The sequence below is a fragment of the Loxodonta africana genome, chromosome 22 (genome assembly GCF_030014295.1).
Source record: "Loxodonta africana isolate mLoxAfr1 chromosome 22, mLoxAfr1.hap2, whole genome shotgun sequence".
Lineage (NCBI taxonomy): Eukaryota > Metazoa > Chordata > Mammalia > Proboscidea > Elephantidae > Loxodonta > Loxodonta africana.
Genome location: NC_087363.1, coordinates 50,881,063 through 50,953,151, shown reverse-complemented (window position 1 = coordinate 50,953,151; position 72,089 = coordinate 50,881,063). Strand labels below are relative to the sequence as shown.

Below are 72,089 nucleotides of genomic sequence, written 5' to 3'. Positions count from 1 at the left end.
TTATCTATCAAAAATGTTTGCATCGTGAAGCAGTTCTGTCTGGATGTTTGATGGTTGGGCATTAACTCGACTTCATTTGGAAACTTGGAAATGTAATTTTCATGCTTTATGGAGCACTCATTGTGAGTATTTTTTTTTTTTACACGTAAAATGCCCATGTTGAGGCAGGCACTTCTTTGAGCCAGGCACTTTCTGTGGTCTTGGAACTTCTGCATCAAACATAATGGAGTAACAAGGGCAAACAAACAACAGCAAAAAAAAAAAAAAAAAAAAACAGTAAAAAAAAAAAAGAGAGAGGAAAAAATATGAAACAGCAGGACAGTTTTTAGAGAGTGGATAATAACAGGCAACATAGGACAATGATCCCTGAAAGAAGAGCGACGTGCAGAATGAGTTTTATGATTGTCCTAGCTTAGAGTCCAGAGACAGCTTCTATGTTGTAGTGCAGGAAAAAAGAGGCTGGGGGGAGCCTGAAAATATCCATAATTTCTCAGTATAAGAAGTAAGTGCTTCATATCTCTCTGCCTTTGCTATTGATTTAAAAATGGGAATATTAGCTGTTATTTTTGTTAGTTGCCATTGAGTCGTCTCTGACTCATGGTGACCTTACGCAAAACTGAATGAAAGATGGCCTGGTCCTGCGCCATCTTCATGTGCACTGGTGTGTTTGAGCACACTCTTGTGGCTACTGTGTCAATCCATCTCATTGAGGCTTTCCTTTGTTTTTGCTGACCCTCTACTTTACCAAACATTATGACCTTTTTAGTACCATCTTAATCTGTTGCTGAGAAGAATAATCTATTATTTATCTATTATTATATAAAACAATATATTGTCTTTTTATTATTGTTACTATCATTATTGTGGAGTCCTGGTGGCACAGTGGTTAAGAGCTTGGCTGCTAACCAAAAGGTTGGCAATTTGAGTCCACTAGCTGCTCCTTGGAATCCATATGGGGCAGTTGTACTCTGTACTGTAGGGTTGCTATGAGTTGGAACCAATTTTATGGCAACGGGTTTTTTTTTTTTTTTTTAAGTCATTGTTGTAAGGAGTAGTTATTGTAACCCAGGTGGTACAGTGGTTAAGCGCTCGGCTACTAACTGAAAGGTCGTTTCTAACCCACCAGCTACTCCGCTGGCAGTCTGCTTCCATAAAGGCTGCAGTTTTGAAAACTGTGGAGCAGTTCTACTCTGTCCTATAGGATTTCTATGAGTTGGAATCAACTCGACAGCAGCAGGTATCATTATTGACAGGTGGAATGGCATAGTATTTATTGCTTAGAATCAAATCCTGGTGTTATCATCTACTAGCTCTGTGACTTGAGCAAGTTACTTAGCTTCTCTGTGCCTTGGTTTCCTCATCTATACAGTAGGAATAATGTAGCCACTAATTCATAGGATTGTTGTGAAATTAAATGAGTTGATAAATTTCTTGACACATGGTAACATATACATGCATTGGTTGGTCAGTCGTTAGTAATAGTAGTAGTAGTGTTATTTCTTTTTATCTTTGCTGTGAGCATATCTCTTGATGGTAACCAGAAGTAGCAATTTATTTGAATCTTTTCACCTTAACATTTTGATAAAATATTAGTATTAATCCATAATCTGGTTTACCTAAAATGTTTATTAGAAGTATAGGCAGTAGTCCCAAGTTTGTCTCATTTGTTTATTGCTGTTACAAACCCCAAAACCTTGTGACCTAAAACAATGCCAATTTATTTAGCTTATAATTCTGAGTGTCAGCAGCTGGGTTGGATTCAGCTCAGTGTTTACTCTGGTCTTAGACACCCTGCTGTTCAGCTCTGCTTCTACTGGTTGACCTGCTGCAGTTAATTATAGCCACTAAGGCGCGTTTCTCTCATCACCCAGGCAGCTACCCCCAGGCCTTTTTACAAATTGGCTAGACAGGACCCAGGAGAGAGACAAAGCAAGGCCTCTTAGGCCCTGTCATGGAACTAGTGTGGTGTTGCTTCTGCCATGTTTTTTTGCCTAAAGCAAGTCATAAGGCCAGTCCATATGCAAGGGCTAGAGAAATTGACTCTACCTCTTGTAAAGAACAACAAAGTCCATTGCAAACAGAGGGGTGAGCAATCGTGATTTTTTTTCTTACCACAACTTGGGAGGTTTTCCTTACTGAAAACATTATTCAAGTGCTTGTTAAGAATAGGCTGTCCCTAATTCTTTCATTGGAAGTTATTAAAGAGCATTAAAGTTGGTCAGAAAAATTGCTGACACTACTGTGATTTACCATCATTTAAAACTGATAAATATTTGAAGACCAAAAGGAGGAGACCATGCTTAAATGGTTCTGCCTGGGAAGAGTGATTTGTCTCAGGGAGCATAAATATAAATGCTGCCAACTTACCATGAAAACGTTTAGTTAAATAGAAATGGCAACAGTAGGTTTTATAGGACAAAAGTACAGGAGAAAAGTAAAATGGTGTACAGATATTGCAGGTGGCAAGTATTGTATACAGAAGGGCATTTGTTTAGTTTATCATCTTTTGTCCTTAAAAAGTATAATTCCAATGAACTAGAAAATTGGACTTTAGGGAAAAACTAACCTTTTAGATTTTCTTGGAAGATCTGCACTTTAGTATTCTGAAATTTTTTGAGTTTATTTTAAATCATGTTGCTTCCGTTCCCCCCCACCCCCCAAACAGAACTGAGTGAGATTGAAGACGTTTGGATAGAGGAATGGTAAAATTAAAAAAGTCATTCATCAAGACTTTGATCGTAGGCATTATCTTTATCTTGAATGTGTTGGGGGATTAGGGAATTTTTATAGTAATTCTCACCACCTAAGTATCGTGTTGTCAAAGTGCGGATATATGTCATAATACAAGTTCAGTTTAAGATTACTTTTAAATGTCAGCTTTAATGTTGGTTCATTCAGTTTATTAGTGAGTTTATTTTTTTCTAGATTTAGTGTGCTGTATCAACAATTTATGTTTTTTGCAGCAACTAGAATAGAAAGACTGCTTTTAATTTATATCTAACAAAGAATGTTGGACAATTTAGTTTTTAGTTTCATTTTTAAATGTCCTTCAGAAGAAAATTCAGTCATCTATATAAATCGTATTGTAGAGTATTGCCAGATGATGTTGAATATTTTGATTGTTTACCAATTACTTTAAAGTTGCAGAATACTTTGAACATTCTGTTAAGAGATCATGCTGCTGTTTAAAAAAGCAATGCGGTAAAAGATAGAAGGTACAAATCAAATGCCATCTGCTGTCCTGTAAGTGCTGCCTACCCTGACCCGCCTAGTTTAAATTGCAGCTTCCTTGCACCTGTATTCAATTTAACCCTAGGTTAAGCACCCAACTCCTAACCAAAAGGCTGGCAGTTCAAACCCACCCAGAGGTGCCTTGGAAGAAAAGCTTGGTGATCTTCTTCCAGAATGGTCACAGCCTTGAAAACCCTATGGAGCACAGTTCTACTCTACACATGTGGGGTTGCCATGAGTCAGAATCGACTCAAAGGCAATGCGTTTTTCTTTTTCTTTTTAGGTGTTTGGTAGTTATTCCCCAAGGCATTTTCAACTACATAAAATATTGTATAATTTTACTGTTATTTTTACTTTCTACCTATGCATGGATTTGGAAGCCCTGGTGGTATAGTGCTTAGGAGCTACATCTGCTAATCAAAAGGTTGGCGGTTTGAATCTACCAGGTGCTCCTTGGAAACTCTATGGGGCAGTTCTACTCTGTCCTGTAGGGTCCCTGTAAGTTGGAATCAACTTGACAGCAATGGGTTTTTTTATACATTAATTTATAGAATGGGAAGGTTGTCAGTTCAAATCCACCCAGCAGCTACGAGGGAGAAAGATCTGGTAATCTACTTCTGTAAAGATCTACTCTGTCTGGGAGCAATTCTCCCGTGTCACATGAGGTGTAGAGTGACAGAATTGAATTGATGGCACCTAACAATGCATGAGTCTGTGCTTCCTAAGATCAGGGATTCTTGACTTGTGTTGAGGATGTGTACTTAGCAGCACACTGGTTGGCACAAAAACCAAAAACAACAACAACCTGTTGCCACCGACCCTATAGGACAGAGTAGAACTGTCCCATGGGGTTTCCAAGGAGCTGCTGGTAGATTTGAACTGCTGACCTTTTGGTTAGTAGCCAAGCTCTTAACCACCAGTGCTACCAGGGCCCCGCTTGGCACGAAGTAAACACTAAATACATTTTGGTTGAGTAAACAATTAAATGCATAAAGGAATGCATTTAGTTGATCCTTACATGAGAATGTAACTAGTAATAAATCACCTTTAAATATATATCCCATTTTATATTTTAAAATAGTTACCATGTGTAATTTTAACTTTCTCCGACAATGCTGTCTTTGTCAGTAAAGTTAAAATCTAACTTCAGCCTTTTTCTTGGTATTTAACAGGCTTATTTTCAAATCTCTGGCTTTTGTCCCTGTAGTTATAATTACTCAGCCAGAATTAGTGTATTAATTTTTTTTAACATGCAATACCTCATCTATCGCTCAACTCAACTAATTATCTAATTACCCCTGTATTTGAGAAAATAGTTTCCTAATTGCTTTCTGTATGAACCAAAATGCCCTTGGAACTAATGGGAATTTTAAAATTTGTTTTCTCACTCACTCTCTCCGGCACTCTTTCTCTCACTCCCTCCCCTCTCTGTTATAAAACTTAATGGAGAATGAATTTTAAATCCTTTGACTGATATTTACATTAAAAAGTTAGTAGCCTGCCAGTTCTGTGGAGGGAAAATCATGAGCTAAATTTAGACTAATTAAAAAAGAGTATTGTGTTTGAAATGTATATTCTATAGGTTCCATTTAATTACATGGCATGTGTTTTTGTATTAAATACTAGGGCTTTTTCTAAAATGGAATGAATATGATCTCATTGCAATTTGATTGCAAAATTAATTTATTACCTGAATGACTGTGGTATTTATTATGAAGAGTAAATGAATGCATACAAAAGAGAAAGCTTTACAGTATGTAAAGCTCTGTGTGAGTATTAAAAAAAATAAAAAATTAGTCATTAAGGTCTCTTCTGCCCGTAATATTTTCATAATATCTTGCTCTTTCTTTTAGCCAGTTGTTCAGAGTCACTTCCCACTTCTGTTAGTGTCACTTCTATTACCGTTTTCATTCTTCCTCAATGGTCAGAGGTGGTTTTTAACAGGTGACTTAAATGTTGTTAGAGGTGGTGGAGCTTAAAAGCAAAATTCTGACTTCTGCAATGGCTAGTAACAAGGCTAATGTCAAACGAGACTGAAAGTGGACAGGAAAGGCAGTGTTCTTTGTTCAGTTATGGAACAAACTTATAGTGAGAGAATGGATCCAGCATTAAAATATTGCCCATGAATTTAAAGAAATGAGAAGATAAACAAATAAAAGGGTGAAAAAGCAAAACAAAACATTATGACAAAATGGCTTATTGGACAAGACTTGTAATATCTGGGGAATGTTCTTGTTAAATTAATTTCTTCTTTTACTGAAGACTAATGAAAGCTAAACTCATGTTGTTGATAACTTTCCTTAAACACAGCATAGTATTTTCATGCCATAACCTGAAGTTTAAATAATGCATTTCTTTCAGGGTTGAGATTAATAATTAACATAAAGATATATTAATTTAGAGAATAGCATAGAAAGTGGTGTTAATATATGCTGACATCAGAGCATTTCATAAAATTTGTAATTTTTAAGTTATTTGCTTGATAGTCATTGATACTGCTTTTTTTTTGCTTTTTAAGCTTTGTCATGTTCTGCTGAAATTAGATTGCGTGAACATTTTGTTTAATGGAGATTTTATTCTTAATACAGTTTTCTAAGACTTGAATTTGTTACTGTGTTTGTAAATTTTATTTAAATTTAAAAATTTATCATAGTTACCATGTACTTATTTTGTAAAAAAACGACATGTACTTATTTTACTTTTACATTGCTCTAACTGCTTATCAGGGTCATACTTTATGTGGTATTCTGTTACCGATTACTTGAAATCAACTAGAAAGAGTACACATCCTGTAACCACTTATGGTCTAGATGGGACTGTTCAGAGAAAGATGACAAAGCAGTTTCCAAAACTGAGTTGTAATTATTGAATTGTGGTAGGCTTAATTGTGATCGATTATTCATAAGCCCTATAAACAAGAACGTGGCTGTTTTATATCAGTAAATAATTTTGAACTACAATTTTAGACAAAGTGTATTGGATCACTTTTCTTATGATGTAGTTCATTTTATAGAAAACATTCTTTAATGTCTTACATTTTAAAAATCTGTTTTCAATAGTTTGAACTTAATAAACATGTTTGCATAAGGTTCTGGAAGTACAGGGCCAATTTTTTTGCGTAAAGTCTAGAAATAGATGGCAGAATTGTTTGGAAAAGTTTGCTTTTTCTCTTAACACTTCTCCCCTAAAGCCAGAGGCCTAGAAAATTGTAGCCACAGGAGGATGTTTATTTTGAGCCCAAATAGTGATTTGTTTGTGATTCCTTGCTCTTTCCATTTAGCCCATGAAAGGGATCAGAGTATATTTAGTCAGTGGACCATTTTTATTTTTAATAAAATCTTTTATCAGAGAGACCTGGAAAATAGCATGAAGGTTTGCCCATTTGGTGGCTTTCAAATAGGAGCTTGGTTGACCTGCAGAAGTAACAACTTAGTAGATAATCATTTTCAAATTATTGTTAGTATTATTCCTCAAATCCGGATTTGTACTAAGTCATCCTTGATATGTCCTTGACCCTTCATTGAATTCATTGCAAATTGAAACATATAAATCCACCAAATGTTCGGATATTGAACATTAACTGTGTGATAGTAATGGTAAAATCTCCAAAGCATACAGAGGCATTTTTAGTACCCACTACTGTAGAATAAAATAAGTTTGTAGGCAAACACTAATTACTTCTGTGATGGGGAGGAAAACAAAAATACATATCAATTTAGATATTATTATATCTGTTCACAATTTGTTTTAGCCATTTATTAAGCTATAAATACATTTAAAAAATCTGGTTGACATTTAGGTATTTTATTAAACACAATAAATGCCAGAGAAAATTGAATTAAGAAAGCTCGTAATATGCTCTACTACTAGTAAAAAAAAATTTTGTTGTGGCTGTAAATGGTTCTGGTCTATATCAAGAATAAATTTGTTCTCAGATCAGGGAATAATTTTTTTTTTCCATTGCTGGAGGCCTTGACCTTTTTGTTGATAGCTGGTTTTTAACAGCTTCACCTTATGTTTTATTCCTTTTGATTTGTAAGAAATTTGATCATCAGCCTTGAGCAGAAATCATAATCTCGGCAAAAGAAGGCAAGTAATTCAGGGAATAATACAGTCACGGAGCACCAGCGTGAAGTCTGAGTTTGGCAGACTCAGATGCACGCTCTCATGGAGTGCTTCTATCAGACCTCAGACTGGAATCCATTTTTTGCATCTAAAAGCACTTCCATTGAATGTTACCTTAAGCCACCAGTCTTATGTTTCAGACTGTCCTGGCCTGTGTTTAAAACAACAATAACAATGACAACAACGATAGCAACAACCAAACACAGACTCTAAGCAATATGGTCATAAATTTTAAATTTAATTCTAATTTTCAAAAATTAGCAATCTACTTGACAGAAATCACAAATAACATCAAGCACATATTCTGAAATTGAAGTGAGGGATGTATTTGGAGTGACTAGTTCTTAATTGTTCAAGTTCGTATACATTTATTCTACCAAAATTGGAACTGAACTCATTCTTTTCCCTTGTGAATGCAATGTTATGTGAAGGGCTGGTTGAAACCAAAAAAATCCCCTTGCTGTTGAGTCGATTCCGACTCATAGTGACCCTACAGGACAGGGTAGAACTGCCCCACAGAGTTTCTAAGGACCACCTGGTGATTAGCAGCCATAGCACTGCCACCACGGTTTCCAAAGGGCTGGATGAAGGAAGGGGCTATTAACTTTTACTTTATAAGACTTTGAATTGTTTGGATCTAAGTTGCTTATTTAATTAAACATAAATTAATAAAATACCTTGTACGGGGGAGTCTTACAATTTTGAGCTGAATTGTGTATATTAAGCAAAGTCCTTACAGTACTTATTTTGGGAATGCAATCTTATTTTCTCAGATAAATTCTCCCTGCTGGAAATCTGAAAGCCAGATCCTTGTAATTAACTTCAGCCTCTGCCTAGGGTTTCTCTACCCCCATCCATTTTCTCATTGGAGGTACATAAAAAACAAGAGCCCGCTATTTCTGCCTAGCCAAGATGCTAAGGAGCTATTGTTCATTTTGTTCCATAAGGAGGGGTGTCTAATGAAATTTTGGGATGTCTTATCAATCAGCTTATTAATCCATCTGAAGCTTTATTTGTACCCAGCAATACCAAGCACACAGCATGTGTTATGTTAAACATTTGAGAATAAACATGTGAATGAAAGAGCAATGAAGTGTCCTTTTGTTGACACAGTATGTTACCTGTAATGACAGCCATTAGCTTTCAGAGGTCACCCTAGAAGAAGCTGCTTTTGTTTGTTGTAATGACAGCTCATATTTGTCGAGCTCCTTACGTTGTGTGAGGCATTGTCAGAAGCACTTTACTTATGTAAGGAATATTTAGTCTTTAGTACTATAAAGTGTAGGTACCTTTATCATTCTTCTTTTCAGATAATGTTTTGAGGCTTAGAGGAAAAGTTAGGTAATATTAAATTCTACAGCCATGGTATAAATAAATCCATGCTCTTACATGGATTTGTTTTGTTACAAAACAAAACAACAACAAGAAAACTACTTTATAGAAATATAATTCAACACCACACAGCTCACCTATTTAAAGTGTACATGTAATGTTTTTTGTATATTCACAGACTGAGTGATAATTAAACTAGTTGATCATCAAAACCAATTTTAGAACATTTCCATTCCCCTGGCCAGAAAATTATCCTGTATCCATTAACGGCCTTTGCTCTTTCCCCTCATTCATCACCCACCCCCTGCCTCTAGATAGGTAGGTAGATAGATAACTGCTGTTGAGTCACCACCTCCAACTCACGGTGACCCTGTGTACAACAGAATGAAATGTTTCCTGGTACTGTGCCATCCTTACCATGACATGTTTGAGTTCATTGTTGCAGCTGCATGCCAATTCATCTCATAAGAGTCCCCCTCACTCTCACTGGCCCTCTGATTTACTAAACAAGATGTCCTTCTCTAACAATTGATCCTTCCTGATGACATGTCCAAAGCAGGCAAGTAGGACAGTGTCTTTTGTGATCCATGAAGTTTTCATTGGCCAATTTTTGGAAGTAGATCAACAGGCCCTTCTTCCTACCCTGTCTTACTCTGGAAGCTCTGCTGAGAAATCTTCCCGTCATGGGTGACACTGCTAGTATTTGAAGTACCGGTGGCATAGCTTCTAGCATCACAGCAACAAGCTACCACAGTATGACAAGTTAGCAGACAGGTGGCCCCCAACCCTAGGCAACCAGTAATCTGCTTTTGATCTCTGTAGGCTTGCCAATTCTGGACATTTCATATAAATATAATCATGCAATATGTGGTCTCTTATGACTGGCTCTTTTCACTTTCTGTAATGTTTTCAAGGGTCACTTGTAGCATATGTCAGTACTACGTACATATATATGTATATAAAATTGCAGAAAAATATTCCATTGTATGAATATCCCCAAAAATATAGTACATTTTATTTATCCATTCATTAGCTAATGGACATTAAATCCATGCTTTTTAACCATGGAACTCTACTAGCTCTCTACCATTACTTAGGACTGGCTCCTATAACCACAGGAGTGTCTTGTAACTGGCAACCTGGACAGCTCAGCTGACCCTTTCAGCACCATCATTGAAGGACAGCTCCAAGTTCCTTAATGCTAAGGACACCTCTGATTCAGCCTAGAATTCTTAGAGAACTGTAACACAGGCAAGCAAGCCTATATAGGAGCACATGGCCTGTCCCTCTAACTGACCTCTCAGTGTCCTTCAGCCGAGTCCTTAGTTTAAGATGTCTGTGGAGTCACACTACCTGAATTGCAATAAGAGTATTTTCAGAGCAGATTGCATCCTTGGAATCATGTGTAAAAAGCGTATTGTACAACACAACAGATTATCACCTTTGAATTTTTCTTTCCTTTTTTTAAGAAATTAGATATGGCAAGTTTATTCATATTTTATATAATTTTATATTACATATTAGGAGGTGAGATGCAAAATGATACTCAGGCCATTTATCTTTTGATGGGCTGTTCAAGATACTAGTACCAAGGAAGGATCATTTGTTGATATTACCTGCTTGTTACAGTGGAATAGGAAGTTGGGGGGCATGTGATTAAGAGCACAGGCTGCTAACCAAAAGGTTGGTACTTCAAATCCACCAGCCACTCTTTGGAAACCCTATGGGGCAGTTCTACTCTGTCCTATAGGGTCACTATGAGTTGGAATCAACTCGATGGCAATGGGTATGTAAGTGGAACATTTCACTTATATTTTCCTTAAAAGTTCAGATTTATGCATTATATACCTATTAATTTCATCATTAACATCAAATTAAATCATTCTTTTTATGGCTTATGCAATAATTATGTAACTTAATTATGATGCTCAATTTTCTCTGTTACTAAAGTATATTAATATATGTAAATAATTTAATTAATTGCACATTATAAAAAGCTCATTGGAAAATATTGGTTGGATTATTAATCTACATCATTTACATACCTGTTTAGAGCCATATTCTATTAGTATGTATATTGAATTTTACATGATCTTTGACATTGATTATGATTAAAGATGGAGCATAGGGAGGAAAGGGGTGGTCTCTCACTTAGGAGCAAGACATTTAACATCTTCTCACTTGAGTTCACAAGATAATTTAGACAAAACACTGTTGGCCTTGATAATTAGGAAAATAATGAAGGGGAAGAGTTAGCTTTATCATATCATGTAATCTGACCCAACAAATGGTGTGTCAGACAATTCTACATATTGCCAGTAAGAAGCTACAGTACATATTTCCAGTGAGTAAACAGAATGAACTTTTTCTGTGGTGATCTGTGGTATGTGTGTTAAAACCATTGCCTTTGTATGTGATAATCTTATAAGATTTTATCTTTCAAAAACATTGAAAATCTTATAAAATGGTTAGTTGACAAATGAGGACAATTATTAGTTATTTATTTACTCCTATACAATGTTTTAGGGTTCTCTAGATAGACAGAAATATGTATATTTGAAGAAATGCATACATATATATGAAGGAGGCCAGGTGGTACAGTGGTTAAGACCTTGGCTGCTAACCCAAAGGTCGCCAGTTTGAACCCACCAGTCACTTCTTGGGAGAAAGATGTGGCAGTCTGCTCCCATAAAGATTACAGCCTTGGAAACCCTATGGGATAGTTCTACTCTGTCCTATAGGGTCTTTATGAGTCAGAATCAACTCAAAGACATTGGGTTTGTTTGTGTGTGTGTGTATATACACGAGAGAGTGAGAAAGAGAGAGAGACTGATTGCTTAACTGATGTTTGAGAAATTGATTCACACAATTGTGGGTGCTGATAAGTCCAAAATCTGTAGGTCAGGTGACAGATTGGAAAATCCATCAGTCTTGTATCCCAAAATCTGTAGGGGGTGGAGTGGGAAGAATTTTGGCACGATTTCTATTTATACTCTAGAGGTAGAATACTCCCTCAAGAAACCTCCCCTTTTGCTCATAAGGCCTTCAGCTTATCAGATGAGGCCCACCCACATTATGGAAGGTAAATTGCTTTACTTAATAAGGCCAATTGATTTAATCACGTGATCATGGAAACCCACCAGGGACCCCATCACCCTCAAGTTGATTCCAACTCATAGCTTATTAGTCTCTATCTCCTAATCTTTTTAGAATTAAGATTGGCCCCTATTGGCTGTTTGTGATGGTTGATTTTATGTCTTGATCTGGCTAAGCTATGGTGCCTAGTTGTTAGGTCCAATACTAAGCCATATGGTGCTATTAAGTGTTTACTACTACTACCTACTACCCATTGCCATCGAGTTGATTCCCACTCATAGTGAACCTATAGGACAGAGTAGAATTGCTCTGTAGGGTTTCCAAGGAGTGGCTGGTGGATTCAAATTGTCGACCTTTTGGTTAGCAGCTGTAGGGTTTCCAAGGAGTGGCTGGTGGATGCAAACTCCCAACCTTTTGGTTAGCACCTGAGCTCTTAATCACTGTTCCACCAAGGCCCCAATACGTGCCACAGGGAGCCAAAAATAACATGCTAATAAGAACTGCCCTATGGGGTAGTTCTACCCTGTCATAAAGTGTCACCATGAGTCAGAATCGGCTCAGTGGCAACAAGTTTGGTTTTGTTTTGGTGGACAGTATTAATTTATAGGACTGTTTCCTCAGTGCTGCAATGACTTTTGTATTCATTTTATACACATAGCTGCCAGTTTGCAGATTTGACAGTTAAATATGCTGTGTGTGTGGGACAGAAGGTCCAGGAATATCTCAAAGTTTTAAAACCAAAAAAACTATACCCACTACCCTCAAGTTGATTCTGACTCATAACAACCCTACAGAACAGAGTAGAACTGCCCCATAGGGTTTCGAAGGCTGTAAATCCTTACGGAGGCAGACTACGACATCTTTCTACCGTGGAGCGTCTGGTGGGTTTGAACTACCAACCTTTTGGTCAGTAGCCAAGATCTTAACCGCTGTACCACCAGACTCCTTATCCCACAGCTATAGGTATTAGAAATTGTTGGTTCTACTCCAACTTGGGTTGTTAACAGCCCAGCATGGCAGTACACAGCTTTAGTACTTATTAGGGAATACGCTCTTTTCAAAGAAGGGAGACACATATTTACCTGCTGAGAAGATCAGCTGCTTCTAACGGGGGATTAACTGATTGTTTAACAATATATTTGCTTCAGGCAAGTCTCTAACAATTATTTTGTCTAATTTTTTTCTTGGTTGGTCATGATTTTTTCATATATTTATTTGCTTAATATTTTGCACCAACTTAGTGTTGAATTTCTATGTAATGCATTTTACCAGATTGAAATTCTCTTTACTCCTAAACCATTGTCCTAGTTTCCAAATCTTTGATTCTTCTTGAATAATCCTTCCTCTTCCACAAATTACAGACATCACTTTATTGCGCTTTGCTTTATGTGCTATGCAGATGCTATGTTTTTTACAAATAGAAGGTTTGTGGCAATCTGGCGTCAAGCGAGTCTTTTGACACTATTTTTCCAACAGCACTTGCTCATTTCATGTCTCTGTGTCACATTTTCATAATTCCTGCAATATTTCAAACTTTTTCCCTATTATTGTATGTGTTATGATGACCTGTAACTAGTGATCTTTGAGGTTACTATTGTAATTGTTTTGGGGTGCCATCAACTGTGCCCATATAAGATGGCAAACTTAATAAATGTTGTGTGTGTTCTGACTGCTGCACCGACCAGCCATTCCCTTGTCTCTTTCCCTCTCCACGGGCCACCTTATTCCCTGAGAAATGACAATATTGAAATTAGGCTAATTAATAACCATACAGTGGCCTCTTAAGTGTTCAAGTGAATGGAACAGTCATACGTCTCTCACTTTAAATCAAAAGCTGGAAATGATTAAGCTTAGCAAGAAAGACATGTCAAAAGCCAAGAAAGGCTGAAAGCTAGGCCTCTTGCGCCAAACAAGTACCCAAGTTGTGAATGCAAAGGAAAAGTTCTTGAAATAAAATTAAAAGTGCTACTCCTCTGAATACACAAATGATAAGGAAGCGAAAACAGCCTTATTGCTGCTGTGGATAAAGTTCTAGTGGTCTGGATAGAAGATCAAACCAGCCACAACATTCCCTTAAGCCAAAGCCCAATCCAGAGCAGGAAACCCTGGTGTCGTAGTGGTTAAGTGCTATGGCTGCTAACCAAGAAGTCAGCAGTTCAAATCTGCCAGGTGCTCCTTGGAAACTCTATGGGGCAGTTCTACCCTTTCCTGTAGGGTTGCTATGAGTCAGAATTGACTCGACAGCAGTGAATTTGAGTTTTTGAGTTGAATCCAGAGCAAGACCCTAGCTCTCCTCAATTCTCTGAAGACTGAGAGAGGTAATGAAGCTACAGAAGAAAAATTTGAAGTTAGCATCGGTTGGTTCATGGGGTTTGAGGAAAGAAGCCACCTCTGTACCATAAAATACAAAGCGAAGCAGCCAGTGCTGATGTACAAGTTGCAACAAGTTATTCAGAAGATCCAGCTAAGATAATTGATGAAGATTGCTACACTAAACAGCCGATTTTCACTGTAGACGAAATAGCCTCCTATTGGTAGAAGATGCCACCTAGGACTTTCATAGCTACAGAGGAGAAGTCAATGCCTGGCTTCAAAGGACAGGCCGACTCACTTCTTAGGGGCTAATACAGCTGGTGACATTAAGTTGAAGCCAGTGCTCATTTACCATTCCAAAAATTCTAGGGCCCTTAAGAAAGAAGCTAAATGTACTCTGATTTTGCTATATAAAAGGAACAACAAATCCTGGATGAGAGCATATCTGTTTACACCATGACTTACTGTGTATTTTAAGCCCACTGTTGAGTCCTAGTGCTCTAAAAAAAAAAAAAGATTCCTATCAAAATATTACTGCTCACTGTCAGTGCACCTGGTTATCCAAGAGCTCTGATGGAGATGTACAAGGAGGTGATCTTTTTTTATTGTGCTTTAAGTGAAAGCTTACAGCTCAAGTTAGTTTCTCATACAAAAAGTTATACACACATTATGTGACCCTAGTTGCTGTCCCTGTCATATGTCAGCACACTCCTCCTTTCCACCCCGTATTTCCCATGCCCATTCAACCAGCTCCTGTCCCTTTCTGCCCTCTCATCTTGCCTCCGGACAGGAGCTGCCCATTTAATCTCATGTATCTACTTGAACTAAGAAGCACACTCTTCAGGAGTATCATTTTCTGTCTTATAGTCCAGTCTAACCTTCGCCTGAAGAGTTGGCTTTGGGAATGGTTTTAGTTCTGGGATAACAGAGAGTCCAGGGGGAATGTCTTCTGTGGTTCCTCCAGTCTCAGTCAGACAATTAAGCCTGGTCTTGTTACTAGAATTTGAGTTCTATACCCTACTTTTTTCCTGCTCCAGCAGAGAGACTCTGTTATGTTCCCTGTCAGGGCAGTCTTGGTGGTAGCCAGGCACCATCTAGTTCTTCTGGTCCCATGCTGAGGGAGTCTCTGGTTTATGTGGCCATTTTTGTTTCTCGGGCTCACATTTTCCTTGTGTCTTTGGTGTTCTTCATTTTCCTTTGTTCCAGGTGGGTGGGGACCAATTGATGCACCTTAGATGACCACTTACTAGCTTTTAAGATCCCAGATGACACTCACCGAAGTGGGATGCAGAACATTGTCTTAATAAACTTTGTTATGCCAGTTGACCTAGATCTCCTCTGAACCCATGGTCCCCAGACCCCTGCCCTTGCTACTGTGTCCCTCAGAGTGTTTGGTTGTATTTAGGAAACTTCTTAGCTTTTGGTTTAGTCCATTTGTGCTGACTTCCCCTATATCGTGTGTTGTCCTTCCCGTCACTTAAATAATTCTTGTTTACTATCTAGCTAGTGAATACCCCTCCCCACCCTCATAACCATCAAAGAATGCTTTCTTCTGTGTTCAGACCTTTTCCTGAGTTCTTATAATAGTGGTCTTATATGCTATTTGTCCTTTTGTGACTGACTAATTTCACTCAGCATAATGCCTTCCAGATTCATACGTTATGAGATGTTTTGCTGATTCATCATTGTCCTTTGTCGTTGTATAGTATTCCACTGTGTGAGTATACCATAATTTGTTTATCCATTCATCCGTTGGTGGGCACCTAGGTTGTTTCCATCTTTTTGCTATTGTGAACAGTGCTGTAGTGATCATGGGTGTGCATTTATCTGTTCACGTGAGGGCTCTTATTTCTCTAGGGTATATTCCAAGGAGCAGGATTTTGGATCATATGGGAGTTCTATTTCTAGCTTTTTAAGGAAGTGCCAAATCAATTTGCAAAGTGGTTGTACCATTTTACATTCCCACCAGCAGTGTATAAGTGTTCCAGTCTCTCCAAAAGCTCTCTAACATTTATTATTTCGTGTTTTTTGGATTAATGCTAGCCTTGTTGGGGTGAGATGGTATCTCATTGTAGTTTTGTTTTGCAATTCTCTAACAGCTAATGGTTGTGAACATTTCCTAATATGTTAGCCACCTGAATGTTTTCTTTGATGAAGTGCCTGTTCATATTCTTTGCCCATTTTTTAATTGGGTCATTTGTCTTTTTGTTGTTGAGGTTTTGTAGTATCTTGTAGATTTTAACAATTAGGCCCTGATCGGATATGTCATAGCCAAAAAGTTTTTTCCCAGTCTTTAGGTTGTCTTTTTACTCTCTTGATGAAATCTTCAGATGAGCGTAAGAGTTTGATTTTTAGGAGCTCCCAGTTATCTGGTTTTTCTCCTGGTGTTTGTGCATTGTTGTATTGTCTTCTATTCTGTTTATACCATGTATTAGGGCTTCTAGCATTTTCCCTATTTTTTCTTCCATGATCTTTATTGTTTTAGATTTTATTTTTAGTTCTTTGATTTAAGTTAGTTTTTGTGCATGGTGTGAGCTATGGGTCTTGTTTCAGTTTTTTGTAGATGGATATCCAGTTATGACAGCATCATTTGTTAAAGAGACTGTCTTTTCTGCAGTTAACAGACTTTGGGCCTTTGTCAAATATCAGCTGCTGATAGGTGGATGAATTTATGTCTGAATTCTCAGTTCTATTTCATTGGTCTGTGTATCTGTTGTTATACCAGTACTAGGCTGTTTTGACTACTGTGGCAGTATAATCGATTCTAAAATCAGGTAGTGTGAGGCCTCCCACCTTGTTCTTCTTCTTCAATGATGCTTCAACTCCGGGGCCTCTTCCCTGTCCAAATGAAATTGGTGATTTGTTTCTCCATCTCATTAAAAAATGTCATTGGAATTTGGATCGGGACTGCATTGCATCTGTAGATCGCTTTGGGTAGAGTTGACATTTTCACAATGTTGAGTCTTCTTATTCATGAGTAAAGTATGTTTTCCCACTTATGTAGGTCTTTTTTGGTTTCTTGCAGTAGTGTCTTGTAGTTTTCTTTGTACAGATCTTTTACATCTCTGGTTAGATTTATTCCTAAGTATTTTATCTTCTTGGGGGCTATTTTAAATGATATTGATTTGGTGATTTCCTCTTTGAAGTTCCGTTTGTTGGTGTAGAGGAATCCAGTGATTTGTTATGTTTATCTTGTATACTAATACTTTGCTGAACTTTTCTGTTAGTTCCAGAACTTTTCTTGCGGATTCTTTCGGGTTTTCTATTAATAAGATTGTGTCATCTGCAAATAGGGATACTTTACTTCTTTCTTAGCAATTTGTATGCCCTTTATTTTATTTTATTTGCTCTGGCCAGGCCCTCCAGCACAATGTTGAATAAGAGTGGTGATAACGGGCATCCTTGTCTGGTTCCCGTTCTCAAGGGGAATGCTTTCAGACTCTCCATTTAGGGTGATGTTGGCTGTTGGCTTTGTATAAATACCCTTTATTATGTTGAGGAATTTCCCTTCTATTCCTCTTTTGCTGGCAGTGTTTATAATGAATAGGTGTTGGACTGTGTCAAATGCCTTTTCTGCAACAATTGATAAAACCATGTGGCTCATGTCTTTTGTTTTATTGGTGTAATCTTTTCAAAGATTACATTAAGATAGTTTTTCTAATGTTGAACCATCCCTGCGTACCTACTTGGTCATGGTGAGTTATTTTTTGATATGTTGTTGAATTCGATTGAGTTATTTTTTGATATGTTGTTGATAGAATTTTGTTGAGGATTTTTACATCTAAATTCATGAGGCATATTGGTCTATAGTTTTGTTTTGTTTTTTTTTTGTGGTGTCTTTACCTGGTTTTGGTATCAGGGTTATGCTGGCTTCCCAGAATGAATTTAGGAGTATTCCATCCTTTCCTATTCTCTGAAGTACCTTTAGTAGTAGTGGTGTTAACTCTTCTCTGAAAGATTGGTAGAATTCTCCAGTGAAGCCATCAGGGCCAGGGCTATCTTTGTTGGGAGTTTTTTAGTTGCCTTTTCAATCTCTTCTCTTTTGTTATAGGTTTATTTAGTTGTTCTACCTCTGTTTGTGTTAGTTTAAGTAGGTAGTGTGTTTCTAGAAATTTGTCAATTTCCTCTAGGTTTTCAAATTTGTTAGAGTACAATTTTTCAGAGTAATATGATCCCACCCAGTAATATGATAGGATTCTTTTAATTTCAGTTGGGACTGTTGTGATATCGCCCATCTCATTTCTTATTCAGGTTATTTCCTTCCTCTCCTGTTTTTCTTTTGTCAGTTTGGCCAGTGGTTTATCAATTTTGTTGATCTTTTCAAAGAACCAGCTTTTGGTCTTGTTAACTCTTTCAATTGTTTTTCTGTTCTCTATTTCATTTAATGCTGCTCATATTTTTAGTATTTCCTTTCTTCTGGTGATGGAGGGCTTCTTTTGCAGCTGTGTTTCTATTTGTTTGAGTTGTAGGCTTAATGTTTTGATTTTGGTCCTTTCTTCTTTATGGATGTGTGCATTTATTCCTATAAAATGACCTCTGACCACTGCTTTTACTGTGTCCCAAAGGTTCTGTAGGATGTGTTTTCATTCCCTTTTGATTCTGTGAATTTCTTTATTCTGTCCTTAATTTCTTTGGTAACGCAGTAGTTTTTGAGCAAGATGTTGTTCAGTTTCCATGCGTTTGATTTTTTTCTCTTGCTTCTTCTGTTATTGATTTCTACTTTTATGGCTTTATGGTCAGAAAAGATGTTTTGTAATGTTTCAGTGCTTTAGATTGTGTTAAGGCTTGCTTTCTGGCCTAATATGTCGTTTATTCGGGAGAATGTTCCATGTGCATTGGAAAAGAAAGTATCTTTGGCCACTGTTGGGGAAGCGTTCTATATATGTCTGTGAGATCAAGTTGCTTGATTGTGGCGTTTAGATTTTCCTTTTTTTTTTTTTTTTTGTCTTTACTTAGCTTTTTTCTGGATGTTCTGTTCTTCACCGAAAGTGGTGTGTTGAAGTCTCGTACTATCATTGTGGATCTATTTCTCTTTTCAATACTGTTAGAGTTTGTTTTATGTATTTTGGAACCATGTTGTTGGCTGCATAAATATTTATTATGGTTATATCCTCTTGGTGTATTGACCCTTTAATCATTATATCATGTCCTTCCTTATCCTTTGTGGTGAATTTTGCTTTGAAGTCTATTTTGTCAGAAATTGATATTGCTACTCCTCCTCTCTTTTGATTGTTCTTTGCTTGATATATTTTTTCCATCTTTTGAGTTTTACTTTGTTTACATCTTTAAGTCTTAGGTATGTCTCTCATAGGCAAGACATAGACAGATCTTGTTGTTTTACCCATTCTGCCACTCTCTCTCTTTATTGGTGCATTTAGTCTATTACATTTGGCATAATTATTGATACGCGTGAGTTTGGTGCTGTCATTTTGATGTCTTTTTTTGTGTTGCTAACAGTTTCTTTGTTCTGCTTAATTTTCTGTGCTGAGTCACTTTTCTTTATGTATTTTCTTTTAATCTTTTTGATTGTTGTTGATTTTCTATTTGCTGAGTCTTTATATTTTTCTTTATTTATTTTTTTAATGTGTAGAATTGTTAGTTTCTCTTGTGGTTACCTTAATATTTACTTCTTTTTTTTCTAAGTTTAAACCAATCTTTTATATATTTATATCGCCTTAACTTCCTCTCCATATGAAAGAACTTTAACTACATTATTTTGTTCCTCTTTATTGATTTAATGTTGTTACCTTTTACATGTTGACATCTCTGTTTCCCTCTTTTCAGTGTTTTATCTTTGATTCATTTTTGTGACTTTCCTATCTGGGTTGATACCTGGTTGTTCTATTGTGTGTTCTAGTGTTGGATTGTTATCTGATGTTACTGATTTTCTACCTGGAGGACTCCCTTTAGAGTATTTCTTGTAATTTTGGTTTGGTTTTTGCAAATTCCTTAAACTTCTCTTTATCTGTATATGGAAATGCCCTAATTTTACCATCATATTTGAGGGACAGTTTTGCTGGATATATAATTTCTTAGCTGGCAGTTTTTTTCCTTCAAGACTTTATATATGTCATCCCATTGCCTTCTTGCTTGCATGGTTTCTGTCGAGTAGTCCAAGCTTATTCGTACTGACTCTCCTTTGTAGATGACTTTTTGTTTATCCCTAGCCACTTCTGAAATTCTCTTTTTATCTTTGATTTTGTCAAGTTTGATAAGTCTTGGTGACTTTCTTTTGGGATCTACCTTGTGTGGGGTTCGATGAACTTCTTGGGTAGATTTCTTCTCATCTTTCACAATTTTCTGCCAACAAATTTTCAGCAATTGTCTCTGTATTTTCTGTTATTCACCTCTATTCTGGTACTCCAATCACTCATAGGTTGCTTATCTTGATAGAGTTCCACATAATTCTTAGGGTTTCTTCATTTTTTTAGTTCTTTTATCTGACTTTTTCTTAAATAAGTTGGTGTCAAGTGCTTTATCTTCAGTCTCACTACTTCTGACTTCTTTCCTTCAAATCTGCTCCTTCGATGTTTTATTGAGTTGTCTAACTCTGAAATTTTATTGATAATCTTTTTGATTTCTGTTTGCTGTCTCTTTCTGGATTCTTGAAGTATGTTAAGTTTGTCATCATGGTCTTGTATAACCTTCTTAAGTTCCTCTGTTGCTTTATCTGTGTGTTCCTTGGCTTGTTCTGCATTTTGCCTGATCTCCTTCCTAATCTCTTGTAGAGCTCTGTATATTAATGTTTTGAATTCTATCTCTGGTATTTCCAAAAAGGTTTCATCCTCTAGAATGTTTCTTAATTCTTTGTTTTGGGTGCTTGCTAAAGCCATCATGGTCTGCCTCTTTATGTGCTTTTATATTGACTTGTGTCTCTGAGCCATCAATAAGTTATTATATTTATTTATTTTATGTTTGCTTACAGTGCCCTAGCTTCTTATTTGTTTTGTTTTGATATACCCTTATAGGCTGGTTGTGTGAGGTAGTTTGATTATTGGTGTCTTTGAAGCCCTCACGTCCTTTCACCAAGTGGCTGAGCTATTACTAGGTATGTGAGCCCTGGAGTCTGTTTACTTTTCTTGTATAGATTTAGTTCATGTGTCCTGGTAGTCAGTCACCAAGTGTGTAGTGCAGGGTCTCACCTACAGTTCTAGACAGGCAGGAATGATTAAGTAGTCACAGATAACTGACTGCAGCAGGGGGTCATGTGCTAAGTAAGGTGGGGGCCGATGGCTGCCCTGAGTGTCTGAGAGGAAAGTGCATCCCTGTTCCTTACAGCATGCAAGTGGGTGGATTTTGTAGCCCCGCTATGGGCACTCAATGCTGTTGGCTGTAAGAATCAGAAGGTACCACTTATTCTTGGATCACTGTCGTGGATGGCTAGGTGGCATGGGTGAAGCCACCAGTCCTCCGGCACCTGTTGTTGGTAGGTGAGGACCCTGCTTAACGAGCATGGCAGCATCAAATGTCCCAAACCTGCCACTCCCCCTTATAGCTATATAGTTGAAAATAGGTTTTAGGTATATACCCTGTTTTACTGTGCTAATGAGAGTCTATGCTGTTGAAATGGGCCCACACAGGTCTGTGCAGGGGTGAAAGACATTAAAAGTCCCTGGACCACTTATGTCTGAGCTTAGGTAAAGGGGCTGTGTCTTCCCTGAGTTCCCGGCTTAGGGGATCTAGAAGATTATTTTTTCCTGTTTATTAATTTATTCCTTCTCCAGAGCTGGGAGAATGGCTCAGAGTGTGTGATGGGTCCTACTTCCAGCCCAGGGAACTCGGCAATCACTAAAGCCGGCCTAGGACCTGGTGCAGAGTGGTGAGTGGGCTTGTAAATGGGAGAAAAGTTCTTCCCAAAAGGGGTATTTTTTGATCCATTTGGTAGGTTAGACGCATGTGCCTGTCTTTTACCAATTGGACACTGCTTTTCAGTGGTTCTGGAGGCTTGAATAGATTCTCTGCCACTCAGTCTCTCCCAATGTGGAAAACCTTCCCTGAGTGCCACTGCTTGCCTCACTGCACACACGCCAGCTGATCAAGCCTACAGGGTGCTGGTTTCCACTGGGTCGGGTGTGGCAACTCCTCCCTGCTTCTAAACCTCTCCCTCCCCCTGCTTCTCAGTCCGAGTCCTCATCTCTGCCTTTGATATTCAGGGCTCCTAGATTGTCATATATAATCAACTGATTTGTTTTTGTAAGCGGGACCACAGAAAGCATCTTCCATCTTGGCCCCACCTCCTATCTTTGTTTTTTTTAATCTTAAAGTATTTTATAATTTCCTTTTTGATGTCTTTTTGACCCCCCCCCCCCAAAAAAAATAACCCATTGGTTATTAAAAGGAGAGTTGTTTAATTTTTACTTATTTGTAAATTATGCAAATTTCCCTTTTGGAATTGATGTCTAATTTCATTTCACTGTGGTCAGAGAACAGACATACTTTGTATGATTTTAATACATTTAAATTTATTGAGACTTGTTTTATGGCCCAAGAAATGGTCTATCTTAGAAAATATTTTCATATGTACGTGTATTCTGGTCTTGTTGAGTGAAGCGCACTATAGGTATATTTTAGCTCTAGTGTGTTTATAGTGTTATTGAATGTTTCTGTTTCCTTATTGATCTTCCTTCAAATATTTTATCCACTCTTGAAAGTGAGGTATTGAAGTCTTTAATTGTTTTTATTTAATTGTCTATTTCTCCTTTCAATTCTGTCAGTGTTTGATTCATGTATTTTGGTACTTTGTTGTTATGTGCACATATGGTTATAATTATTATTATTTTTTCCTGATACATTGACCCTTTTGTTATTATCAAATGTCCTTCTTTATCTCTATTAACATTTTTTGGCTTAAAGTCTATTTTGTCTGATATTTAGTTATGCCACTCCAGCTCTCTTTTGGTTCTTGTTTGCATGGTTTATTTTTTCTATCTTTTTACTTTGAACCTATTTGTTTCTGTGATTCTAAAATGTGTCTGTTGTAGCAGCAACTAGTTGGATCTTGATGTTTTATCCATTTTACCAATCTCTGTCTTTTAATTGCAGTGTTTAATGTATTTACACTTAATGTAATTCTTGATAATTTAGTATTTCTGTCTGCCATTTTACTATTTGTTTTGTATATATCTTATGTTTTTGTTGTTTGTGACTCCTCTTACTTTTCTATTCTCACTGACATCCCTGAAATACAGATTTTCATCTGACAGGTGTTTTACAGACTCCCTGCCTGGCTTCAGCTAATTTTTGTCATTTCAGAATGGCATCCCAGGCATTCCAGGTTTTCAACCATATCAAAAAATAATGGAATTTTGGATTTTTTGAAATCCCGCAATTATTTGGTGGTGGCAACTCATTCCAATTTTTAAAAACACTAATGTGGACCAAATAAGTTATCGTTGTTGTTAGGTGCCATTGAGTCAGTTCTGACTCATAGCAACTCTATAGGACAGAGTAGAACTGTCACATAGGGTTTCCAAGGAGTGGTTGGTGGATTCAAATTGCCACCAGGGCTCCAAATAAGCTATATTTAATAGGAAAATAGGGTCAAAGACAGTCCATTTGCCACATCTTTTTTCCTACATCAGATGGATCTCAGAATAATATTAACCATGGTATGCTTGTTTTCCACACTTTCATAAATCTGCTTATCTATAAAATAGTATGAAATAACAATAGTAAAAACTTACCAGTATTAAACAGTTTATAGTACACTGGGTAAATTTGGAAACCCTGGTGGCGTAGTGGTTAAGTGCTATGGCTGTTAACCAAGAGGTCAGCAGTTCAAATCTGCCAGGTGCTCCTAGGAAACCCTACGGGGCAGTTCTACTCTGTCCTATAGGGTCGCTATGAGTCGGAATCAACTCGACGGCAGTGGGTGGGTGGGTAAATTTACATCACTGGTTCATTTTATACTAACTTCTTTCAGTTGCTTATGTGGAGTATGTGCAATTTTTGTTAGACTCCAATAAAGTACTCTGTGAGCTCCTAAATGTTTCAGTCATTGGAACCAAATGCACAGATGGGTAGACGTGTTCTCCTGATTGAAAGGTTGTGATATAGAGGAAGAGCGTTATAGCAAGAGTCAAATGAATTGGCTTTAACCTTGATGTTGGCTAATTTCCTGTGTGCCTTTATCAAGTTTCCACTTTTCTGGACTTTATTTTTCTCTTCCATAAAATAAAGAAGTTAACCTTGATGACCCTAAAGGTCTCATTTTATGTGTTAACATTATATAACTGTGACTGATACTGTGGAGCTATGAGATCTGTATGAGAATTTTTTTCAGTCAGTACTGCATGTACAAGGGAGAATAGCTTTTGTTTCTGTCATAATGCAGAATGTCTGTCATTCACTGTTCCAGAACGTAATATCGTCAGTAATTTAAGAAGCTACTGGAGAGGGATTTATAGCATAAGTGTTAGCATTACCACTTATTCACCCAAGCGTATTCTGCCTCATTACACATTGTCCTTATGTTTTAGTTTTATTCCATAAGTCATAGCTAACGTTTGACCTAATACGTACACCATCGCTTGCTCATTTTTAAAAATGGCCTCTCTTATACCCAATAGCGTATTGAACACGTCCAATATTGTAATTGTTCTTTGATATTTTCACTGTACCATGATTAGCTGTGGATATGAAAGCCTTTTAACCCTCCACTATCTAGGAATCACTTTATGTTCCCACTTGTTTTCTATTATCCTACAGAAATAAAAGGATTGCAGTTGAATACCATGAAACATTCTTACTGCAAGTACTCGAGTGTACAACAAATCTGGTTAACTCTGAAATGATAGCTATTCAACCTATCGTTCCAAGTAGTAGATGTGTTTTGAAACTTTTTGCATTTGATTTATAAGCAGAAAGTCTCCCTTGACTTTATCCTCCTGTTTTTCACACCTTTTTTCCTTGCTTTTAAAGAATGAAAAATAGCAGCTAAGGAATGTAGCCCAGAGTGAAAATTTCAGGAAGAGAGAAGCAATGGAATAAAAAACACACCTACCAGTCTGCCTTGAAACAATATTAATGTCTTATTGGATCTGACTAAATTCAATGAATTTCTAATTGAAGACTGTTTCCCCATTCCTCATTCAACCTGTCCTACCCAGCAATAGCAGCGGGAATGAGTCATAGTCTCTTCGGAAAGGAAGGTGATGCAGATTGAATCGCTGATGGATTTCTTCCCCCTAGACTTGAAATACTCTTGCCTCTGTTTTTCTGTCAACCCAGGAATAGTATTTTGATTTGTAATTTTATATTGATTTTAATTTCCTTCATTATCTTCTTGAAACCAATGAAGAAATATATCAAACGGGAATGTATTTGACAAGAAGCAGAAAGAGGCCTTTCACTGACACTAGCACTGTTGGATTTTCTTTCTATTGATGCTTTTAATGACTCTTTGCCAATCAACTTTTTATCATACGAAGTAAAAGTAGTACACAGAGTGTTAACTTGAAACAGTCTCGACAGAGAGTGCAGCTGTGCACCTGTGGAAACGAATGGCTGATGCTCTTCTTGGTCTCTCAGCAGGAATAGCATGTATGTAGGCTTTCTTCTTTGCTCTAACATGCTAAGGGTAGTTAGTAGAGTACATTTAACCTGCTGTCTATACAGCAAGCTTGTTGTATCCAGGAAAGTCTTATATGTGTTGACAACACTTGGGAAAACTTTATGATTAGGTACTTACTTGGAAAATTACTTGTATATAAAGTAGTTGGACAGAAACATATTTTCCAAGCAATTATGTATATTTCTTGGAGCACTTTCCCCTTTACATAGATAATAGAACTTGTGATCCTTAGATGTTCACCTGAGTTATGGAATTTGGAGGATTCTTACTCAAGGATTTGGATCCAACATATTATAAGCACTTAATATTCACTGAATTGGTGAATTAACCTAATTAAGAAAGGTAAGGAGGGAGGAGTTCTTCACGGCATGAGCAAACACTGTTTTTTTTTTTTTCTGAAGTAAAGGTTAAGGTAAATAATAAACTTCTTGATTGCTTTACAGTTGTTCATAAATATTCTGGTTTTTGTCACTTTCCAGGGTATGGTAGAGGTGCTTTTACCTAAGAATTGAGGCCAAACAAATGGCCAATGGAATATGAATAAAAGTGACATGACTGGGTGGAACATATAAAAGCCAGTGCACAGTTCTCCACCTTCCTTGTCACTGATGAGGAGATTTTGGAAATATTTGTTGAAAAGAAATCTTTTTCACTGCATCCTTTCCCCCAACCCCCAATAACTACAGTTAGCTGATGCTGGCAAATAACGTTGGACATAGAGCACAAATGAAAAATAAATGGCATTAAGACAGTAATTTTGATGATGATGCTGGACTATAGCCTCACTATTCTGATGTAAACTGCCTAGTCATCAGCCAGTTTGTTACAAAGGTCTACAGGAGACTCTGCATGTGAAAGAGCCACCTCCAGAAATCCTGGAATCTGTATAATGTAGTATGCATGATTCTTGAGGAGAAGATGATGTCATCCAAAGAGTTAGTTTTTTTCAAACATAAGAAAGTATGCTTTATGAAATGTTTATGCATTGCAGCCCAAATCACAGTTTTTGAAAACTAAAAAATTTTTTTCAAATGTTAGAGAAACCTGTGTTTTCAGATAAGTTGACCTGAGCCAGACATTTTAAACTCTTGTGTGTTTTTGATTTGCTGTTTATGTGTATCTGCTTGTTTTTGTGTGTCGGGGGGAGGTGTTGCATATTTAGGTGACTGTGTGGTAGTCATTGATATAGTTAAGAACTAAAGTGAAACACTACAGTCATATACTACTAAGAATATAATAAATAGTAAAAACACTACCTGTCAAAACACATGAATTAGGACCAAAATTGTACCTACAGGCAAATACATAGCTTTAAATAAAATTTTATCATGTAAGATATTAAAGTGAAATAAAGGTAACCTGAAAAATTAGAAAAGAAATAATAAATCAAAGCAATAGGAGGAACAAAAATAATGATAAACTCAGATTATACAAAATAGGATTAGATAAGTCTGAGAATTGATATTTTAAAACAAGGTACACATAAACAGCCCAAAGTTTCATACAGAAAAAAAACAAGGAAAATAAATACACTAAATTAGTATTTATAAAGGTGTTACATCAGATAGGACCCATGGTGGCGCAGTGGTTAAGCACTGGACTGCCAACCGAAAGGGTGGAGATTTGAACCCATCAGCTTCTTCGTGGAAGAAGGATGCGGCAGTCTGCTTCCGTTAAGATTTACACCCTTGGCAACCCTATGGGGCAGCTCTGTTCTACCCTATAGGGTTGATATTAGTGGGAATTGACTCCACAGAAATGGGTTTGGTTTGTTTTTTTTTGTTTGTTTGTTTTTCAAAATATGTTGTTGTTGTTAGGTGCCATTGAGTTGGTTCCAACTCAGAGACCTTATGACAACAGAACTAAACACTGCCTGGTCCTGTATCGTCAGCACCGAACCAAAAACCAAACCCACTGCCGTCGAGTCGATTCTGACTCATAGCGACCCTATAGGACAGCATAGAACTGCCCCATAGAGTTTCCAAGGAGTGCCTGGCGGATTCAAACTGCAGACCTTTTGGTTAGCAGGTGTAGCACTTAACCACAACGCCACCAGGGTTTCCATCATCAGCATAGCCATTGCTATATTTGAGCCCATTATTGAAGCCCCTGTGTCAGTTTATCTTGTTGAAGGTCTTCTTTTTCACTGACCCTCTACTTTGCCAAGAATGATATCCTTCACCAGGCACTGGAGCCTCCTGATAACATGTCCAAAGTACCTGAGACAAAATCTTGCCATCCTCTTTTCTAAGGAGCATTCTGGCTGTACTTCTTCAAGACAGATTTGTTCTTTGTTCTGGCAGTCCATGGTATATTCAATATTCTTTGCCAGCACCATAATTCAAAGGCACCAATTCTTTTTTTAGTCTTCCTTATTCATTGTCCAGCTTTCACATGCATATGAGGTGATTGAAAATACCATGACTTGGGTCAGGGGAACCTTAGTCGTCAAAGTGACTTCTTTGCTTTTTAACACTTTAAAGAGGTCTTTTGCTGCAGATTTGTCCAAGGCAATATGTGATTTGATTTCTTGACTGCTGCTTCCATGGGCATTGATTGTGAATTAAAGTAAAATGAAATGCTTGAGAATTTTTTCCCTTTATCATGATGTTGCTTATCACTCTAGTTGTGAAGATTTTTGTTTTATGTTGAGGTGTAATCCATACTGAAGGCTGTATTCTTTGATCTTCATCAGTAGGTACTTCAAGTTCTCTTTACTTTTAGCAAGCAAGTTTGTGTAATCTGCATATGCAGGCTGTTAATAAGTCTTCCTCCAATCCTAATGCTCTATTCTTCTTCATATATTCAGCTTCTCAGATTATTTGCTCAGCATACAGATTGAATACAAAAAACCCAGTGCCGTCGAGTAGTGTGGTGAAATGATACAACTCTGACACACAGCTTTTCTGATTTTAAACCATGCGATATCCCCTTGTTCTGTTTGAACAACTGCGTCTTGGTCTGTGGACAGGTTCCACATGAGCACAATTAAGTGTTCTAAAACTCATACTCTTCGCAATGTTATCTTTAATTTGTTACGATCCACACAGTTGAATGCCTTTACATAGTTAATAAAACACAGTAAACATCTTTCTGGTATTCTCTGCTTTCAACCAAGATTCACCTCACATCAGCAGTGATATTCCTGGTTCTACATCCTCTTCTGAATCTGACTTGAATTTCTGGCAGTTCCCTATCAATGTACTGCTGCAACCATTTTTGAATGATCTTCAGCAAAATTTTACTTCTGTGTGCTATTAATGGCTATTGTTCGGTAATTCCCACATTCTGTTGGATTTCCTTTCTATGGAATGGGCACAAATATGAATCTCTTCCAGTTGGTTGGCCAGATAGCTGTGTTAAAAATTTCGTAGCATAGATGAGTTAGTGCTTCCAGCATTGCTTCCGTTTGTTGAAAAATCTGCATATCACAAGTTGTTAATGAGTCTTTTCCAATCCTAATGCTGTGATCTTCTTCGTATATTCCAGCTTCTCAGATTATTTGCTCAGGAAAGAAATTGAATAAATATGGTGAAATGATACAACACTGACGCACATATTCCGTCAATTCCTGGAACCTTGTTTTTTGCCAATGTCTTCAGTACGACTTGAACTTCTTCCATTGATACCATTGTTTCTTGGTCATATGCTATGTCCTGAAATGGTTGAATATTGACCATTTATTTTTGGTACAGTGATTCTGTGTATTCAGTTCTATGTTCTTTTAAGGCTTACTGCATCGTTCAATATTTTGCCCATATAATCCTTCAGTATTGCAACTCAAGTTTTGAATTTTTTCTGGAGCTCTTTCAGCTTGGGAAATTCTAAGTGTATTCTTTTATTTTGTTTCCTAACTCCAGGTCTTTGCACATTTCATTATAATACTTTACTTTGTCTTATCCAGCCATCCTTTGCAATCTTCTATTCAACTCTTTTACTTGATCATTTTTTCCATTCGATTTAACTACTCTACATTCAAGAGCAAGCTTCAGAGTCTCTTCGGACATCCATTTTGGACTTTTCTCTCTTTCCTATCTTTTTAATGACCTTTTTATTTCCTCACGTTTGATGTCCTTGATGTCATCCCACAACTCCTCTGGCTTTTGGTCATTAGTGTTCAATGCATCAGATCTATTTTTGATATGGTCTCTAAATTCCTATGGAATATACTCAAGCTTGCACTTTGGCTCTCTTAGACTTGTTTTTTTTCATCTTCGACTTGAACTTGCATGTGAGCAATTGGTGGTCTGTTCCACACTATATAAAAGATTAAAAATTTTAGAGAAATAGATAATTTTTTGCATACTACACATTATATGGAGCCCTGGTGGTACAGTGGTTAAGAGCTACAGCTGCTGATCAGAAGGTTGACAGTTCAAATCCACCAGCCGCTGCTTGGAAACACTATAGGGTAATTCTTCTCTCTTTTGTAGGGTCGCTGTGAGTTGTAACCAATTCATCAGCACCTAACAACAACATAACAACATGTTATGTAAGTTAATTGAAGTAAAAAAAAAATAAAATAAATTGATAAAATAATGCAGGGGAAAAACCTGAAAATTGTCATTTTCCTCCAAAAATACACTAGTATGTCATCTGGATGGGAGGACCATTTCAAATTAATAATAAATGAGTAATTTTATGCTGTAAAACTGTTTCAGAGCACAAAAACAAGTGAAAAACTAACAAATACACTTGTGAAGAAGCATTTTCTGAAAGTAATGGTGCAGAGGAAACACTGGTGGCATAGTGGTTAAGTGCTATGGCTGCTAACCAAGGGGTTGGCAGTTCGAATCCACCAGGCACTCCTTGGGAACCCTGTGGGGCAGTTCTACTCTGTCCTATAGGGTCTCTATGAGTTGGAATCGACTCGACAGCACTGGGTTTGGTTTTGTTTTGGTTTAACGGTGCAGGCTCTGACATGCTCAATAAAATACTAGTGCTGCTGGTGGTGATATTGTAACCTCTTTTAGATTAGGGGCATGCACCTACTGTTATACCCAACTGTATAATTTTGATGAGAAAATCTGGTAGTGCAGTGATTAAGTGCTTGGCTACGAACCGAAAAGTTAACAGTTCAAACTCACCAGGAGCTCCTCGGGAGAAAGATGTGGCAGTGTGCTTCCATAAAGATTCCAAACCAAACCCACTGCTGTCTAGTCGTTTGTGACTTATAGCGACCCTATAGGATGGAGTAGAACTGCCCCAGAGAGTTTCCAAGGAGCGCTTGGTGGATTCGAACTGCCAGCCTTTTGGTTAGCAGCTGTAGCACTTAAGCGCTACACCACTCCATAAAGATTACAGCCTTGGAAATCCGGTGGGACAGGTCTACTCTGACCTGTAGGGTTGCTATGAGTCGTAATTGAAGAAGTAGGGAAGGGTGAATGGGAAAAACAGTAGATGTCCAATATTGATATATCCAAGAATATTAACAATTTTATAATTTTAGCACTAAGATTATGGACTTACTTTCCATTTTATGCTTTTTTTCTTTTTCAAAATTCTGCCTAAAAATATATGCCTTTTATAATCAGAAGAAAAATCAGTACAGCTACTATTACATATTTAAAGGTACCTGAGTGGCACAAATGTATACTGGACTACTAACAGAAAGGTTGGTGGTTCTAATTCACTGAGCAGTGCTGTGAAAGAAGGTCCTGGTGTTCTGCTTCTGTAAGATTACAGCCAAGATAACCAGTTCTCTGACACACATGGAGTCACCATGAGTTAGAATCTACTTGGTGGGAACAGGTTTTGTTTTGTTTTTTACTAAGTATAAAACTGAGACTATGTTGGGGCACCCTGAACTGGCTCATTTTTAGTGAATTATTAGGTTTGTTTTGTAAAAGAAATATTTGTAGATCTGGAATCAAAAGATTTGAGTTCAAGCTCTGGAATTACTAGCTATGAGCATAGGTGAGTCATTTTACCTGTGTGACTATTGGAGCCCCCCATCCACAAAACTATGGAGTATATTAATACCTGGTTAAACTAGTATTAATTTTACTTGAAAAAAATCACATAAGTATGCTTGTTGTATTTTAAAAAGCAGCATGTCTTGGACATATATATTTGACATTTGATAAAAGTTAGTTGAATGTACGAACAATTATTTTAAAAAATATTTTAAAGCCAGTCCCAAATTTCACATGGTCAAAGACCTGTTTAACTTGAGTCTTCTACCATCTGTTGGTTTACTTGGTCACATTGTTATCTTATATGCAGTGAAAAAAAATCACCTCCCTAATCCCTCATCTTTATCTTTCATTTGATTTTGAAGATATGGATTATCTTTTTACCATGACTATAGCTTCCTTTTTTTTTTTTAATTACAATCTCGTGATGTTAAAGGTAAAACTAACAAACTAGTTAACCAAAATAACATGAAATATTTGGTGAACTGTCAGTAGATATTAAACTCTCCAGCATAAGTCTGTGAATTAAATACATTTCAGAATCTTTTATTCTGTGTGATCCCTGCATATTAATTCATATGTTTGACAGTAAAATATGGTTTTGAATTTAAGGCATGTTTTAGCAGAATATATTTGATGGATCAGCCACTACTTATCTCTCTTTAAAGTTTGTGTAAGCTCAAATTATACTAAAGAAAATGACTAAAGAAAAAATTATTTGACCCAAGTGTATGTAGTACAGAGGTCTCAAATTCTAGGTTGCTGGTGCTTTAAATAGTTGTAATGAATACTTCAAACCTAGGGTTTATAATGAATATTCTCACACCCCTTTTCCTAAGGGGTTATAGCAAGTAGAAGCATCATCTAGGGTATTATGGTAACAAAGAAAAATTAGCCAAACCAGCATTTTAATTGTTTGTACCACCCGGGTACTCCATGATAAAGAAGACAAGTTTGTATATCTGAACTCAGTTAACAGTGGTACTTACTGGTAAAGCAGCTGGAGTTTCATTTAGCTTAACTTCATTAATTTATGTAAGGACCTGATATATTTTGTGTAGTTTATGTTTTAGAAGAAGCTAGCAACTAGAGAATTAATAAGAATAATAGCCCCAAATACTCAGAAAAATCAGTAGACATTCTTCAACTCTAGATCTTCATTCTCACCTGGAGTTACTGCTACGTAGAGTGATAAAGGCTATCTTTCGTGCGTTGTGCCCCTTGCCCACCAATCCTGAAGAGCGTTGTCATATCCAGTGGTTCACAGTACAGTGGATCACCTACACTTTCCTTTACATAGGACTCTTTGGCCTACAATTCTGATATAATGGGCAGTCATCATTTACAGTGACTTTGGAAGCTTTCTTCTTGATAATCTGTCAATTTTTCTTACACGGTGCGGTTGCTATGAAAGAAATTGGAGCTGTTATACTCTATGCTTTGATACAGTTTGTAAAATGCAAGGTGGGAGATAGTAAACCAAACACAGCATGCTGGTAATTTCTTTGAGACTGATATGCTAGCACTCAGAGTCTGTGTCCCAGAGAGCTGGCATCCCTTTTTTTCTGAGAAAACTAACATTGTTTTAGAGTGTTATCTTATTTTTGCACCAACAGTGTAGATGTGTCTTTGGTATGACTTCTAGGACTCAATTCAGAACACTTAGTCTTGACAGTTTTCCCTATTGTTTTTATTTTTCTAGATTTAAGCCAAAACTAATTTGAATGTAAATCTTAGAAGGAATGATCTGGTATTTTAAAATCTGGAGTTTGTATATAGTGATATGTGATCATATCAACAGATTCCTCACTATACACTCTATAGTAAAGGGTATGAAATATATGGATAGAAATCCTTTACTGTGCCTGGAAATATGCATTGTTATTAGAACTACTCTTTTCAGAGAGTAGTTCGGCGGCACATATACTAAAATTGGAATGATACAGAGAAGATTAGCATGGCCCCTGCTCAAGGATGACACACAAATTTGTGAAGCATTCCATATTTTTACCATTAAATATACGAGACCAAATGGGCAGCTCCTGTCGAAAAGCACTGTAAGACAGCAGGAAGGGACAGGAAATGGAAGAATGGACAAGGAGAACTTGAGGTGGAAAGGGGGAGCATACTGTCACATTGTGGGGATTGAAGCCAATGTCACAAAACAATATATAAATTTTTGAATGAGAAATTAACTTGAGCTGTAAACTTTCACCTAAAGTGCAAAAAAAAAAAAAAAAAGATTCAAAACCAGGCCTGCTGGACTCCGGAGACCAAGTTCTGATAGGTTCAGGGCTGTTATAGGACTTACCTCAGATCACACAGCTAGTATTATTAACATTTTGAGACAGACTCATGTGGCTCCAGAGTTCTTCCTCTTGCACCAGTGGCCATCTCCAGAAGATTAAGGGTCCATTGTCTACACCCAGCATTACCTGAAAACTGAATAAAAGGTAAGTCTCATATTCATCCATAATGTTTTCCAGGTTTATGCAGATAGTATTGTGACTAATAAATACAAATACATTTAAAATTAAAAAAAAAAAAATTGCCAGAATGCCAAGGATATAGCAAGTGCCTTTTGACACGTCAGAATTCCATTCCCTTAAAAGGGATGACTCCATCTTTTTCCCACTGAAGTATTTAATATGTTTTATACACTCTTCCCCTCTTACTGTGTGAGTGTCCCAGGTACTGCATTTTAAGTGAGAATGCCTGTGGGTGTGGTACCATCTCACCGTGTAGACTTACTTCTTGTTTTGTATCTTTAAGTTGTCTGTTTAATATTATGGAAAGACCAGTGAAGTCGTTCTTTGCTGTAATAAAATTATTTTGTACATCCAAATTTGCCTCTTGCTGTTAGTACTGTTTAAAGTTTTGTAAAGTTATTATACTTATTCATGAGGAAGAGGGAAGATTTAAAAGGAAGAAAGAAAATTATTAGTATTTGTCAAATGTATACTAGCCTTCAAGCATTGTCTGAAATATTACTTAATATATGCAAGTCCAATATATGATGAATATCACTGTTGGGATTTTAGGCAACTGGAAATTGAGGCCCAGAAACACTCAGAAGAGATAGCCAATAAATTGGGTGCCTAGAAGCCACATTTTTCTGGTTTGAGAGCCTATATTCTTTCTGGTGTGTACACTTGAATCCTCTTGAGGGCACAGCTTGTTCAAGTCCCTCATTTATATGGATAATAAAAGTGGTTTTATACCATTTTATAATTTTCAAGTAAGATTTCAAAGAGCATCTTATTTGGCTATCACAATATTAAGCATTTTTACCTCTATTTTACTTAAAAAAATAAAACCCGATGTTATACAATCTGTCAAATAGATTTAAAGAGAGAAAGCAGGAAGTACCTTGGCAAAGAGGAAGTAGCTAAAAAGAGAATGAAAGAGGCTGTGGTGGAAATAATGGCAGAGTGAGAGCCAGAGGTCCAGCTCCTGCTCTGACAATTCTAGATTGGTTTCCTTTTGTCTAGCAGGAGAATGTGGAACTTAATTATCTCTAGCAACCCTTCAGCACTAACATGTTTTGAAAACTTCCAGTATTTGTGATGTGTTAACATTCCGTAGATAAAGAAAATCTGGTCCAAACTACTTGATAGAAATGAATAAGACAAATTATATAGGAAAATTATCAGTGATGTACTAGACATTCCCCTAGTACAGTAATACAGCTTATGTGCCCAAATCTATGATTTTTATTTCAACCTGAGCTTAAATCTTCAGCTTCATTTACCTTTTCCTTTCAGCATCTACTTTCCGTATTAACATAGGGTTAATGTACATTTGCGGTGTATCCTGGTGGATCACTGTTCTCGTACTTGACCTTCATAATGTAACTTTATTGGTATAGTTAAGGTTGATGGCACATTAATTTTACACAAGACATCAGTCAGTATTCCATTTTCATTTACCGTATTAATAACGTCTACTGTTCTAAGCTGCTATGTCACTCTTGGCTGCCATAAATTATCCTGAATCAAATATCAACATGAACTTAGAAGCAGGCACACTGCTTACTTCTGAAATTATTAATGCCAGTGCATAGGAAAAAGAGACACACGAGTTTGCATTTGGTTGATCATTTCTTCACAGATTACTATCAGTCTTTTTCTCCAAGCAAATAGCATAAGTGCACCCTATGTGCACTTGATCTTCAGGGAACAATAGTTATAATTAAGAATAATTACAACAGCAACAGTGAAACTGCTTTTTAAATATACTGGATGTGCCGTCATTCCTAAAATATTTTTCTTTCAGTGGAAATGACCAACATTTGAATCTCAAGGGAGGGATCTAAGAGAAATGGTGGACTGTGTGGAGCCATGATGGGTTTCATAGTTCTCACAGTGGAGAAATGCCAGATAATTTGAGCACTGTCAAGAGTAGGCTGAGCAGAGTCCATCTTACAGCTCTGAGGGGACCGATTTTAATTTACAAGGCACATTAATTCTTATGTCCCTCATAAACACTTATTTGTTAGAAGCATTGTGCTAGTTGTGAAGTGTGGCTTGGGATACTCTAGATAGCATAGTCATAAAAACTTGGCCTCAGGAGTCACACAGATCTGGGTTCAGATTTCACCTCAACCATTTATTAGCTGTGTTATCTCATGAGAGTTATTTAAATCTTTATTTTTTCATAGCTTTAAGTAGAAATAATAACAGTTTTTCCTCACAAAACTGTCTTGAGGGTAAAAAAAAAAAAAATCTTATTGGACTGACCAGCACATAGTGAATATCCACAAAATGTGAACAGCTGCTGCATTTATTTAAATGAAAAGAGCTGCTCTATTACAATAAGGTTTCAAAATTTCAGTCTTTTGTCTACAATCATTATAATTTTTAATAACCTGGTATTTCAGTACTTTTTTTTATTATTTTTCATTTCTGTCAACTTAAAATTGACTCTCTTTTTTGGTCTAGGCCTTGTTCAAAGCTAAAGTACCTCTGAAATAATTGGCCCTGTGCAACCTAGTATCTAAAGTTTCCCTTTGTGAAACTATTGAATGAATATATTGACGTGGTTAAGAAGGAGATTTGTAGTTACGTAAACTTCAGAATCATTGACGTCCAGCTTTGTTCTGTCTCTTGGCTATTTGTCTTGTAAGAGATGGAGGTGTTTTGTGATGCATAGTGACATGGTGTGACCTGCATTTTAACTTAACCAAATAGACAGCAAGCTGCTTTGTAAAGAGGTGGTGGTGTTTATTAAATATCCATGCTTATGATCCGCATTAGTGACCGTGCTTTTTGAGAGGCCACTTGGAGAAAGGAAGAAACATTACCCACACCAGTACTTCTTTGTTTTGTATGCTTTCGGAAATGACCTCAAAGCTGTATGTGATAATGTAAATCTCAAAATCAGTAAAATTTCTCTCTACCTACGCCACAGGGTCATGTGGGAATCACATTAGATTATGTATTGTGTAACACAAGTTACAGCTGTAAGGAATTGTTATTAAATGAGGAAAAAAAAAAAAAAGAACCAAGATTTAGATCCTAAATAAAACACTGAAAATGCATTTTGTCTGAACCCTGCTGCCAGCAGTGTCTTTTTCTTTTATTTAGCAACTTCCGGTTTCCCTCAAGTCCGTTCCAACTCATGGCAACCTCGTGTGTGTCAGAGTAGAACTGCTCCATAGGGTTTCCAATGGCTGATTTTGTTGAAAGAAGGTAGCCAGGCCTTTTCTTTGGAAGCACATCTTGGTGAACTCTAACCACCAAGCTTTTGGTTAACAGCTGAGCACGTTAACCATTTACACCGCCCAGGGACTCCCATTAATAATAATCCTGTATGGATCAGAACTTTAATATATAGACTATTTCGGAGTCTCTGGTTAGTGGATTTCAAATTAACGGGATGCCACAGGATTACCAAGGTTCATGTTCCTGAGCGCTCTAGTTCAAATTTGCCAGCTGACACGTGGGCCTGGAATTACCATCTCAACTGCACAGCGTCTCACCTTGATAAGCAAAGGTATTTTTCATGCAGGAGCTGTCTTGCCTCTAGAGGTTTTGATCTGGAGTGACTGTCAATAATAGCAAGAACATACCTGAAGAATCAATCTCTCTCACCTTTAATTTCCTAGACATGCACCGCTGGAACTAGGATTATTAGAGGATGAAGTCTCCTATAGGAATGTGGGCTGAGGTAACAAAATCAAGTCCCATTAGTCTTTCTCTGGAGCACAGACTACAAATGGCCAGGGGAGGAAAAGCAGACAGGAGAGGGGAAGTGAGTGGAAATTGTAGAATCTGGGAGAACGCCTTTGCATGCTGTGATCTCATAAAGATACAGGAAATCTGGTAAATGAAAGCTCAGGTTGTTCCCATAAAGTGCCATTCTACTTCAGGCTCTATTAACTCTGTGTGTAGAGTTTTAGATGTCTCTCTGTCTTTTCTTTTTTCCATTTCTCAGTGCTTCAGTGTTGAAATAATTACCCATTCTTTTTTTTATTGTGCTTTAAGTGAAAGTTTACAATTCAAGCCAGTTTCTCATACAAGAACTTACACGCACATTGTTATGTGACCCTAGTTGCTCTTCCCACAATGTGACAACATACTCCTCGTCTCCACCCTGTATTTCCTGTATCCATTCAACCAGCTCCTGTCCCCCTCTGCCTTCTCGTCTCACCTCCAGACAGGAGCTGCCCACATAGTCTCATGTGTTACCCATTCTTTTTGCAGTCGGTATATTCCAAAACAAATTAAAATATTTTGAAACTAACTACATAGTCCACCCATTAAATTAAGTTTCTTTGATGTTCCCCCCCTACCAGACTGTGGTCAAAGTAACTATTCCATTCAAACTCTGATTTAAATAAAAAATTACATACACGCTCAGGTACCTAGGTACACACCCATGTACGGTACTTCAGTGCCTTGGCTCAAATTAAATTACCCTCCAGTGTGAACAACATTAATACAAAGAGCTGTGGGAAATACTACAGTTTAATACTGGACTCCATAATAGTACCCATGTGTTTTTGAAAATTGAAGTAGTTCATTGGCAAGCCAAAGGATGCTCACAGAGGCCTAGGAAAATGATTCTCAAACAAGATTATTTCCTACAGAAGGGTTTCTCAACCTTAGCACTACTGGCATTTTTGGCTAGATAATTCTTTTTTGCCTCTGGGTGATGCAAATGATTAACAACACACTCAGGTGCTGTGGGATAAATGATCTAGTTTTACCCTAAATTAGGTGGCCTTTGTCCTTGGCTGCATAGAAATAACCCTTGGGTTAATTGGGCTGCTTTGATCTGAGACTTCTGGGCCACAACTGAGGATTTGTGCTCCTCAGTGGGGGCAGACCAGACCAGAAGAGACTCACCTGGGAGGCCAATACCAACTAGCCTCAAGAGGCATGATTCAGCCCATCGTGCAGCACTGAACGCAGAGACTCAGAGAGCTTCCTGGTTGATGAAAACATCTGCTCTTGGCAGAGTAGCACATGCGTTGGGACGTGGAAGCTTTGAATTAAGAACCTCCCAGATCTTGTCTTGTGCATACACAGTGGTTAAAATAAATATATAGTCATAAGCATGGTATACTGTCTGTGAGTTCTGTGAGTCCTTCCAGCAAATTATTAAATACAAAGGGGCAATAGGAGCCATTAGATCAGAAACTAAAGGCGTCCTGTGGACTCCCAAGCTTTCAGCTGGCATCCTGAAGGGGTAGTGGGAAAGCTAGTCCTGAATTTGTGGCCAGTGAGTCAGAAGGTTGAGGTGTTATGTGGACTTTCCAAACTTGTGACTGGCATGTGCCTATTTGGCAGTTTGAAGGATGATGTCCTTTTAACTTGTGTGTTCTGACCCAGTTCTGGGACACTAGGGTCAGAGAGAGAGTATGTTGCAGGGTGTGGCTGGTGATAAGGATGGAGAAGTAGGAATGTGAGGACTGGATCAATCTCTACATTTGGGGGACTGGATTAATGCTGCTCTTTACCATGCATCTACTAATAAAAAGGTTGTAGGTTCAAATCTACCCAGAGGTGCCTTAGAAGAAAGATCTGGAGATCTAATTCCAAAAATTAGCCATTGAAAACCCCACGGACCACAGTTCTACTCTGACACACATGGGGTCTCTGTGGGCCGGATTCAACTCCATGGCAACTGGAAAAATATATGATATGGAGAACTGTGCTGTGGATTGTAGGATATTTAGCAACATCCATGGCCTCTACCCACTAGATGCCAGTAACACATCATCACCCCGCAGTCGTGACAGTCAAAAATGTGCCAAGATATTGTCCAGTTTCCTCTGGGAAAGGGCGGTCAAAATTGTCCCCAGTTCAGAAGCACTGTCTAGTGTACAGTGGGAAATCCCAGGGTCAGGAAGCTGGCCTAGCCCAAGAAGGTCTATGAGACAGAGTGAGGACTGAGAGGAGAGTAACAGTGGAGAAAAGAGCTAGACAAAGTGTCTGTCCTGTTTTTGCCATGAGGTTCCTTCATTTAAATCCTGCCCCCCTTCCCATGCACTCTTTGTTCCACACTACGTATATATTTTCTGTGTTGTGTGAGCTTGATTAGGACTCTGCCATTTTCCTGTTATTCAGGAGCGTCAGAAGGTAGCTTAAGATAGAACTTCCTCTATTTGGGGCAGAGAGTGCTTTCTTAGGGTATTGTCAGGACTCTTTTGCTTTCAGTTTTAATTTGTGTAATTAAAAATCCAGAGATGAGACTAGTTTAGGCACAGTTGAGTCCCAGGGTTCTAACGGTACCCTCACTAGGCTCCATTTTTCTGTGTGCCTCAGCTCTGCTTCCCTTAGACTCTTGGCATTTGCTCTATAACCAGGCCAGGGGACGTAGCTTCTGAGAACCTTGACCCTAACCCCAAAAGTTGGAGACCCACCTTTCCCAATGATCAGAGATTAAATTTAGGAAAAAATGTGCTTCAGTCTTTTGGGTTCTTGTGGCCCAGGAAATTTCCCAGGAAAATGGGCCATCCTGGTTCACCAAATTTCTTCCCACCCCACCCTCTACCCCCCTGCCCCACAAACACAATCACAAAGAGTGATACCTTGCAAAGCTGTAATGCTTTATTTAGTGCTCTTTTCGAAGAGAAAACAAAGCTGAAATTTCTTTATGAAAATTTTTGCTTAGGTATATTTTCTTATCCTTACTTTTCATCTTCCTCTTCTGGGTGGGGGTGTTCCTTCCCTTGGCTTCCAAGGTATCCTTGGAGAGCAGTTCTTGAAGTCTGCTTAAGGACTCCTGGGATGGCCAAGACTTAGGTGGTCCATGAGGTCAAAACTATTTTCATAGTAATGCTAAGATGCTATTTGCCTTGGCCACTCTCTGTCACAAATGTACAGTGGATTTTGCAGAAGCTTTGTGATATTTGACACCACACGAGATTCAATGCAGAAGCAGATGACAGAATTAAAGACATTAAAAAGGTTTGCAGAGCTGTAAGACAAGGCCAATGCTCTTGTTATTTTTGTTGTTTCACATAATGTAGTTACCTTTCCATAAAATGTGTTTTTTATGTTAACTTTTAATGGTTTATCATTATTACTTTTAAATTAATTAGTAAATATCTTCAGAAGTTTCCATTTTAATGCCTCATATAGTAAATATTGGTAGATATAACCCATATAGAGCCCTGTTGGCACAGTGGTTAAGAGCTTGGCTGCTAACCAAAAGGTCAGCAGTTCGAATCCACCAGCTACTCCTTGGAAACCCTATGGAGCAGTTCTGTTCTGCCCTATAGGGTTGCTATGAGTTGGAATCGACTTCAATGGCAAGAGGTTTCAGGGTTTTTTTTTAAATAACCTGAGAAGTTTTTAATTCAATATTATCTTTTAATCATTTTGATCTCTCCTGTCCTCCTCCCTGTGCCCTGTGAATGGTGCTTTTTTTTTTTTTTAATATAACCCTTATATAAACAAAACCTCCATGGGATTCTCAATAGTTTTTAGAATATATAGCCTTTTGAGGGGGCAGTAGTGTTTCAGTGGTAGAATTCCTGCCTTCCATACAGGAGACCTGTGTTTAATTCCCAGCCAGTGCACCTCAAGTATAGTCAAAACTTGTCTGTCAGTGGAGGCTTGCATGTTGCTATGATACTGAACAAATTTCAGCGGAGCTTAGAAACTAAAAGGGATGAGAAAGAAAGGCCTGTCAATCTGCTTCCAAAACATCAGCCAATGAAAGCCCTATGGATCACAACGGTCAGATCCCATTGTACATGGGGTTAACAAGAATCAGGGGTTCACTCAATGACAGCTAACAACAGCATAGCCTTTTTATAGTCTCGGTTGAAAACTTGGTATTTTCAAGTTCTTTCTACTCTGATTTTTCAGAACTCTAACATCTCCCAGCCCTGGGAGAACTGCAGAATCTGTTTAGCTGACAGCTGCACCATGACTGTTCTCTCCAGGCCCTGTGGAATCTCACCCTTTGTGGGTGCACCCTGATATTCAGCCAAAGATTGAAGGGAACCCTGTGTAGATTTCTGGAGCTCCTTTGCCTTGCACCTCTCTCGTTTTCATTACCTAATCCTGCTAATTCCAGTTAATGAGTAGCCCCAACTCTGCTGTCTACCTTACTCAGTGCGACTCCTGCTTTCAGATTGGGCTGTGTTTCCCTAGCTGTGGTTTGGAAAATGTCTGTGACAGGAAGCGGGGGTAAATGAAGAACTCACGTCATATATTTCTTTTCTTGCCAGGATCTTAGTCTTACACTGTCGATTGTCCATTGCCTGAAATCAGTTTCCTCATATATTTTATCCAGTTTTATAGTAGCTTAAAGCAGTAAAGTGTGATGCCCATTATTCTGAAATGCCAAAATTGGAAGCCTTCAATTTTTCCTGTATTTTCATGTTTCTTTGGTTTACAACAGTGGTCAGCATACAAGCTGGGTGGTACATTTAAGGGTGGCAGAAGTATAAGAACTTCTATTTATATATTTATGCCATTTTAAAACAATCTTTGCATATATTTTATTATATATGTAATTTAATAGCATAGTGTTGTTGTTAGGTGCCACCAAGTTGGTTCCAACTCATAGCGACCCTAGGTACAACAGAACAAAACACTGCCTGGTTCCATGCCATGCTCATAATCGTTGCTATGCTTGAGCTCATCATCGCAGCTGCTGTGTCAGTCCATCTCATTGAGGGTCTTCCTCTCTTTTGCTTACCCTCTACTCTACCAAGCATGATGTCCTTCTCCAGGGACTGGTCCCACCTGATAACATGTCCAAAGTTATCACCATCCTAGCTTCTAAGGAAGTCTCACCATCCCAGCTTCTAAGGAACATTCTGCCTGTACTTTTTCCAAGACAGATTTTTCGTTCTTCTGGCAGTCCATGGTATATTCAATATTCTTCACCAGCACCATAATTCAAAGGCATCAATTCTTCGGTCTTCCTATTCATGATCCAGCTTTCACTGAATATGAGGCGATTAAAAAGACCATTACTTGGGTCAGGTGTACCACCTTAGTCCTCAAAGTGACATCTTTATTTTTTAATGGTTTAGAGAGGTCTTTTGCAGCAGATTTGCCCAATGCAACACGTCATTTGTGTTCTCGACTGATGCTTTCCATGGGCGTTAATTTTAGACCCAAGTAAAATGAAATCTTGGACAACTTCACTCTTTTCTCCATTTATCATGATGTTGCTTATTGGCCCAGTTGTGAAGATTTTTGTTTAATGAAGAGTTTTAATCCATACTGAAAATACAGATTTTTTTTTTTTTTTTTTACTGTAGTAAACCTGTAATGGAAAAAGAAAAAAAGCTTGAGCACCTAATAATATATTTTTCTCTCTAAAGTATATACATTCGCTACAAGTATGTACATGTACTGCTATGCTATTAGTAGTAGTGGTACGTGTATGTACTTTAAAGATAAGAATACATTATTAGGTGTGCATGCTTTTTTTTTTTTTTACTGTTACAAGTTTACTATAATAAAAAAAAAACCTAATGATATTAGAGGTGCATACCTTTTTTTAAATGTTATCAGTTTTCTGTCAAAAAAGGGGAGCTTCTAATTCACGGTATTTGAGCTAATTTTTAGGAAAATCATGACTGAATACATAGTGAAAAGAACAAATATTTATGGGATGAAGAAAATCATTGAAGGAGAAATTGAGCCATGATTTCTATAACCTCTCAGTCTGTAAACATATTTAGCCAATTGCTTAGTGCCCTAGAAGGACACGATGAAGGGATGGGGTTGTCCACTTGAAACATGAATAGCAGTAGCTGCGACTAAAAGAATTCGTACTATGGGTGAAGTTCTGGGTAATAAAGGTATTACAGCCTTCATTTAAAAAATGTGGAAATTGAAGGTAAGAGTATAATTTGCCCACGGCTGTAAAGCCAGTGAATCGTGTACCTATGTGAAACCAGCATTTTTCTAACTGTAAAGCTGAGTCTCTTACCAGTTGACTATTCTTTCTTGGATCTGGACTATCCATAAAACAATCTCTTACCTGTGATGACATAGGACATCAAGATATTTTCAAGGTGTTTTAAATGTAATATTTCACACACGTTACCAGGAGGGACCAGCCCCTGGAGAAGGACATCATGCTTGGTAGAGGGTCAGTGAAAAAGAGGAAGACCCTCAACAAGATGGACTGACACAGTGGCTGCAACAATGAGCTGAAACATAGCAATGATTGTGAGGATGGCACAGGACTGGGCAGTGTTTTGTTCTGTTGTACATAGGGTTGCTATGAGTCGAAACTGACTTGATGGCAGCTAACAAGAACAACAATTGCCTACCCTGGAATTCAGTTAAGCCATAACTGTTTCATAATGATTGAGGGAAATTTCATCGTCAAGTTGGTTATAGAATTATAGAACCCTTGACCGTGTGTGTGTGTGTGTGTGTGTGTGTGTTTAAAGCACTGTTTCATTTTAAGAAAGCTAAAGACATTTCCTACTGAGTACATGTATACACTTTAGTGGAACTGTTTACATTCTCCGCATACTTGTGAATGGATTTCCAAACTGATGGCTGTTATTTGCCTCAAATGTTGGCAGGAAATCTATTCTGGAAATTATTGTGTGTGTAGCTCAATTTAGTAAGTTGTAAATATAATTTTTTCCATCCCCTTATGCTATTATAGTTGCAGTTCCATTCTTCATGGTAATAGCAGAATATTTGATGATCCTGTAAACATGCTGATCTTTACCATTTGTTTTAGAGTTCAGCAACCATTTGTTCAGGCGGGTCTTGTCCTTTGCATTCGCAAATGTCCCCGCTCCCCTCTTTGGGGGAAAAAAAAACAAGCTTTGTAATTTACATTTTGTTTTGGATTTGTTTCCCTTCAAAAATATTTAATTGTATAATTAGTTCTTCTGTCTTTAAAGAAAACTAAAATGTGATCATCTTTATGGTCGGCGAAGAGCAATGGAGATGGAAAGAGGCACATTCTCTAGTGTAGTGATGGAAAATAGTGATCCTCCTCCAAGTTGCTGCTGTTTTTTTTAAAAAAAAAATTTAGGTGCTGTCAAATCGATTTTAGACTCATAGCAACCCCATGTGACAGAATAGAACTTCCTCGTAGGGTTTTCTAGGCTGTAATCTTTCAGGAGCAGATCGCCTGGTCTTTCTTTCATGGAGCTGCTGGTGGGTTTGAACCACCAACCTTGTGATTAGCAGCTGAGTGCTTAGCCACTGCACCACCAGGGCTCCTTGGAACTTTGCATACCACAATCAGATTTCTTAACCTATCTTCATACCATCCCTATTGTTTATTCAAGGTTTTCTTTAAATCAACCGTATTACCAGTCTTATTGCGGATATGAAGAAACTTTATATCAAGAATATAAATAGAAGTAAAATTTGCCGTAAGTGAAAACTAAACATATATATATATTTCCATCTGCATAAAATAAATATATAACAAAGTAGAAATTTCACAGAGCTAAAATAATAATGCGTACTATCAGAAGTATGTTTTAGAAAACTGTGATCTAGCTTATACTCCTATTTTTTAGGGTTAAATTGCTGTTTAGAGTCCTTAGCATGGTTTGCCTCATATACAAGTTGTTTGTGGCCATGGCCAAATTTTCTGCTTTAAAGTAGCAGATTGTGAACTCCCCAGGCCTCCAGACTTTTTCTTTACCCCCACACCCATTACACTGTGCAGTTATATGGCATATATTTGATAAGTGCTCATTAAGTTGAGTACTGTGTCACCAGCAGTGAAGCCTGGTGCAGCTTACGGGAACCAAGGCAATGACAAAAAAGCCCAAGGAGAGGAACCAGTGAGTATCTGGGGAAAGGTACATAAACGTGTAGAACTTTAGTTATTTCTTTTGTGTAATTTGGATAATACACTGCCTTATGATCCTGAGCAGTTAAAAAAAACACAAAGCCACTGATACAGTTTTTACTGTGTACCAAAAAGAATTATAAGCACTTTTAAACATACATGTATTTAATCTTGAAAAGAACCCTGTGAGGCAGATAATGTCATTACCTTCATTTTATAACTGTGGAAACAAAGTCACAGAGAGGTTAAGTAATTTGCTCAAGATCACACAGCTAAAAAATGGGGATCTGAGCTTTGAAATCTAGATTCTTTACTCTTAACCACCACTCTCTACTACCTTTCTTCTTGAAGTATGTGAAACTATATACATGAAAATACTCAGAATCTACCGTTCTATAGTTACTTTTTGTAATTTATGCTCTATTTTGTTTGTCTTCTATTTGCTGTACAGAAATGTATCTATTTTTTTTTTTCCTTTATTGGTAATACTCAGATGGCATGTACCCACAGGACATCAAATTCTAAATGTCCAATGTAGTTTTTTTTTTTAAATAATTTTGATTGTGCTTTAAGTGGAAGTTTACAAATCAAGTCAGTCTCTCACACAAAAACCCATATACACCTTACTCCCAATTCCTCTCCCCCTAATGACACAGTCTGCTCTCTCCCTCCACTCTCTCTTTTTGCCAGCTTCTAACCCCCTCCACCCTCTCATCTCCCCTCCAGGCAAGAGATGCCAACATAGTCTCAAGTGTCCTCCTAATCCAAGAAGCTCACTCCTCACCAGCATCCCTCTCCAACCCGTTGTCCAGTCCAATCCATGTCTGAAGAGTTGGCTTCGGGAATGGTTCCTGTCCTGGGTCAACAGAAGGTCTGGGGGCCATGACCACCGGGGTCCTTCCAGTCTCAGACCGTTAAGTCTGGTCTTATGAGAATTTGGGGTCTGCGTACCTCTGCTCTCCTGCTCCCTCAGGGGTTCTCTGTTGTGTTCCCTGTCAGGGCAGTCATTGGTTGTAGCCGGGCACCATCTAGTTCCTCTGGTCTCAGGATGATGTAGTTGCTGGTTCATGTGGCCCTTTCTGTCTCTTTGGCTCGTAATCACCTTGTGTCCTTGATGTTCTTCATTCTCCTTTGATTCAGGTGGGTTGAGACCAATTAACGCATCTTAGATGGCTGCCTGCTAGCGTTTAAGACGCCAGATGCCACTCTTCAAAGTAGGATACAGAAGGTTTTCTTAATAGATTTTATTATGCCAATTGACTTAGATGTCCCCTGAAACCATGGTCCCCAGACCCCTGCCTCGCTAGTCTTTGAAGCATTCAGTTTATTCAGGAAACTTCTTTGCTTTTGGTTTAGTCCAAAAGTCCTCTGTACTCTGTGCTGTCTTTCCCTTCACCTAAAGTACTATCTAATTAGTGAGTACCCCTCTCCCACCCTCCCCCCATCCCTCCTCTCGTAAACACAAAGGAATGTTTTCTTCTCAGTTTAAACTATTTCTCAAGTTCTTATAATTGTGGTCTTATACAATATTTGTCCTTTTGCAACTGAATAATTTCACTCAGCATAATGCCTTCCAGGTTCCTCCATGTTATTAAATGTTTCACAGATTCCTCACTGTTCCTTATCGATGAGTAGTATTCCATTGTGTGAATATACCATAATTTATCCATTCATCCATTGATGAGCACCTTGGTTGCTTCCATGTTTTTGCTATTGGAAACAGTGCTGCAATAAACATGGGTGTGCATATATCTGTTCGTGTAAAGGCTCTTATTTCTCTAGGATATATTCCAGGGAATGGGATTGCTAGATCATATGGTAGTTCTATTTCTCACGTTTTATGGAAGCGCCAAATAGATTTCCAAAGTGGTTGTACCATTTTACATTCCCATCAGCAGTGTAGAAGTGTTCCACTCTCTCCACAGCCTCTCCAACATTTATTATTTTGTGTTTTTTGGATTAATGCCAGCCTTGTTGGAGTGAGATGAAATCTTATTGCAGTTTCAATCTGCATTTCTCTAATGGCTAATGATCGTGAACATTTTCTCATATATCTGTTACCTCCCTGAATGTCTTCTTTAGTGAAGTGTCTCTTCATATCTTTTGCCCCTTTTTTAATTGGGTTATTTGTCTTTTTGCAGTTGAGTTTTTGCAGTATTATGTAGATTTCAGAGATCAGGCGCTGATCAGAAATGTCATAGCTAAAAACTTTTTCCCAGTCTGTAGGTAATCTTTTTACTCTTTTGGTGAAGTCTTTGGATGAGCATAAGTGTTTGATTTTTAGGAGCTCCCAGTTATCTAGTTTTTCTTTTACATGCTTTATAATGTTTTCTATACTGTTTATGCCATGTATTAGGGCTCCTAACATTGTCCCTATTTTTTCTTCCATGATCTTTATCATTTTAGATTTTATATTTAGGTCTTTGATCCATTTTGAGTTAATTTTTGTGCATGGAGTGAGGTATGGGTCTTGTTTTCATTTTTTTGCACATGGATATCCAGTTACGCCAACAGCATTTGTTAAAAAGACTGTCTTTTCCCCATATAACTATTTTGGGGCCTTTGTCAAATATCAGCTGTTCATATGTGGATGGATTTATGTCTGGATTCTCAATTCTGTTCCCTTGGTCCATGTATCCGTTGTTGTACCAGTACCAGGCTGTTTTGACTACTGTGGCAGTATAATAGGTTCTAAAATCAGGTAAAGTAAGGCCTCCTACTTTGTTCTTCTTTTTCAGTAATGCCTTATTTATCCAGGGCCTCTTTCCCTTCTATATGAAATTGGTGACTTGTTTCTCCATCTCCTTAAAGAATGTTGTTGGGATTTGGATCGGAATTGAATTAAATGTATAGATTGCTTTTGGTAGCATAGACATTTTTATAATGTTAAGTCTTCCTATCCATGAGCAAGGTATGTTCTTCCACTTATGTAAGTCTCTTTTGGTTTCTTGCAGAAATGTACTGTAGTTTTCTTTGTATAAGTGTTTTACATCTCTGGTAAGATTTATTCCTAAGCATTTTATCTTCTTGGAGGCTACTGTAAATGGCATTGATTTGGTGATTTCCCCTTCGATGTTCTTTTTGTTGGTGTAGAGGAATCCAACTGATTTTTGTATGTTTATCTTGTATCCTGATACTCTGCTGAACTCTTCTATTAGTTTCGGTAGTTTTCTGGAGGATTCCTTAGGGTTTCCTGTGTATAAGATCATGTCATCTGCAAATAGAGATACTTTTATTCTTCCTTGCCAATCTGGATGCCCTTTATTTGTTTATCTAGCCTAATTGCTCTGGTTAGGACTTCCAGCACAGTGATGAATAAGAGTGGTGATAAAGGGCATCCTTGTCTGGTTCCCAGTCTCAGTGGGAATGTTTTCATGCTCTCTCCATTTAGGGTGATGTTGGCTGTTGGATTTCTATAAATACCCTTTATTATGTTGAGAAATTTTCCTTCTATTCCTATTTTGCTGAGAGTTTTTATCATGAATGGGTGTTGAACTTTGTCAAATGCCTTTTCTGCATCAATTGATAAAATCATGTGATTCTTGTCTTTTGTTTTATTTATGTGGTGGATTACATTGTTTGTCTAATGTTGAACCATCCCTGCATACCTGGTATGAATCCCACTTGGTCATGGTGAATTATTTTTTTGGTATGTTGTTGAATTTTATTGGCTAGAATTTTGTTGAGGATTTTTGCATCTACATTCATAAGGGATATAGGTGTATAATTTTCTTTTCTTGTGTCTTTACCTGGTTTTGGTATCAGGGATATGGTGGCTTCATAGAATGAATTTGATAGTATTCCATCCTTTTCTATGCTCTGAAATACCTTAAGTAGTAGTGGTGTTAACTCTACAGTGAAGCCATCCGGACCAGGGTTTTTTTTTGGTTGGGATTTTTTTGATTACCTTTTCAATCTCTTCTTTTGTTATGGGTCTATTTAACTGTTCTACCTCTGTTTGTGTTAGTTTAGGTAGATAGTGTGTTTCTAGGAATTCATCCATTTCTTCTAGGTTTTCAAATTTGTTTGAGTATAGTTTTTCATAGTAATCTGATATTATTCTTTTAATTTCAGTTGGGTCTGTCGTAGTATCGCCCATCTCATTTCTCATTCGGGTTATTTGCTCCCTCTCCTGTTTTTCTTTTGTCAGTTTGGCCAATGGTTTATCAATTTTGTTGAGTTTTTAAAAAAACCAGCTTTTGGTCTTATTAATTCTTTCAATTGTTTTTCTGTTTTCTATTTCATTTAGTTCAGCTCTAATTTTTATTATTTTTCTTTTGGTACCTGTGGGTTTCTTTTGTTGCTCTCTTTCTATTTGTTCAAGTTGTAGGGATAGTTCTTTGATTTTGGCCCTTTCTTCTTTTTGGATGTGTGCATTTATTGATATAAATTGGTCTCTGAGGACCGCTTTTGCTGTGTCCCAAAGGTTCTGATAGGAAGTGTTTTCATTCTCATTGGATTCTATGAATTTCTTTATTTCATCCTTAATGTCTTCTATAATCCACTCTTTTTTGAGCAGGGTATCGTTCAATTTCCAAGTGTTTGATTTCTTTTCCCTGCTTTTCCTGTTATTGATTTCCACTCCTATGGCCTTATGGTCAGAGAAGATGCTTTGTAATATTTCAGTGTTTCGGATTCTGCTAAGGCTTGCTTTATGACCTAATATGTGGTCTATTCTAGAGAATGTTCCATGTGCACTAGAAAAGAAAGTATAGTTGGTTGCTGTTGGGTGGAGTGTTCTGTATATATCTACCAGGTCAAGTTGGTTGACTGTGGCATTTAGATCTTCCGTGTCTTTATGGAGCTTCTTTCTGCATGTCCTGTCCTTCACTGAAAGTGGTGTTGAAGTCTCCTACTATTGTTGTGGAGCTGTCTATCTCACTTTTCAATGCTGATAGAGTTTGTTTTATGTATCTTGCAGCCCTGTCATTGGGTCCTTAAATATTTAATATGGTTATATCTTCTTGGTGTATTGTCCCTTTAGTCATTATATAGTGTCCTTCCTTATCCTTTCTGATGGATTTAACTTTAAAGTCTATTTTGTCAGAAATTAATATTGCCACTCCTGCTCTTTTTTGATTGTTGTTTGCTTGATATATTTTTTCCATCCCTTGAGTTTTAGTTTGTTTCTGTCTGTAAGTCTAAGGTGTGTCTCTTATAGGCAGCATATAGATGGATCTTGTTTTTTAATCCATTCTGCCACTTTCTGTCTCTTTATTGGTGCATTTAGTCTATTTACATTCAGGGTAATTATGGATAGGTATGAATTTAGTGCTATCATTTTGATGTCTTTTTTTGTGTGTTGACAGTTTTTTTTTCCCACTTGATTTTATGTGCTGAGTAGGTTTTCTTTATATATTGCCCTTTCCTCATATTTGTTGTTGTTCATTTTGCTTCTGCTGAGTCTTTTCCCTTGTATTTTATTTTGATGAGTAGGATAGTTCGTCTCCTTTGTGGTTACCTTATTATTTACCCTTATTTTTCTAAATTTGTAACTAAATTTTATTTCTTTGTATCGCCGTATCTTCCTCTCCATATGGAAGGTGTATGATTACATTTGTTAGTCCCTCTTTATTATTTTAATGTTGTCTTCTTTTATATTATAACATCGCCGTTACCCTGTGTTGGGCTTTTTTTTTTTTTAAATCTTGGTTTTGTTTTTTTTTTTTTTTTTTTTTTGGATTTCCCTGTCTGGGTTGACTTCTGGTTGCTCTGCCCAGTGTTCTAGTTTTGGGTTAAAACCTGATATTATTGCTTTTCTAACCAAAGAACTCCCTTTAGTATTTCTTATAGTTTTGGTTTGGTTTTTACGAATTCCCTCAACTTGTGTTTATGTGGAAATGCCTTAATTTCACCTTCATATTTAAGAGACAGTTTTGATGGATATATGATTCTTGGCAGGCAGTTTTTTTCCTTCAGTTTTTTAAATATGTCATCCCATTGTCTTCTTGCCTGCATGGCTTCTGCCGAGTAGTCCGAGCTTATTCTTATTGGCTCTCCCTTGTAGGTGACTTTTCTTTTATCCCTCGCTGCTCTTATAATTGTCTCCTTATCTTTGGTTTGGGCAAGCTTGATTATAACATGTCTTGGTGGCTTTCTTTTCAGATCTACCTTATGTGAAGTTCGATGAGCATCTTGGATAGATACCTTCTCATCTTTCAAAATAGCAGGGAATTTTTCTGCCAACAAATCCTCAGCAATTTTCTCTGTATTTCCTGCTACCCTCCCTGTTCTGGTGCTCCAGTCACTCATAGGTTATTTCTCTTGGTAGAGTCCCACATGATTCTTAAGGTTTCTTCATTTTTTTTTAATTCTTTTATCTGATTTTTCATCAAATATATTAGTGCCAAGTGATTTATCTTCAGGTTCAGAAATTCTAGCTTCTCCTTGCTCAATTCTGCTCCTCTGACTTTCTTTTGAGTCATCTAATTCTGTAATTTTATTGTTAGTTTTCTGAATTTCTGATTGCTGTCTGTCTATGGATTTTTCCAGCTTATTAAACTTTTCATTATGTTCCTGAATAATCTTTCTGGGTTCTTCAGTTGCTTTATCTGTGTGTTCCTTGACTTGTTCTGTGTGTTGCCTCATTTCCTTCCTGATGTCTTGAAGGGTTCTGTATATTAAACTTTTGTATTCTGCATCTGGTAATTCCAGGAATGCACTTTCATCTGAAAGATCCCTGGATTCTTTGTTTTGAGAGCCTGTTTAGGTGATCATGGCCTGTTTCTTTATGTGACTTGATATTGACTGTTGTCTCCGAGCCATCTATAAGTTATTGTATTAGTTTATGCATGCTTACTGTGTCATAGCTGCTTGCTTTGTTTTGTTTTGGTATACCCCTATGGGTTGCTTGAGTGAGCTAGCTTGATTATTTTCACCTTTGGAGCTCTAGTGTCCTGTCCCCAGCTGGCTAGAGGTGTTATCAGGTATATCAGTCTAGGAGTCCATTCAGTTTTCTTGTATGAATTCAGCTCAGGTTTCCATGTAGCTGATATCAAGTGTGTGGTACAGGCTGTGTCCTACAGTCTTAGAGGGGCAGGGGTTATTGGCGTATATACTGGTATCTGATTGCAGCAGGAGGTCACGCTCTGGACAAGACAGGGGGCTGAGAACCGACCCCCAAGTGTCTCTGAGGAAAACGCGTCTCTGTTCCCTAGAGCGTGCTGGTGGGTGGGCTCTGCAGAGGGACCATGGGCACCCAAAGTTTTTGTTGTAAGGACTAGGAGGTACCAGTTATCCCTGGGACCCTGTCGCGGGTGCCTGGGGGACCCAAGTGGAGCGACCAGTCCTTAGGTCCCTGTTGTTGGTAAGTGAGGACCTTGTTTAATAGGCAAAGCAATGTCAAACATCAAGCACCCACCTCTCCACTGCACCACTGAAATGGTTCGAGTTTGTCAACAAGGGCCTATTCTCCTGAAATAGGCCCACACAGGTCCATGCAGAAGGGAAAGGTGCTCAAGGTCCTTGGATGGTTTATGCCTGGACCGGAGCTGCTTCTGTCCTGAGCTCCCCCAGTTAATGGATTTAGCAAATTATCTTTTCCCCCCAGTTGGAAATTTTTTCCTTCCCCCAGGCCAGGAGGACGGCTCCAGGTGCTTACCAGGGTCTATCTCAGGCCTGGGGATTCAGCCGCTGAAGGTTGCTTGGTGGTGGGGGGGCGTGTTAAAATATCCGCAAGTACTTTTGCCGAGAGCGCCCTTCTCCTCAGGTTCCAGAGGTGTGAGTGGGCTGTGTGGCTGGCTGCTTCTCCCTGAGGAAACTGTGGCCTAACACCAGGACCAGCCCGCCAGCGCCGCTGCTGCCGCCGTGGCCATAAGCACTCCGGGAGTGGTGCCTAAGGCCCCCCACGATTCAGGTCCGGTAACTCCTCTCCGCCTCTGAATGGTCTCTTCCTTCCCCTGCCCCTCAGTTCATTGTCTAAGCTTGCCTTTGATGCTCAGGGCTCCCGGCTTGTCAGAAATATACTCGTTTCACTTGTTTTTTCGGGTCTTTGTTGTAAAGAGGGCTCTACGGAAGCGTCTATTCTGCCATCTTGGCTCCGCCTCCCCAAGGTAGTTTTATATCAGTATAATGTCACATAATGTGATACATTAAGCTGTTGTTGAACGTCAAGAATAGTAAAATGTAAAGCGACAGTTTGTTATTACAGTGTGCCAATTTTTTTGATAATGTTTACGTTGGATTAATTACTTTTGTGTGTGGCCTTTCTAGCCATGATCTTGTAACTCCCACCCAGGTGACTGTGTGATAGGGTAATCGTGGCCTACCAAGGGGATTGGTCAACTTTGCCTTAAAAGAGAGCCAATTTCAGCACAGAAAGAGACCAGCAGCAGAGACCCAGCAACTGGAGACTGCAACGTGGCCTTCCTGGCCCACAGAGCGAGAAAGCTGGGTGCGTTTGGGCAGAGACTTAGGGCCAGGCAGAGGCATGCCTGCAAGTACAGGTGGGGAGAGGCTATCCTGATGGAAGATCTGTATCCTGAGTGTTCTTGAACCTGAACTGTACCTGTTACTTCCCTAATAAACCCCATAATTGTGACTATGGTCTGTGATCTGTCTGTGGCCACTGCTGTGAGTTATAAAACCCAGTAGAGAGTGCTATGGGAGGGACAGTTGGTGTCAGAATTGGTAGAGATGGCAGAGACATGAGGTATATCCACCCTCTACCTCATGGGAATCAGCGTTGGGCTTTTTATCTTGGTTCTCCTTTCCCCTTGTGGGGTTTGAGGAAGTCAGACACTGCCCGCACACTGTTCTTACAATGGTCAAACCTGGAAATTCTCTCTCTTTTTTTTTTTTTTTTTGTTTTGCAGATTGCCAGAATATTGGTATTTCCTCTGTGGCATCCCAATGGTAAAGACAGAATTGCATTTAACCAAACCTAATAATTTTCCTTGATGGGAAGTTAAGGGGGTACATTGGAATGTTTCAGTTTTTTGTGAATTATTTCCTTTATTCCTGGGATGTAAAGGCAGATGAGGTGGTTTTTCATAGCAGTGGATTTTAGATGTAAACATCTAGTTGTTCAGATTATGAATTGAGTAAATGCTAACAGCAAGTGCCTATGTTTGGAGCAGGATCCTGTGCATTGTAGGAGGTTTAAGCAGCTTCCCTGATCTCTACCACCAAATGCCAGTAGGAACCTCCCCCTCCCCAGTCATAACAACCAAAACTGTCTCTGGACATGGCCAAAAAATCACCCATGGTTTAAAATCACTGATTTAGAGCAATAAAATTTTTGATTCTTTTAAACTGACAAAATCTTTCCACACATTTTAAGGCATTAGATTTTTTGAGGATAGTATCTTATAGGCCATAATGTCAAATATAGTTCCAAGTATATTACAGTAAACAGAATAATTGTGTATTCTCTGGGCTAATATTATCCCTTACAAATATAGTAAAGTCATATTGCTGGCAGAAAGTTTGAGAAATTAAGTATCCTCACCCCATTTTAAGGTTTGTGTGAGAAATCTCTCCAAATTAATGATAGCATTAATATCAGACTAATATAAAATGTTCTGTAGTTTACAGAGTGATTTCAAACTCAGTATTTTAACTTTTCCAGTAGCTCTGATTAGGATTTTGATTTACCCATTTTATTGATTAGAAAATGGAGACTCAAGGAGAGCAACTTTTGTCTACTATTGTTATGGATTGAATTGTGTCCCTCAAAAATGTGTATCATCTTGGTTAGGCCATGATTCCAAGTATTGTGTGATTGTCTACCATTTTGTCATCTGATGTGATTTTCCTATGTGTTGTAAATCCTGCCTCTATGATCTTAATAAGGCAAGATTACAGGCAGTTGTGGTAATGAAGCAGAACTCAATCTACAAGTTTAGATTGTATCTTGAGTCAGTGTCTTTTGAGATGTGTAAGAGAGAAGCAAGCAGAGAGACAGAGGGACCTCATTACTACCAAGCAAGAAGAACCAGAAGTGCTCGTGTCCTTTGGATCTGAGATCCCTGCGCTGAAAAGCTGCTAGACCAGAAGATTGATGACAAGGACCTTCGTCTAGAGCTGACAGAGAAGCCTTACCCTGGAGTTGGCACCCTGAATTCAGACTTGTAGCCTCCTAGACAGTGAGAGAATAAACTTCTGTTTGTTAAAGCCCTCCACTTGTGGTGTTTCTGTTATAGCAGCACTGGATAACAAAAACAACTATTTCAAATTAGGGAGATCAGAAAATATGATAATTCTGAATATTTTTAGGTGAGTTTTATTTTTCTAGCCATTTAAAACCCACAAGTTAAGCTTTTGTCTTATGTATACGAGTTTTTCTTATTCTTGAGGGCAGTGTCAGAGACTCTTATGCTTGTTTCTTTCTCATGGGATCCTAGTTCTAAGCCCACATCCTGCAGTTCCCTATTTCGATGTCATTGCGGTGTTTATCCTGGGACCTCCTGTAGACTGGTACATCTGTCTCTATCCCCTTAACGAGCCGCCCTAATTATGTTACATCAGGACAACTTGCGAAGCTCAGAATCTCAAGTTGCTAACCCTACAGCTGGAGAACAGCATAAGCCATTCCCATTGCTATTCTCAGTTCCCTCCCTGTCTTAAATAGATTCATAGATCTCTAGGCTCTCAAGCATCCTACAGCCCTGTTTATCTTGTACTCGTGACCCCAGAAATTAGTCTTCCAGAAAATGGCTCTTCAAGCCAGATTCTTCAGGGTAATAGCGTCCTGTGTAGCCTTGATGCAAAATCTCCTACGTGGTGTAATACTGTCATCTCAGGGAAAGCCACTGTTCGTTAGCTTAAACTGTCAGCGTTATGTTTCAGTAAAATAAATATACATTTTCCCTACAGTAATGACTTTTTTTCTCTCTTCGTGAAAACTGCAGGGACCCTTGTTATCAAGAGATAATCATATTCTAGCGGTGCCACTTATGGTGCCAGTGAAAGTCCCAAGGATGTGATTATCTCTTAATAACTCTAAAGCCTGTTATGTATTATGTCGTATTGTTGTTTACTTGGAGTGTGTGTGGGGGAAGCCATTAGTGATCTCTGTGGTCGATATTATTTGGTGTGAACATGATAAAGGAATCAAATGTCCATTTGTTTGCTTGTAGCTAGTCAGCACAATTAGAAATGCATCCCACTTCACGTTGAAAAATGCATTTAAATGTAATCTCTTGCTTAAAAATTAGTATTAGTTTAATAACCCTGATGCTAATACTAAATTATGTCAAGCAAAGCTAATGGAAATTCTGGAAATAAACATGGATAATTTAATGTCTACATGACCTTACCTCCCACAGAAAATTCACGGGTTGGGTTTTAACTACCTGTGAAGGAAGTAAACACACACAAGAATTAGCTGCTGATTCAGTGATAGAAAATGACATCAATAACTTAAGCAAAGTAGAATGGCCACTTATTGAATGATATCTCTTTCCTCTCACCTCATGGTATCCTTTTATGTTGGAATACTGCAATAATAATAAATATCATTTATTCAATACTTGTTACATATCAGATACTTCGCAGGAAGTATCTCATTTGTTCTTTACAAGAATCTAGCAAGGTAGTTAAATATTGATGCTATTTATAGCTGAGGAAGCTGAGACTTGCTTGAATTCATGTAGCACGTAAGGAGTAAAACTTAGGTTCAAATATGACTTTAGAGCCCACGTTTCCCCTCTGATTATTTAAAGGCGTAATGCCCAGGGTGATTAAAACCACTTGTTGTCAAGTTTATTCCAACTCATGGTGACCCATGTGTGTCAGAGTAGAACTGCGTTCCACTGGGTTTTTAATGGCTGATTTTTCAGAAGTAGATTGCCAGGCCTTCTTCCGAGGCACATCTGGGTGGACACAAACCTCCAACCTTTGGGTTAATGACCAAGTGCATTCACTGTTTGCACCATCCAGGGACTCAACATACAACTGTAGGAGACTTGAAATGATGGTGATCATCTATGCATTTATTAAATCTTTTAGAAGAAAATCTGACCCTTATTCCTGGTCGCTATGAGGAGCCCTGTGGTGCAGTGGTTAACCTTCGCAAAAGGTTGGCAGTTCAAATCCATCAGCTGCTTCTTGGAAACACTGTGGGATAGTTCTACTCATGGGTTTGGTTTTGGTTGAATCGGAATTGACTCGATGGCAACAGGTTTTTAATCTTGTATAGTGTGTGTCTGTGAAAGCAGTATAGATACCTGGCTTTTTGAACACTTTCATTAGCATTATTATCATGCTCTTACCTGTTACTTGGGAAAGGTTGTTTTTGTCCAGAGTATACAGCCAACACATCTTTTAGTTCTGAGGTACTTGGGAAGGGCCGAGATTGGGACTTTTTTTTCTCCAGAGTAAAATCATCCTTTTTGATCCAGGCCTTATCAGTTGCTGCCTCTTCCTGGTTGCTTTTTAGCTGAGAACCTCTGCAGACATAAGTTTCAGGTTCCTTTGTATTTTAATATAAAACCAAGCCAGTAGTTGTCTAGTCAGTTCTGATTCGTGGCTACCCCGTATGTTTTAGAGTAGTACTGTGCTCCATAGGGTTATCAAGGGCAGCAATCTTTTGGATGCAGATTGCCAGACCTTTCCTCTGAGGTACCTCTGGGTATACCACCAAACTTTTGGCTAGTAGCTGAGTGCTTAACCATTTGAGCTATCTAGCCAGTCATTTTGTGTTCACAGGAACTGAACTGTTCAACATTCCTGGACTCGCTCTTTCTGAGCAAAGGCTAATGCATCTATTAATTGTTAATGTGTTAATTTCCTGTCTATTTTCACACAAGATTTTTCTAAGTTTATAATAAAAATCGTAACTAAAATTTAATCATCTCTTAAAAGCTATAATGATAGCATGGAAAAGATATGAGTGGGAGCATAGAAAATTTAATATATTTTTAGTGATTTTAAAATTATTATTATAATGATAGCTAGTGTTTGTGCATATTATGAGCTGGGTACTGTTCTTTGGATGGCTTATCTCATTCAGCCCTCACAACAGCAGCGTAAGGTAGAGATACAATTATTATGCTCATTTTGCATTATTGAACATATTGCTCATTGGACATTATTATGCTCAATATGCATAAGGAATCTGAGCTTAATAAGTGAAATGAAAGGCCTTTCCTTTCCAGGAAGAGGGTATTAGCCAGTCAAGTATAATTGATGCATAGATTTTTTTTCCCTCTCTGTAAAGCAGCACCAGAAGTGAAAGTAGAGTTCTTGTGTCTTCACCCCTTTCAAGGAATGGAATTGGGTGTCTATCTGTCTCATCTGTGTTCATGCTGGCACATCTGAGATGTGACGTTTTAATGAAATCACTTTTGTCTCCTTGTAAGAATGTAGCTATTCAGGCTTCTTTCCAATGAAGAATAAATAATTTCTAGCTATACTACAAAAGACCTCTTTAAAGTGTTAAAAAGCAAAGGTATCACAATGGGACTAAGGTGTGCCTGACCCAAGCCATAGTATTTTCAGCCACCTCATATGCATGCGAAAGCTGGACAATAAATAAGGAAGACCAAAGGAGAATTGATGTCTTTGAATTATAGTATTGGTGAAGGATATCGAATATACCATGGACTGCCAGAAGAACGAACAAATCTGTCTTGGAAGAAGTGGACAGCCAGAGTGCTCCTGAGAAGTGAGGATGGTGACACTTGGTCTCATGTACTTTGAACATTGTGACATCAGGAGTGACCAGACCCTGGAGAAAGACATCAAGTTTGGTAGAGGCCAGCGAAGAAGAGGAATACTCTCAGTGAGACAGATTGACACAGTGACTGGAATAGTGAGCTCAAACATAGCAACAATTGTGAGGATGACGCAGGCTCAGGCATTGTTTCATTCTGTTGCACATATGGTCGCTATGAGTTGGAACTGACTTGATGGCACTTAGTAACAACAACAGTTACAAAATTAGAATAATGCTCAGTATAACCCTAGGCATTATTAGAAATTTGATTTTAACAGCATGTCATGAAAATAGACTGTGGAAATAGAAATTAATTTTAAAGCATGTATCTTATTTTAACTTATATTGTAGGTTGAGTTCATTCATTCAGTCAACACACATTTAAGGAGCACTTGTTTTAGACTGGAGTCCTGGTGGCACAGTGGTTAAGAGCTACAGTTGCTAACCAAAAGGTCGGTGGTTTGAATACACCAGCTGCTCCTTGGAAACCCTGTGGGGCAGTTCTACTCTGTCCTATCAGGTTGCTGAGTTGGAATTGACTCAACAATAATGGGTATGATTACGTCTTACCTCTTTTACTCCTTTTGCTCCATTTTCAATCCCCCATTTCTTATGGGGATCAGGCATAAGGATGAATGCTGTCTCAACTCTGGTTGCCTTAGAAGGTCTTTCATTCTGATTCTCTGAACAGACTGGCTTCTGTGACAACAGTTTCACTTTAACATGACTGGAATTCTCAGTGTTGCAATTCAAATCTCTAAAAGAGAGAATCTGATTGGATTAATGTGGGTCAAGTGTTAATTGGTGGTTCAATAGCTGTAGCTGACTGGGTGCTGAGTCACATAGTATATAGGGCAGATTTCTTCCAGGAGCCATGAGTAAGGAAGGTCCCCAGGAAGGAACTATTGAATCAGAGGCCTTTTTGGAGAATTCCCAGATTTCCCTCCTTACTTTTCCAAACCTTCCAACCCACTTTCCATAATCTTTGGCATTGTTCTTTGCTCTGTGAAATCTAATTAACCCATCATATGTTAGTCACCCAAGAGATAACTTCTTTTGGCCTACATTTCCTCTGGAAGCAATTCTTAAAATCAAAGGTTTGAATCTTGTGCTAAATACTTTAGATAATGAGCAAAAAATAAACTTCTGAATATACTGATAATATAAAGAACACTCGTTTGGTCCTTACGTTTTGGAGGTTATTGATACTAATCTAATATTAAAAGTAGTTAAGGACTGAATATAGGGATGGGTTATTGTACTACACAGAAAGCTATAATATACACTTAAAAAGTGATGTATTTATGGCTGATCAAGAGAATATAATATTTGTATCCTAATCAATTACTACATTTAAATATATTACATTTTTTAGACATGTATAAGCTGTTTTTGAGTGTCTTATCTATATCTATTTATGCATAAAATGATGTTTTCAATTATTAAAAAAAGTTACAAGATATTTATTTTACTCAGAAGTAAAGATATCCGCAGTTGAAACTTGGTTAGCAAATACACGTACATATATGTAGACATGAAGATAGTAATGCAGCTTCTTAGAAAATTATTTTATTGAATCAGAATACCATAAAATATCATAAGCACCTGTAGCCGTTATACTAACAAGAAAAGACTAAAGTGGAAAATTCACTTGCCAAAGGTTATAAGACTAGTAGGAGACAAAGCAAGGAAAGGAACCTGACCTCCTGGCTCCTATTCTAGGCAGTTCTGTCAAGCTGGAAAATTAAATACCAATTGTATTTACTTCCTATTTTTTCCTAATATAACTTAAAAATGGAAAGATAATAGTTAAGAACCTGCTAAATGAAACCCTATCTAACTTGAAATATGTACTCATTTGTGTAATGTTGTTTTTTCTTCTAGGAATGATTGACATATAGTAGCTCCATAGCATGTGGCTCCCAGAGCTGCCGTAAAAGGTAAGCTTCCCATAAGGGAAGATTTTTCTTACATGTACTTCACATTTGATTAGCATCCTTAGTTTCTATGGTAACATTGAGACCCTTTCCTGACAAAGTGATACCATGAGATCATTTTTGATGTTTTTCTGAATGTTAAATTTAATGAAGGTTAGTGAAGTCATATAAATTAATGCTTGGTAATAGGAAATTGAAGCCCTTCTCACTTCTCTCTGGAGAGGATACTGGAGGTGGGTTTTCTGAGCTTCAGACTAATTTGGTAATTCAAAAACTTCAGAATTTAGTATCATGGAAAGAGCACCAGGAATAAAGTAAAGGTCATTGCAATTCTCCCAAGTGATCTTACAGGAGAGGATGTTTTAGCAGTAAGACAGCACAAATATTAAGTTAAGTTGATCATACAAATATCCAGGTCTTAAAGTTCAAGCCTTGTAGGGACAAAGCATGAGCATTGTAACTCACTATTCATAACGTGTGCAAACGATTTTCTTAATGTAAGATACAGATCTCAAAAAGTAAAAATGAAGTCTGCCCTTAAAAGTAAGGTGAGTGATTGTGGGTAAAGAATTTAACTTTACCCAAAGCAATTTAATCTTTGCCCTTGTTTCTTGAGAGATAACTCTAAAGCCTAGTAACTTTCTAAGTAATCGAGGTGCCTTTATTGGTCTCCAGACCACACCTGAAGATTTGTGCTAATGAGTGGTGAGTGGCCGGGCCACAAAGATCACTTAATGGCTTGATGTCAACTTACTTGGGGGAGGCAGCTTAATTCATTAAATTGTGCCTAAGCAGTGAGGCCCCAAACATGTCTGCATAGTGAAGCCAGTGAAGGATCTGGTCACAGAAGCTCCATGAGCTTCCTGGTTGTTGAGACATCAATGCACGTGGGAGGATAGTGTGCCCTTTGGGACATGGAAGCTCTGCACTGGGAACCTGTTAGTCCTGCCCTATGCATCTCTTTGTTTGTATCCTTTCTGCTATAATAAAGCTATAATCATAAGTATAGCACTTTTCTGAGTTCTGTGAGTCATTCTAGCAAATTATGGAACCTGAGGAAATAGTGGAAGCTAGCAGGTCAGAAGGGGGTGGGGAAAGCTGGGGACAGGGTGCTGGGAATCCCTGCGTTTATGGCTAATATCCTGAGGGGATAGAAGGAACTCCCAAATTTTTAGCGAGCAGGTCGGAAGTGAAGGGTCCCAGGAGAGGCCCCAAGCTTGTGGCTGGCACCCTGAAGAGGTAATAGGAAAACCCCAAGTTTGTAGCCAGCAGGTCAGAAGTGAGGCCGTGGTGGGTACTCCCAAACTTGCAACTGACATCTGAAGTCTTAGGTTCACTTGGCTGTCAGGAATACTGTGTCCTTCCTTTAATTTATAAGCTCTGATCTAACCTCTGATGAGGGTCAGAGGAAGAAGTGCTGCAGACAGCTGGTGTCAGAACTGAACAGAGAAGCACAAAGTGGGGATTCTCTGCATCCTCATCATTGGTGTCAGGAAAAACTGGATCTGGTATTGATCATCTCAGTGAAATTAAAGGTAATTATCAAATACAGGTAGGCATCCCTGGAGGAAGATAATGACGGGGTGAGGAGGTCTCATTTCATTGGTATATACAAAATAAAACACTGACTTATTTTTTTAATGTAATAATTACCTCATAATGGCCAGTTTTTCCCCAAACATGGTAAAAATTAAATAATCAATACAGAAACTAGTGACATTAGATAAATATTAACGTGTGATTTTAAACCTCAGCGTGTATTTTTTGACTTCCCGATTAAAGAAGTAAGGACAAAAAATATTTCACTTTATTTCACAGATGTTTTTTATAAACCAGATTAAGTTTTTTTTTTTTTTTTAATCAATTATCTGCTGCTCTCTGACAAACCATCCCCAAACTCACTGGCTTAAAAAAAAAAAAAAAAAAAAAAACAGCCATTTGTTATTTCTCCTGAGTCTGTGGGTCAGCTGCTGGAGTCCCCCAGTCTAGAACAGACCCCTCCTGTCTTTGCTGGGTGTGTTCATGCGTCTGGGTTCAGCTTGCCTGTCAGTCAGGGAAAGCCTCTGCTCCTTGTGGTCTGTGATCCCCCACAGGCAGCCCAGCCTTATCGTTATGCCTAGCATTATCCCAGGATATTCTGAGTGTTCTCAAACTTGCCAATAGCTTCTTTTCTGTTTTTGCCTTCTTCAGACTTGGCCGCCTACATTCCATTGCACACAATGCAGTCAGCATGATCTTCCTAAATCACTAATCTGATCGGATTGTCACAGCCAGCACAGAATTTTTCATTGTTCCCTCTTTTCGGTGGATTCTCACAGCTTTTAACACAGCTTTAGAAGGATCTGCCTTATGTGACCCTTGATTACCTCTGTACCTTTGTTTCCTTCCCCTGTCTTACAACACAAGCTCCACCACCTGAATTTCTTTAAATTGCTCAAATGTGTCATCATTTTTCTTGCTTTTGCTCATTCTATGCCTTCTCCCTGGAATACTCTGTTTTCCTTCCTCTGGCCACTTCTCCTGTCTTTGTTTGACCAACTCCTTTTATTGCCAGCTGAAAATTCACTTCTGCCAAGAAGCCATCTCTGATTTCTCTCGTCTGGGTTAGGCTTCGCTCCTTCCCAAGCATCGCTGTGAACACCGTGATGATCACCTTATATTGTAATGCTTGTATAATATCTTCTTCTCCTACGGTAGATGCTGTGAAGCCAGGGGTAACTCTTCTTGTTCATCATGGCATTCCTAGAACTTAGTAGTGCGTGCTTAAAGGATAGCCTCAGAATTATCCATGGAAATAATGAAGGGTGGAATGACATTCTTCCTTTTCTAAATCCTCTGTCTTAAACTTTAGGTGGTTGGATATTTCCAGAATTAAGACTGAAAGGCAGAAGGTCAGGTTCCCTCAAATTTACCCAATCCTCCTCGGTCCCTACTTAGGGAGTGGCTGGGACCCTTTGTTGTACTAGCCTTTTCTCCTCTACCACAGGTTGTAAAAGTGGTAGTCTGTAGATCAGAGTGGAGTCCCTAGGTGGTGCAAATGATTGACTTGCTTGGTTGTTAACCAGAAGATTAGAGCCTGCCCAAAGGCACCTCAGAAGAAAGGCCTGGCAATCTACTTCTAAAAAATCGGTCACTGAAAACACTGTGACGCACGCTTGGACTCTGACACACATGAGGTTGCCATGAGTTGGGGTTGACTCAATAGCAGCTGGTACTGGTATGGATCAGAAGAGCCAGCAAACAGATTTATTTTGGTTCATATATTTGGTTGTCTTTTTTTTTTAATTTCAAAGAGAAAAGCAAAGTTTAATCAGTTGCCAAAACATTAAAATCAGGAGATTTTATATAAAATGATGATTTCCAGAATTTCTTGAAAGGGATAAGAAGACCTTACTACCCTGGACCTGTATTCCCAGATAGCAAGAGAACTTAACCGAGTGGTAACTGCCTCCCCGTCCTTCTCCACGTCATCACACCGTGTCATTCCTTAGATACGCAGCCTGGGCAAGCATTCGAGTTCAATATCTGCAACTACATAAAGACTTCTGAATGGATGGAATGTGGGTGCTTAACTCAGCTTCTAAGTGCCTACCTCTGGTGAACTAAAGATCATAGGTTCAGTGGCTGAATGGGCCATTTCGTTGTTTCTGTCATATATATGTCAACTAAGTGAAAATAATCTTGGTTTTGTGTCTAAAGCCCCGTGCTTAAATTTCTGCTCTAGTATTTGAGCAAATAACCTAATCTCTCTGAGTCTGTTTTCCCATCCGTGAAGTGGAAACTATAGTATTCTTCGTGGTTTCCTTCATATTAACCACAAAATTTAGCCTGCGTGCATAGGGAAAAATGGAAGAAGATAGTTACATTCTTTTTTTCCTGGACTGATACAAATGATTTTTATCTTTTGTTAGGCTATAATAACTAAAATAGATTAGGAAAATTAAGTACTGACCCATGCTACAACATGAATGAACCTTGAAAACATTACGGTAAGTGAAAGAAGCTGGACACAAAAGGCCACATGTTGTATGATTCCATGTATGTTAAATGCCCACTGTAGGGGAATGCATAGAGACAGAGGGTTTATTAGTGGCTACCAAGGCTTGGAGGGCACCTGGGAATGAGGAATGACTGTTAATGGGTAAGGGACTTCTTTTGGGGTGATAAAAATGCTCTGAAATTACATAGTGTTAATTGTTGTACAACTTTGTAAATACACTAAAAAAGCACTAAATTGTAAAATGAATGGTGAATTTTATGGTATATGAACTATATCAAATTTAAAAAGTAAATTAATAAGTATATGTTTTAGGAAGACAAAATTTCACTTTTAGATTTAGCTACTAAGGGTGTAACAAAATAAACAGACTTGTCGGGCTGTCATTCAGATCAATGTGCACTCTCTTCCTAAAAGTCCTGACCCGTCCTCCAAGGCCAAAAACCAAATCAAATTTGTAACTGTAAGGAGTCATGGAATAGGTCATGAGAGATGAGGTCAGACAGAAATGGTTTCATATTTTAAATCCTTACCTTTACTTCACTTACTTTATCACCTTGTTTACTTTAAATCCTTATTTATTACCTCTCCAAGCCTTAAGTGAAAGAGCCCTGGTGGCACAGTGGTTAAAGCGATTGACTGCTAACCAAAAGGCTGGCGATTTGAAACCACCGATGGCTCCGCAGGAGAAAGATGTGGCAGTCTGCTTCGGTAGAGAATTACGGCTTTGGAAACCCTGTGGGGTCGCTATGAGTTGGAAACGACTTGATGGCAGTGGGTTTGGTTTTTTGGTTTTTTAAGCCTTAGGTAGGAGCCCTGGTGATACAAGGGTTAAGCACTCTGCTGCTAAATGAGAGGTTGTTAGTTTGAATCCACCCAATGGCTCTGCAGGAGAAAGACCTGGCAATCTGCTTCTGGAGAGATTATAGCCTAGAAAACCCTTTGAGACAGTTCTACTCTGTCACTTGGGGTCACTATGAGCTGAAATCTGACTTGATGGCACTTAAGAACAACTATGGAGCCCTGGTGACACAGTGGTTAAGAGTTTGGCTCCTAACCAAAAGGTCAGCAATTCAAATCACCAGCCACTCCTTGGAAACCCTGTGGAGCAGTTCTACTTTGTCCTGTAGGGTCACTATGAGTCGGAATCTACACAATGGCAACATGTGTTTTTTTTTTTTTTTAAACAACAACAACAAGCCTTAGGTTCCTGAAACTGTAATATAAGGTTACTAAGAGCCATTTTGTTGGATTATTATGAGGGTTAGGAAAAATAAATGGCAAGTACCTACCAAGGTTCCAGTTACAGAACAGACTCTGCGTAACTGATACTTTTACAATTAGTGTTATTTGGTTGTAAATACTAGACTAGCGCATTAAATGTATGGCAATTCAGCTGTCCTGGGGTTGGCTTTTCATTCACTGACATCATGGCAAGAAAGAAGAGAATGGCTAGATTTTCCACTGGCACTTAATGAGTTTAACCAGCCCCTGAGAGACTTTTTGATATGTCAGGGAAATATTTAACAGAGAAACATGATTTTCATTCTTTTTGTATTTCTCTTGGTAGTCAACAGAGCCTTCCCTAGCAGAGGTAACATTACCTGTGCTGTGAGAGGAGTATTAACATACCATGAGGGTAATGTTAGAATTGAGCGAACACATCCCTGCGGCCTCGTATTGAAGTGTTTCTGTGCATATGTTTCTGAATGCAATTTAAGCTGCTGCCAATAAGGAAATAAGCTGCTGCCTAGATATATGCAACTCAATATCAATCATTTTCCTTATCGAATATATAATTTTGAGTAACAATGTAAAAAACTTTTTATTTCTTGCTTTTGGCTTTGACTTTGGAAATTGAAATTATAGTTAGAGTGTGAGAATATGGAGGATAATTGATTTATTTTGTGTAATAGATTATACATTATAATTCTAGGCAGAAATTTTTAATTTTAAGTATGAAAAATTGCTAAACGAATTGCTCCATTTGCTGTTTTAGGCTTTTTCTTATGGGTAATGGAAGGAATTATGCTATGGTGAATGGACAGAACACTGGAGACTTTGAGTTATTTGTTCTCTCAACCAGTATTTATTGGGAGTTAACTGTATGCCAGACACTTCATTAAGACCTGGTAATATGGTGGCAAATAAAACATACATATGCTCTGATGGGGAAATAGAGTAAACAGGTAAAAACTGTACAAATGGTGCTAAGTGCTATGAAGGAAAGAAAGAGAATGCAATGATAAAGCAGCAAAGGTAGTTCTGTATCACTCCTAACTTGTCATGGGTAGGCTTTTTACCATGAATGGGCATCTGTTTTCTATAGTTATAGTGAATTGATCCTTTGATCCTTATGGAATGATCCTCTTTTTTTCTCAATACACCCACTCTTCACTTATCAACATGTTTAGGTTTCCAAAGACCAGGTCATTACGTGAAAATTGACATATCCGATTACAAAATGAGGACTGACTACATCATTACATAACTGCCAAATTACATCATTACGTAACTGCCGAGTTACATCGTTACGTAACTACCAAACCACTGAGAATCATGGCCCAGCCAAGCTGACACATAACCTTAACCGGTACAGCCAGTGTTGCTTATGCCTACCGTCTCGGCATTTATTACCTCCAGATGTCTGTCATTAATGCATACAGTAGTCGTTGGATAGTAGATGTTTTTATTATTATTGTAAATTTGAAATTTTGGAAAGTGAGGTGGTTGATAAATGAGAAGTATTATAATGCTTTTTGCTATAATGTTTATTTCATATGTTATTAATGTCACCGTACCTGCTTTATTTATATCAGAACTGTCCTGGGTTTCCTTTCTTTGTCCTTTTTTTCAAACTTTGTTTCATTTATGGTATGTTTCCTGGTAGTAGCATATTGATGCTTTTTTTTTTTAAAGTCTGATGATTTCCCTTTTCTATCAAGGAAATTACATCTGTTTGCACTTATTTTGATGCCTGAGGTATTCAGATATTTTTGTACTATATTATTTTGTGTTATGTTTTTGTTTTTGCATATTTCCCCTTTCTTGCTTTCTACTGGATTCATTGATTTTTTTTTTTTTAATTTTGCAATTCCTTCCTCTTTTTTTAGATTTTTCACTCTTTCTATTTTTAGTTGTTCCCTTAAATTTTAAACTTTGGAAAGCAAAATTTAACCATATCTCTCAAATAAAACCTAAAATTATTTAACTCTAATTGTACCATCCAAAGTTTCAAGTTATTGTTGTATACTTAGCATTCTAGTTCCACCTTATTTTTCTTAGTTAGTAATTATTATATTTAATAAGTCAAGGTTTAACTTGCATAGATTTTCCTATGTATTTGCTAATTTATTTATTCACCCTTGCTTTCAACATCCCACTTCTTTCTGAATTCAGGTTCCTTTTACTTAAGATACCCTTTAAATAGTTCTTTTAGCAGCTCCCTATGAATTGAAATTGACTCAACAGCAATGGGTTTGGTTTGGTTTATGAATGGTAAAGAAGCCCTGATGGCACAGTGGTTAAGCACTTAGCTGCTTACTGAAAGATTGGTGGTTCAAACCTACCAGCTGCTCTACAGGAGAAAGATACGGCGATCTGCTCTGTAAAGATTACAGCACTGGAAACTCTATATGGGCAGTTCTATAGGGTTGCAATGAGTTGATGGCAGTGGGTTTGGTTTTATTTATTTATTTTTGGTATGAGTGGTAAATTCTCTATATTTATCCTTAAATATCATTCTTTGCCATTATTTTAAATAATGTTAAGCTAGGGTTGGAATTCCACCTTGATAGTATTTTTAACCCCCTAAAACTTTAAAGATATTGTCCCATTGTTTTCATCCGTTTTTATTACTTACTGCAGGTTAATAAAGCTGTCTGTTAGTCAAATTGATATTCTTCTGTATGTATTGTCTTTTTTTTCTGTTTGATTTTAAGATTTTCATCTTATGTTTGGAGTTCTGCAGTTTATAATATATCCAAGTATACATTTATTTTTAGTTTTCTTTGTGTGATACTCTGTTTTTCAATTGAAAGACATTATTTTTTTCACTTTTGGAAAATTCTCATTCATTATTTATGATACTTCTATAATTCCTCAGATTCCTCTTTCAATTTTATAATCCTTTCTTCATCAGTTTATAATCTTCTATTTAACTTTTTGTATCAGTCAAAAGACCTAGTTCATTCTGCAAAAATACATAATCTAACAATCTCATGGCTTAATACAACAAAAGTTAATTTCTCTTTCATGTTACATGTTCAACACAGGTCAACACAGGAGCTCTGCTCATTACATTAACTCAGGTTGCATCATGATGGAGACACCAGCTGGTCATGCTTCCACAGTTGCTGAGGCAAAATAAAGACAACCCATGGAAACGTGAAGTGGCTCTGAAAGCTTCTCCTAGAATTAACACGTGTCATTCTTGCCCACATTTCACTAGCAAAATAAGACCAAAATAAGACATGACCATATATTACTTCAAAGAGGGCAACCCTAACATGTACCCATAAGTAAGGAGACAAGACCTAGAATATTTGTGAGAAGCACTTAATGACTACCACAAATTTCAACTCTTTTTAAAAAAAGTTTCAATTACTATTTTCTAATTTCTAGAAGTTATCTTTAAATGTTTTTAATAGTAGTGTTGTGTTTTATTATGGATTCAATTCCTTTTTTATTTCTGATTGCTTTGCATACTCTTATTTTCTATTCTCATTCACACGGTTTTATTATTCCTAGTGCTTCTATTGCATGTTCTTTTGTGTGGCAGATGACTTTTGTGTGTGTGTTTCCCTCATATAGTTTGTATTGTGAGCTCACAATAGGTGTTTTTTCTGTGGGAATCATGTTGACCCTGGGTTGTGAAAGCAAGATTTAGCTTTTAGGTAGCCCCAGGATTTAAAGAGTTCCAAGACTAGAGAAACCCTGAGAGTATGGCCCATGGATACCCTTCCAGCTCAGTACTGGAGTCACTCCTGAGGTTCACCCTTCAGCCAAAGATTAGACAGGCCCATAAAACAAATAAGACTAAAGAGGCACACCAGTCCTGGGGCAAGGACTAGAAGGCAGGAGGGAACAGGAAAGCTGGTAATAGGGAACCCAAGGTTGAGAAGGGACAGTGTTGACATGTCATGGGGTTATTAACCAATGTCATAAAACAATGTGTGTACTAACTGTTTAATGAGAAACTAGTTTGTTCTGTAACATCTAAAGTACAATTAAAAAAAAATAGAATTCCAGACTACTTTTTATATCAGTTTTCTGTACCTCATGAGTAGTGTACATTTAGACTACATACCCATGCTTGTCTCAGGCTTGGGGTTTCATACAGCAGAATTCCCTATAACATACTTGTTCTTGAGGATGACTTACATACTTTTTCTAGTTTCATTTCATGGATTTAGGGTGTCCATGATTTATTTAGGAGTTTCAGATGTATCACCCTGTGGCCCAAACTGTGTCTCCTTTCATTCATTAATTATTAATGCCCTGGCCAACCACCCCTTAATTCTCTACCAGGAACAGTATGCGCTGAGACTTAGAGCTGGTTTTAGATTCCTCTTTTCATTTATGGCACCTTCAGAATTCCCTTTTATTTAATCTTGACTGAGTTAAAAAAAATTTTTTTTTGGTTATATTTCACTCATTATTTCTCACTGTTAGGTGGAAGTTGGTCTGTATTTGTTCAATCCACCATGTTTACAAAGCTGGAAGTCTCCAGTATCAACTTCCTAATCTGTAAGAAAAGATGATCAAATTACATCACCAACAGTGATCTTACTCTATGACACATCTTTCTATGCAAGTTAATGGGAAGAAAGCAAGACTGAATATCAGGGCTCCTGTCTTCTTTCTACTTTGTTATGAACCAGTTAAGTGATAGTAAACAAATCATTAAACTTTGTTTGGCTTAAGTTTCCCCATCTATAAAATGAAACGCTGAGACTAGCTGCCAGAAATAAATGATTTCCTTTAGGTAAACTAAGCAAGTTTAGAGTTGAAAAGCTTTTAGGAAACATCCTACTTTATCCCCAATACTTGAATATGTAATTGTCCAATTATTTCCAACAGAATTCTTTATGAGCTATATTACTTCAAAGATTATGTCTTCACTTTACTTGATTTGTGACATGTACAACTGGGTATAAAGACCATCATATCTTATTAAACATATGAATTGAATGAAATTAATTTTGCTATTATAAAGATTGGAACCCTAGTGGCGTAGTGGTTAAGAGCATGGCTGCTAACCAAAAGGTCAGTGATTCAAATCCACCAGCAGCTCCTTGGAAACTTTATGGGGCCGTGTTACTCCTATGAGTCGGACTCAACTCGACAGCAACGGGTTTATTATAAAGGTATCAGGAAGTGATATTAACATAATGCAATCCTTGTTATAAGTGACCTTCCAAAGTAAACCCAAAACCAAACCCACTGCTGTCGAGTTGATTCCAACTCGTAGCAACCCTATAGGACAGAGTAGAACTGTCCCATAGGGTTCCCAAAGCTGTAAATCTTTATGGAGGCAGACAATCCACTTCTCCTGCAGAGAGAGGCTGGTGGGTTTGAACTGCTGACTTTTTGGTTAGCAGCTGAGGGCTTTAACAACTGCACCACTAGGGTTTCTGACCTTCCAAAGTAAGCATGCATT

The 72,089-nt window shown here is 37.9% G+C and overlaps 1 non-coding gene across 1 annotated transcript; it reads left to right on the top strand.

Moving 5' to 3' along the window:
* The first annotated feature begins 33,488 nt into the window (after positions 1-33,488).
* LOC111750647 (U6 spliceosomal RNA) lies at positions 33,489-33,593 on the top strand. Its single transcript, XR_002785749.1, has one exon. It is a non-coding gene; the product is annotated as a U6 spliceosomal RNA (small nuclear RNA).
* The last annotated feature ends 38,496 nt before the right edge of the window (positions 33,594-72,089 follow it).